The sequence below is a fragment of the Callospermophilus lateralis genome, chromosome 14, assembly GCF_048772815.1.
Source record: "Callospermophilus lateralis isolate mCalLat2 chromosome 14, mCalLat2.hap1, whole genome shotgun sequence".
NCBI lineage: Eukaryota > Metazoa > Chordata > Mammalia > Rodentia > Sciuridae > Callospermophilus > Callospermophilus lateralis.
Genome location: NC_135318.1, coordinates 29674024 through 29743182, shown reverse-complemented (window position 1 = coordinate 29743182; position 69159 = coordinate 29674024). Strand labels below are relative to the sequence as shown.

Genomic DNA, 69159 nt, shown 5'->3' with positions numbered 1-69159 from the left:
GGTGAGAGATGACTCCTTGGAAGCCCTTCCTCCATTTCAGGCTCAATCTCTCCTTCCAAGACACAGACAGCCAAATTCTGGGCGGACCACCTTGGGTTTTCCATGTCCTTCATGGTATCCAATTCTGTGGAGGTTGGGGACAAATCTCATGTGGCTTGGATTTTTCTGTTGACAGGCTCATCACTAAAGTGGTTCCCACACTGTACTACCACCTTCTAGGCATAATGACTCTATCTAGGTTCTTTCAGGCTTTCCCTCTTTGATTCTCCAAGTCTCTAGCCCAACATGCAGAAGTGAATCATCATCTGTCCCAGGTTCTCATTATGTATGAAGGAGAGAAGGAATGTCAATTCTCCAAGTTTCCAAGAAAACATGTATTTAAATACTCTCAATTTTTGATAGAGTGTAGCAGAGTACTGCTTATTCTCCTTCATACTATATTAATAGAATGCCTAAAATAAATATTATACATTTTCAACCTTACTCTGCAGTTTAAAATGATCATTTTAACAAGTTCTGGCCAACAAGTATGAGGGGGAATGATGTATGGAACTCTCAGGATATATCCTTAAGGAGGGGTCGTGCCCTTTCTCCAACATTCCTTCTCCCTGTGTCCTCTCTTTCCATTCTGCTGCTCTGACTGTAGACATGGAGTTACACTTTGTCAACCAAATGTACTTCAGATTATATTCTATGGATGGTTATACAACAAGTTAGAAGGAACTTAAATGACATCCCAGATGACATTAAGCAGAGCTGCCATACCAGTCTTGGACCACCTGCAGAGAGAGCTGATCTGCCAGGGTCCTGGATATCCCTGAACAACTTTTTGGATATACCAAAAAAATGAAAAATTTTGACCACTCTTTAGTCAGCCATTTATCAGGGTTATGTTTGCAATGAGCAGCCATGAGGTATGAGGTAACATCTTTTACTAGACAAAGAACTGGCTTTTTTACCACTCACCATAAAAATGGTAGATTACAACTGTAATGCTAACCTATTATGTGTTCCACCTTAGCCCTTCCACATGGATTTTGGGGGACAAGGGGAGATAGTACCAATATGATGAGTATATTTCTCACTATGCAGAGAGTAATAAAATCCTTTGTTTCAGATTCAGGAGTCTTGTATCTTCTTCCAGCATCCATGAAACAGTAATTTATGAGCTTGCATGTAGGGTCGGATTCACCAGATCTAACTGCCTCTAGACTATTTTTGAGAGAAATCAAATTGCACCTCTCTCTGTCTTTTTTTTTTTTTTTTTTTTTTTTGAGAGAGAGAGAGTTTTTAAAAATATTTATTTATCTTTAGTTTTCTTCAGTGGACACAACATCTTTATTTTACTTTTATGTGGTGCTGAGGATTGAACGCAGCACCTTGCGCACGCCAGGCGAGCGCGCTACCGCTTGAGCCACATCCCCAGCCCCAAATTGCATCTCTCTTTAGCCCCTGTTATTTTGGATTTCTATTACAAGCAGCCAAATCTAATCAAAGAGTAACTTTTCAAAGTTCTTATTTGACAAAAAAATCATGCTTATTACATCTTTTTGAATGTTTATTTTTTATTTATTTTTAATTAGGTATATATGACAGCAGAATGCATTTTGATTCATTGTACACAATTACAGCACAACTTTCATTTCTTGGTTGTACACAATGTAGTGTCGCACCGTATGTGCAGTCATACATGTACCTAGGTTGATACTCAAATGAAGCCAAATATAATCCATTTAAAACCAGGAAATTAAACAATGATAAATGTATGCTACTTGGGACCTCTTGGGAAAGTATCATATGAGAATTAAGAAGACCATATCATTCATGGTTCCTGTGGTTAGCAAATATCAAAGGCATTGTTAACTTGAATCAAGCTGTTAAAATTATGCAAGTGAATTCTCCACATTTGAATGACCTGTTTTTTTTTTTTAGTTGCTTAAACATTATTTTCTTCCAAGTATTATATTCACCAATACCTCAATATAAAATTCTACATTATAAGAAATAGAATCCAAATGTACTTGGAGAACAGATGATTTGACCTACCGGTTCTGAGAGTTCTTCTTTATGTGTTTGGCAGCTCATATCCTTTATAAAACAGCAGAATAACTGAAAATATTGAGAAAGGCTCAAACAAGTTTGCATCACTACCACGTTAATCAGGAGATCAAAGGTGAAACGAGTAAACGTGAGGATGTGTCAATAACCTGCAAACGAACCACTGACAAAATGTTGAAAGCTCTTCCATGAGACATGGATGTGTCAAAATATTTTTAATGCTTAATTTCTCTACAATAATTTCTTGTGTTTTTTTTCTTACTTCCAACATGTTCACAATTCTTAGCCCCATCATTCTTTTTTTTTTTTTTTTTTTTTGGAAATTAAGCAGTGATAAATGTATGCAACTTGGGACCTCTTAGGCAAGAGTTATATGAGAATTTAAAAAGACCATATCATTTGTGGTTCCCTGGTTAACAAATATCAAAGGCACTGTTAACTTGTTTCTTCATTCTCAGCACCCATTCTCACTTTGGAAATAGCAATTCACACTTTGCCTTAGGGAATCACTCCCCGCCCCCCACTCCCAATCCATATTGTTGGAAGAAGCTGATTCTATCCTATGAAGCACCAGGTAATTGGTTTAGAAAAGCATCTAACCCAAGTCTGCCCAAAGATGTTCAATTTGGGAACTTCTGTTGCTACTATTAGAAGTGGAAAGCTTGTTTTATGCTGAGATTGCAAACATAGGATAATATAAACCTAGGGATGCTGAAATCATTAGGTAAAAAGAGCAATTCTGAAATTAAGGCCAATGTATCAGAGAACAAAACCAAGAGGGCAAGAAAAACCAAGTCCTACTGATACAGTTTTAGCCTCGATCCATCCATGCCTAAGGACAGGACTTTTCACACAGCACTCAGGAATTTCTATAAATAGGAAGAGTTAGATGCTATAATCAAATCAGAGAGAACTGAATGAGGAACTTGTTTAGAAGCCACTTATAAAATTGATTAAATATCTATTATCATAACAAAGAATAGGAGTAAAAAGATCCCAAAGGCAACATCACTGACTCAAACTAAGAAAAAGTCAATCAACATTGTTTCCAAAGCACTAACAGGGTCCAATATATATCTCTCTCAATGTCTACCAGAGAGGCAGGATGATATAGTGCTATGGGTTCAATTCACAGCTCTATACTTTACAGAACTAAATAACCCTGGAATAGTGATTTAAATTCAGAAGGATACATTTTCACTTAGATAATAGAGATCATTTTTACAGCTATTGTAAGAATTAGATCCAAAATAAGTAAATCACATAGCACATACATGTGCATACATATATGATATTCTTTGAATATATTAACAGCTTACCTTCTGCCATAGCAGTAACAAATTCATGAATTCTAATAGATGCTAAAATAATTGGTTAAGGTTTATGAGGTAGCAAAAAATGATATGACGTACTGAGCACCTAGGAGCTGTTCTAGAGTTAAAGGAGATCAAAACATCAATTCAGTAAACTGTAATGCACAAATCTGGATTGGATCCTTAGCTACATAAAAAAAGTCACTATAAAAGACATTATTGAGGAGAATGACCAAACTTGAATATACCACTAATTAGATAATTACATATTTAATATTAGATTTCTAAAATTTTATAATCACACTGTGATTAGGCAAGAGAATATCCTTGTTCTTAGACAATAGATGCTTATTATATTTTAGGGGTGAAGGGTTATGACTTCTTTTACTTACTCTAAATGGCAAAGAATAAGGAGGATGAGGAGAAGAATAGTAATATAATTAGAGAGCAAGAGTAAAGAATTCAAGTTAATCTTAAAAATTGGCAAATATATGTATAGAGTATGTTTCTCATTTTTATAATTTTCTATAGGTTTGAAATTCGTCAAGATAAAAAAGGTGAAACAAACAAAATTTAACTTAAAATTAATAAATTCCAGATCCTCCCTTTGATCCAGCAATTCTAGTAGGAATCTATTTTACCTCTATTCCTGTCTAACTACATAAAACAATATATACTTGGGCATCCATGATCAAATTTCTTATAATCCCAAATGCTGGTAACAACCTGAATGTCTATTAATAAAAGATGAATAGTGGTACATCTACTGAATGGAATACTCTGCAGTTATTATAAGGATCAAGTTAGTCTACAAAAAATGGTACCAGAAAAATCCAAACTCAGGCTGGGGTTGTGGCTCAGTGGTAGAGTACTTGCCTAGCATGTGTGAGGCACTGGATTCAATTCTCAGCACCACATAAAAATAAATAAATAAAACAAAAAGGTCCATCATAATTTAAAAGTAAAGAAAGAAAGAAAAAAGAAAAAAATCCAAACTCTGTAGTGGAGTAACAAAAGACAGTTAACAGAAGAGTTAAGTATAATATAATTTTGTTTTATCAGCAATCATATGTTATATTCAAATTTGGTTATTTTCCAAATTATTTTTATGTCAAAATTAATTGAAAAACAAGTACTATTAAAATAATTATACAATAGTCTCTTTTTCTAACTTTACCCAGCTATTACTCTTGCTCATCTCAGATAGTTATTTTTAATTCTTTCAGCTGCTTATGTTTTCAAAGAGGCTATACACGGCCATGACATTCAAAATATTTGACAACTAGGAAAGTGTGGGCCTCTGTAAATCATAACCCACTATGACTGGCTGGAGAGTACTTCATGCTGCTGTGTGTCCTGGAGGGGTGTGTATGTACATACATATGTGTGTTTTATGTGTGTGCTGAACACATCTCTTTGTATAGGCATGATAATTTTCTGGGAATACATGCAAGAATCCATTAATAATGGTGGTAGGATAAACTGAGACCCTAAGAAATACACATAAGGGATCATATGATTACACTTGAACTAAGGACAGAACTGCTGTGTTACTGGATGGCAAATGCAAAGCAAGGTTCTGAAATGATTTTTAGAAGGGATATTTATTAAGCTGTGCAAAAGAGGCAATTGGTTGGGGAGAGGAACTCTAGGAGAAAAGAAGATCCTTTCAAAATATTTTCAAGTTCCTGAGTGCTGTGTGATTTTACTTCTTTCCTGCTTTCCCACAAATCTTAAGCAAACTCTTTCTTATTCATTGTGGCATTGGATCTATTTTCTAGGAGCAGATGACTGGATATATGTGACCTCAAGCAGTGGCTTTCAGGGGGGAATCATTTTCCATTCTCTTTGAGCTTCCATTCTTTTGGCAGGAGATGCGTCCTAGTACATTTTGTGAAGAGATAACAAAACACCATACACTGAATACTTTTTAAGCAATAGAAATTAACTTCTCATGTTCTGGAGGCTGGGGAGTTCTAGAACAAGGGGCTGGCATCTGGTTAGGAACTTTTTGCTGCATCATCGCATGATGGAAAGTGGAAGGGCTAGAGAAGGCAAGAAGAGAGACAAAGATTAAACCCATAGCCTCAGGCCTTTTTATAATCAGCATGAATCTATTTGTGAAGGTGGAGCCCTTGGGACCTAAATACCTGCCACTAGGCCCTACCTCCCAACACTGTTCTACCGGTATTAATCTTCCAACACAGCTTTTTGGGAGGCACATTCAAACCACAGTAACCTATGATAATAAATAAATTAATATGAAGTAGGTCCAGAGGTGATGAGTGCCTTGTTTCTAGGACTTGTGGGTGCTAAGGACTAACTCTTCTCCTTGGACCCTTCTTTTCTTAAGTAAGTAAATGTAATAACCTCGTGAGCCCAACATGAACTAATTCAAGAAACCATGCTTGGTGCAGTAGCACACACTTGTAATTCTAGCAACTTAGAAGGATCATAAGTTGGAGGCCAGCCTGGCCAACTTAGAGTCTATCTCAAAATATAAAATAAAAATGACTGGAAATGTAGCTCAATGGTAAAGCCCTCTTTGTTTTTCTGTGTGTTTTGTTTGTTTGTTTTAAATTATTTTCAGTGCTGAGAACTGAACCCAGGGGTGCTTTACCACTGAGTTATATCCCCAGCGCTTCTTATTTTTTTTATTTTGAGATACCCTCCCTCCAAATTGCATAGTTGGTCTTGATCTTGCCAACTTCCTGCCTAAACTTCTTAAGTAGCTGGGATTACAGATATGTGCCACTGCACCAGGTAAGACACGAATTTTTAAAATTTACAATTACCTTACAATTAGAAGATGAACAAATTACATTACTATAAAGTACTAGAATAAGCAAAGTGCTTTGGAATCCATGTTCTCACCTGATCACAATACCAGACAGCAGATAAGGAAGTGGTTTAGTGCTCCTATCTCTGAAGTCAAGCTACCTAGGATCAAATCTGGGTTTCCTGACTTACTAATCATGTGACCTTGAACAAGTTTCTTTACCTAAGTGTCAGTTTCTGTATCAGATAATAGTGTCTGAGTCAGGGGTGCTTAACAAAGTGCCCAGTAAATTTTTAGCACTTTAGTTTACTACTATTCAATTAGAAATAATTGGATGGATTGATCATGTGATATTATTCCCATTTTATAGATGAGGGACCTAAGATTCAGAGTGGTTGAGCTAATTACCAAGCCAGTAAGTGCTGGTGTCTCTTGAATTCAGGTCTTCTGATACAACAGCCAATTCTTCACAACATTATTTGTACAGACTAATGTATTGTATATTCATTCAATAGTTTTGTAGTGCTGAGGATCAAACCCAGAGCCTTATGCATGCTAAACAAGTACTCTAACCATTGAGCTATACCCCTCGTCTTAATAATTATTTATTGAGCATCTAATATGTAACAGTCACTGTGCTTGGTGCTAGGAAATTCTAAAATAATCCCAATATGACTTGCCATCTTTGAGCAATCCTGAAATTACAAAACCTGAAGCTAGGCCCAGAGCTACTTTGTTTCATCCAGCATTAGTTAATAGTGAATTCTGAAGATTTTTACTGAAGTATTTGTGGGGATAAAGATGAGGATTATATCACATTAAATTATAAGTTATTTGAATGCAAAAATCATGTTTTTACTTATAAAGGTATAACCAGCACTTAGCACAATGTCCATCACATACTCACAGAATAGTTGACAAATGAACAACATGCCATATAGCCAAACTGAGTCCATCTTCCTAAAACACTTCTCACGTGTCCCCCACAATACATTCCCTGGCAGCTGCTCCAAAATTGATAAATTGAATTGAAATATACCTCCCATGAACTTGATTCTTCTAGGCATTCCTGGCTTCCTGATACAAGTGATTTTCATCTAAAACCAAATACAATGAGTTTGGGTTACAAAAAATTATGTAAAATATCGAGTCAAGAAGCCAATAGTTGAGTAAACAATGACAATAAAACATAAGAAATGATAACAAAAGATAAGAAATGAGTTCAGATGGTGAATACAAAGTGCCCAATGAAGAGAACTGAAATATCATGGAGTTTAGAGGAATGAGAAAGAGAACAGATGCACAGTAACCTATTCCAGGTCTCTATAGACAAACTGTATATTGGCTTTTGTTATAGAATCTTAGAGAATTTCCTCTGTGTAGCAGCCTGTCAATGGCTTAAGGCTTCAGCAACATCTCTATGAATGAGCTGGGGGCTAAGAGTTAGAATGAGGAGGTGGGGGTGGGGTCCAAACCTTGGTTCACTTCAAAGTGAAACAAAAATGAAGTTAAGAAATCCTGGTATGTTTCCTTTTCTTTCAAGTCAAGCAACAAGACCTCCCCTGGTGACGCTCAGAGCTGACCACTCAAACAAATTTCTTTCATTCTGTAACAGCATGAGCTTGCAGAACATTGAGAACAGGAGGCCAAGAAAAAAATGCCGTCTTCCTGCTCACAGAAGAGATTGTAAGACATACTTGCTCACACAGCATTACCAAAAGGGCTTGTGTATGAGTCAGGCACAAATGGTAAGTGGGCTGATGAGACTTGCAGAGTTTATGAGAATTTCTGATGAAGCAGCATGCAAGAGCGCCCATCGGTTATTGTATGAGTGTGGTGTGGTCTGTAATTTGACTTGTTTGGGTCTTCTTGTTATTATAGATTGTGCTTGACTGAAGCCTGTTGAAAAGTCTTTTTTCTTTTTTTTCCTTTGCTATTAGAATTCTTGTTTAGTGATGAAGAATTGAGATTTTGCGGCAAGAATGCTAAATACTCCTTCAAGATACACAGGCAGAAAAGGATGTGAGATAGTTATTATGTTTTATTAGCATCTGATTACAGGAACCTCATCCCAGTTCCCCTGATTTCCTGATCACAGATGATTTCTGCACTCACCACAGTGTAGTTGGACACTGTCTGAAGCACCCAGGAACCAGGTCAAATGCAGGGCGAAGCACAAGGGATAGGTATGCAGAGGGATTGAACAAAACATGTCTCTAGGCTCCTAGTATCCCCCTCCTTTCCAGGGCCAACACTCTTCTGGAGTTGCTACATTTAGCAAAGAATGTATACAGACATGCCTGTATTTCATCTCACAGTCCTTTAGGGTTTAGTCCTCTGCCATCAGAGCCTAATTTGGCAGAAATATCTGAGTTAGTTATCAGACCTTAAAGCAATATTTCAAGTCTGGACCCAGATAATCTGCATTAGCATAACCGGAGGGTTGGGAAAAAATGAGAATTCCTGAATCTTGTCCTAGGTTCCCAGAATCAGAAATTGCAGGAGTGGGGCTAGGAATCTGCCTTTAATTATGAGGCCCACTAAAGCAAGAAAAGAATTCACTGACCTCAGTGTCTTTCCTCTCCCATCTGAATATACTAGACAACAAAGGTACAGTACTTGACCTTTATAGGGACTACAATAATTACATGTTTCCTTAATCCTTTCCTAAAGGAACTTTGGACTTCAGAAACAAAATGGGTATCTACCCATGGCTCCTCCTTGAAGAAAAGAAAGTCTGAAGCTATCTCTGATCACCTCCAAAGGAGGGCCTAATCCCTCTACCAGACCATGTCTAGGTTGCCAGCAGTCTGAGGAGGTTCCTCAGCAGTGACTCCATCAGGACCATGTCTAGGGCTTTATCCTGTGCTACAAAAAGGGCAGATCTTCAATCACTGTGCTAAGAAGCCTGCAATGATTTATCCCCTCTAAATTACCTCTGTACTCTTTGTTCTGCATCAAAGTGTTAACTGGAATTTCCCCCCCAAGATCTGCCTCTTTGTCCCTAAGTCTGCTCTCTACATTTTCCAGTACTTTGTCTGACAATCAGCCATCAACAATGATGACCAGATCATTGCTCGCTGAAATAGTGTGCAGGAGAAGGGGATGGGACACAGCGAACTCAAGATTTGGGTTTTGAAAGACTACAGGCTCCAAAATGCAATTTCACCTCCCAAAGACTACCATTCCCAACATGCAGTGCAGCCAGGGTCAGTAAACGCTTGGCTTGCCTTTCTGTCACCTCAGGCAAAGGAAGGATATGGAAAAGCCCCAGAGGATATTTGTGGCAGGAGTGGTCACTGGCTAAATCCAGGCAAGGAAGCGGAGCGGAGTCCCGCCCCCTCCTGCAGTGAGCTCCTCAACTCGGCTGCTGGAGTTTTAAGAGCGGGGAGTAGCTGCTCGCCCCGAACTTTCACCATGGTTTCGGTGACCAGAACAGTGTTTGGAGAGCTGCCCTCCGGAGGAGGGACCGTGGAGAAGTTCCAGCTACAATCAGACCTGTTGAAAGTGGACATCATTTCCTGGGGCTGCACCATCACCGCTCTGGAGGTCAAAGACAGGCAGGGGAAAGCCTCCGACGTGGTTCTTGGCTTTGCCGAGTTGGAAGGTGGGTTCCACCAATCCCGGGCCGAGGGGATGATCAGGACCCCGAACGTTCGGCCGCCCGTGAGCGAGGGACTGAGGTCAAAGTCCCTGAGTGATCTTGGGACGATCTAACTGGGGAGTGCGCGGGTTGGCTAACAGGGCAGTGTGGCGATCCGGAGCTTGGGGGGGGAAATGAAAACCCAGAATGATTCCAAGTCGAGTAGCTAAAGGACTTGGTTTCTTGGCTGCTGGTTATCCATTCAGGCTTTGCCTCAGTTAACGCAAAAAGTAAGACCAAACTCCAGCAATCCTGGAGCAAACTTTGAACTGCTGGCAACAGGGGGTGTGGCTCCTTCTTCTTCCGGTTCTGCTCTTTTCAGAAGGAGGAAAATCAAAGACTTGCGTCTACTAATGACTCTTCATCAGATTCTCTTTGAAGACTGATTGTCCCAGAAATGCCCCATAACTTAAGCTGAGTGTAGGCTCAGCAGAGAGCTTGACTGTTTTGGTTATGATGCCCAGCCCAGCCCACCCTGCTTGCCGCTCAATAAGCTTGTACTGACGGAAAGGGAGAAGACCACCTCTAACTAGATGGACTTCCTCCCTTTGGGGTTTATGGGCAATTAGGATCATGTGTTAATTCATGCATTTTAAAACTCTGGTAACACATTCGACAACACAGACAAGCCCCCACGCCCACCCCCTTCACAGAGCTTGCCATTTAGCTAAGGAGATGGTTTTTAACCCAAATAACTCCATAAATGTATAATTACAACTGCAGTTGGATTGTAGCCAGAGAATGGGTACATGGTTCTTTCTCTTGGCACTGCAGTGTAACCAAACAGAAAATGGGGTCTGAAATAAAATTGGCGAAGGGAAACTGAGAATTAATAAGCTCTGCTGGCTGTTGGGTGTGGACAAATTCTGCATGAGAAGAGGTTTGAGGTTTCCCTTTTGGTGTGTCTCTCTATCCATTGGGTTATGTAGATGTTTAACTTGGCTCATGGTTTGGGGTCAACAGGAAAACTCCTGAGAGTTTTGTTTTCCACTTAGCATAAAATTTTACTCTCAGTTTCCTTAACAAAATTTATTGTAAGAATATTGCTGAAGGTCCTGTTGATCACCTCTGCTTGTCTTCACCAGCCCTGGAGCCCCACAGTTTTCTTTATATGATCTTTTAGGTATGACCTAGAAAAAACCAGTAATGCCTTTTGTGAGTTTTGCATACCATTTCTTATCTTTAAATTTTTTTTTCACTTGTGTCCCACCTACAGTTCTTATGGCTTCTTTCAAAGCCTGTTATGAGAATATTTGCTGGTAAGCCACATGGATAAACAACTTACCCATAAAATCCATGAGATTCCTTTCTTTCATTTCCCCCACTTACTACCAAACAGCCATCTATTGCTGCCATGAGTCATTATGGCACTTGCCCACCACATGTGAGGCCTGTGTTAGATCCCCAGAACCTCAAACAAACAAAAATGCTTCTTTAGCAGCAATTTAAGTGAGGAGGCTGGTACAGGAGGCTGACTGCAGGAAGGTACGGGGATGTGAGAAAGATCAGCGTCACTTCCCTTCCACACATCTTCAGAATTAGAAGGCAAGAGGGCAGGCAAATGACCAAAGAGGATTCTCTAAAATCACTTTGCCGAGTCACTTGTCTCTGCTATAGGCTGCAGATAGAACCACAAAAGATTGCATCTGTTTTTTGTTTGTTTGTTTCAGTACTAGGCCTCACACATTCTAGGCAAGAGCTATACCACTGAGCTATATCTCTGACCCTTTTTATTTTAATTTTGAGATAGAATCTCCTTAAATTGTCCAAGTCAGCTTCAAACTTCAAATCCTCATGTCTCAGCCTCCCAGGTAGCTGGGATCACAGTTTGTCCACCGCACGCAACTCAAAGAGTTTACTTGACTCATGCAAAATTGTTCAGGGGAGTCAAAAGGAGAATTGGATATTTAACCTGGAATTCCTGATCCATGGAAAAAAATTGGGGATAAAAAGATGTGGGCACCATCCCTTATCACCATTCAGAAAGGTACTGTCCACCCCCTGCAGACATATGCACACCTCTCTTATTTCCTGCAATTTTTAGTTCTAAGAGTCACATGAATATAAAAGCACAAAGATCTTTGGAATTCATATGGAATGTGAGCTGTGATGACAAGCTTCCGGATGACATGACACCCAGGAAGCACCAGTTTCTTGATAGGTGTGGAAGTGCAAAGACATTCACATATCCTGTGTGAGACTGTAAACCTTGTGGGAGTCTCAGTGAAAGAATCCTTCCCAAATGTTCTCAAATGTTCTTAAAAGGAAGAAAATACGTTAGCTCCCCTAGATTATAGTGATCTAGCCGGTATTTTATTGCCCTCCCTGGTACCAACATATGTTGAGAATGTTCAGTGGCATTTTCTCAGCAGAAGGCACCACAGCTTCACAGAATGCCAATTTAAATCAAAGCATTTCAAATATTCTTCTTGGTGCTGGTCCAAGATGGACATTTTCATTCCTGTGCTATAATTCAGATAATTTAATTATTTTAAAAGGAAATAAAACTATTTCCAAAAGACAATATAAAGGGAAAACACCCTCAGTATATTAAATTACACTTTCTGATATGTTCAGCCATCTTCAAGGTTACCATAAGTGGACCCAAGTTTCTTTTATAAGGCCTTGTCTTTCAGTATTGCCAAAGATAATCACATATGTCATAATAGGAAGCATATTCCCTCAATCAGAAAGTAAGAAATGGCTCTCTGCTACTATTTTGGTTAATTCTAATTTATTAAAACCCATATTAGGAAACTACTAACCTCAACGAAGTGATGCATTCTTGTAATCCCAGCTACATGAGAGGCTAAGGCAAGAGGATCTCAAGTTCATGGACAGCCTAGGGAATTTAGTGAGACCCTGTCTCAAAGTAAAAATTAAAAAGGGGTTTCAATTTAGTTTAGTGGTAGAGCATCCCTAAAAGAAAATTAGCTACAGTGGTTGTCCTTAAGAAAGGACCTTGGATAGTTAAGGTGTAGGAAAGGACCTTCTTTATATTCTTTTAAAATGTCTGATTATGTAAGTACATATAAACATACAGGTAAATAATTTAAAGTAATAAGATTTGACAGAGCAAGGTATTGTCTTGACATTATCATGTTCCAAAAGTGTTTTGAGCTACAAGGGAGAGCAAAGCATGGGTAATTTGATGAGACATAGTCCTTTTGTAACTGCCAGGTTGGATGTGAACACTCTCCGGTTTCCCAGATAGATTATATAAATGCTTGGATGACAGCCATAACCAGAGGTCAGAATGGCTCGATTTCTCTCTGGGAAAATGAAGGATTCTAAAGAGTAAATTATCCGATCTTTTAGGTATGACCTAGGAAAAAAAACCAGTATGCCTTCTGTGAGTTTTGCCTACCATTTCTGTTCTTTAAAAATCTTTTTTATCTGTGTCCCACCTACAGTCCTTATGACTCCTTTGAAGCCTGTTATGAGAATGTTTGCTTGTAAGCCACATGGATAAACAACTTACCCATAAAATCCATGAGATTCCTTTCATTCATTTCCTCCCAGTTACTACCAAACAGCCATCTATTGCTGCCATGAGTCATTATGGCACTTGCCCAGCACATGTGAGGCCATGGGCTGGATCCCCAGAACTTCATAAATAAATAAACAAACAAAAATGCTTTTAGAAACCTGGGTTCAGCAGAGGAGGTGGGGATAAAAGCAATCAGGTTAGAGCCTGCAGTTTAATATTTCAAATGCCTAAGAGTACCTTTATGGGAGCATTGAGGACTCCCCACTTTGTCTCTTAATGTTGTATAACATCTTGGGCAAGCTTTTTTTTTAACCTCTTCAGAGCAGTACCTCCCCTGAAACAAATGGATTATGATGATTCAGTGCACTATGATCTATGATATGTGTCTGACCGGAGATGTGTCTGCTTTCTTTCCTTTGCCCCCAAATAGCTTCCATCATACGCTTAGAACTTTCTATTTCACTTTGTTAAATCTGCAAAAAATTATGTGGAATTTCAGCTGGGGCAACCAACAGCCTTTTAAAAATATATAACATGTTTGGGATAATTAGAATGCTTGTCAATTAAAGTACAGTTATTTTTCTCATCTGAGCAAAAGACAGTCATTCAAGTAATAAATCTTGTTTGGAGTTTTAAAAAATTAATTAACTACATATGCATATGTGCATATACATTTAATATATGGATATATAATAATTAAATTATATACTATACAATATTAGGTTATTATACATATAATATTGTTATTATATAATTATTATACTAATATTTATAATATTATAAATGAATAATATTTATAGTAATGATGTTATAATATGCAATATATTGTATATTACATATTATAATGTTTGCATATATAATTAAATGCATGTATATATTTAAATGTTATATATATGTGTATATAGATATGGATATAGATGTACTTTTTTTTGAGATGGGTTTTACTATGTTGGTCAGACTGGCCTTGAATTTGCAATACTCCTGACTCAGCCTTCTGAGCAGATGGGATTATAGGTTTTGCACCACCATGCTGGGTTGTTTTGAGGGAGAGTAGTGAATAATCTATTTCAGACTTTAGAGCACTCTGGTGAAGGTTTGGCTTTTTGCGGCGGGTGTCATAGTTGGGGATCTTGGGAGGTCACAGGAGTGGAAAGGGCCATATACCATAGTTAAGCATTTATTGATTTATTCTGGCCAATGCCTTGCCCAGGAAAAAGGAGCAGACATTCCCAATCCTCTTTCTCCCACCTCAGCAGCTGATTTGATTAAATCAGTATTCGTGGCTTGACCTAGGAACTTTGAACTTTTTACATAAAACAGAATTTTCTGCAATGCAAAATAACTTTTTAGTCATTCCTTATTCAGAATTTGGGGATTTTCATTTTTCCATAAGACTGATTTGATACAAATGCTTAATTACATTTGAAAATAGTATGAAATCTATGTGTTCTGTTAAGGTTTTTTCAGAGACAACTTGGATAAGTGGTTTCTCCGTCCTCATGGATCAATTCTTTTTTTTTTAGTATTTATTTTTTAGTTGTAGTTGGACACAATACCTTTACTTTATTTTTATGTGGTGCTGAGGATAGAACCCAGGGCCCCCTACCTGCATAGATGAGCGCCCTACTGCTGAGCCACAACCTTAGTGCCCTAACGGATTAATTCTTAAAAACTATTAATCTAAACCAAGGAACTGGCAGGTACTTTTCATCTCCATGGGCTGATGAACTGTTGCCAGGAGTCGTGGCTTCTGAGGGAATTCTTGCCAGCCAGTGTGGCAGGAGCTTTACTGTCAGATTGTCTCCAAAGCCTAGTATACCTCTGGTGGAGGATGGGGGCTCTGGGTACACTTGTGGAAAAAATTGAGATCGGACTAAAAATGGCCACAGCCAGTCGTTGCATGTTTGTTTGTTTGTTTAGACAATCTGCTTTTCTTTACATTTTTAAACTTTATTGGGCTCAGACATCCCAAATTGATGTCTGCAGAAGCAACCTCAAAGCAAAGTTTCCCTCTGGCCTTCTCTTGAGGCAAGCCATAGAAGCTAGGATTACTCTTCTCCAAGGCAGGTCATAAAAACTAGAACCCCCTTTTCCCCAAAGTCAAGATAAAAGCTAGAAATATTACTCTAACCCTCCCCCCCCCACACTTTCTCTCTAAGAGTCAGCCATAAAAAAAAAATTCTCTGACCTCTTGTTCAATTGTAGGTCCTAGGACCCCTGTTCTAGAAAGGGTCTTGGTTTGTAGCTGGGAGGAAGGATTGCTGTTCAGACAGGCCAAGAAGAATCTGAGCAGACAGACCTTGCAGGGTCTGCCATGATTTTCAGAAAATACCCTTTTTGTCCAGTTCTATATCTAAATGGCTGTCCATGCTTCATCTCTCCTAAGAATATAAATGGTTAGTTCACCCTGGATTTCTGAGTCTTCAATCTGAAGGTTCCTGTGTCATGTGAAACTATAATCAAATATGCTTTTCTCTTGTCAACCTGTCTTTTGTTATAGAGGGGTCAGCCATGACCCCTGATGGTGGGCAGGAGAGGGATTATCCCCTTTTCTGTCTAAAGAGAAGATGAAATAAAACCAGGAAGAGGTTGTTTGCCTTTTGTGACTCCTTTTTGTTTAACCACTGTTAAGGGGTTTGAAAGCTACAGCTTCAGAAAGTGGAAGGGGGGAAGAAGGTGGGAAGGAGCAATGAACCCCATCAGTGCCTAGAGATGGTGGTTAGATCCGCCAACCAGGATGCCTGATGCTTAATTACAGTTGGCCCTCTGTATCTATGGATTTGCATCAGTGAACTCAACCACAGATCAAAAATATTTGGGAGAAAACTGCAATAGTATTAAATATGTTTAGCCTTCTTTTCTTGTCATTCCCTAAATAATAATAAAGTACAAAAACTATTTATATGGCATTTGCATTATATTAGGGATTATATATAACCTAGAGATGATTTAAATTATATGGGGGGAGCTGGGTGCAGTAGCACACACCTGTAATCCAAGATACTCAGGAGGCTGAGGCAGATAATTGCAAGTTCTAGGCCAGCCTCTGCAAATTAGTGAGACCTTGTCTCAAAATAAAAATTAAAAGGGTTGAGGGTGTAACTCGATCCCTAGTACTGAAGAAAGAGGATGTGAATAGGTTTTATGCAAATGCTACCCCATCTTATATGAGGAATTGAGCATTTATACACTTTGATATTTTGTTGGGGGGTCCTGGAAGGGACCACTGGTAGGCAATGCTTGAAAGTATGGATTAGGAGCCAGACTACTTGGATTCAAGTCTTGATTCCTTTGCTAACTGGTGTTTTAGAGCAAGTTACTAAACTTTTCTGTCGTCAGTTTCCACATCAGTAAACTGGGGCAATAATAGTATCTACTTAAGAGGAATGTTCTGAGGATGAAATGAATTAAATGTAGAGCCCTGAGAAAGTGTCTAGGACTTAGAAAGGACTAAGTGTCCGCTGTTATAATAGTTCATTTACAAGATTCTGAGGCACCATGGATTAATGAGGAAGGAACCAGGACCTGGAAGAGAATGATTAACTTGTGCCCAGCCAGTTGCATAATGGGAACAGTGACCAGCCACTGGCTGATTCAGGGTCTGTATCCTGAGAGCCCCTCCAGCTGAGGAAAAAGAGATCATATGATTGAATTGCATTCTTTGCTAATCCTAACTAGACATGGAGGATACAGAGTACCCCAGGGAAGGAGAATGGAATCCAGAGTGCTTCTGAGTGAGAAATAGAACAGAAAGGAATTTTGGTGAAAATGCAAAAACAAACTGTCCTCAAATCTTAATCTCTTCTATGGGAAACCACAGAAGAACTTAAACTTTAAGAAGAGTAAACTTTGAGAAAAACTTTAAGAAGAGTACTTTAAGTACTTTTACTGGAATATGCCCTTGTTCAAAGTTGTAACTACAACAATGGTGCTTTGCTTTTTATAACCCCCACCACCACCAAAAAAAAAAAAAAAAAAAAAAGGTAGTAATAGGGAGAAACCTTAAGATATTTTATAAGTGAAAAGTTACAGAACAATGTGTGTAACTCAATTGTAACTGTATAGAATATACATGTGTTTGTCTTCTTGCATGTATGCTTATATGTAGTTAATTCAATTTTTGAAAAAATTGTACATTCCCAACTGTTAACAGTGATTGACATTAGGAAGTAAGCGAAGTGAAGAAAGGCTTTTAAAATGTTTTACACTATTAAGTTTGCCAGATTTAGCAAATGAAAATATCAGAAGTCTGATTTAAATTTCAGGTAAACAACTTATACTGTCTCATCCACACTAATACTATGAACATACTTAAATACTGTTAAATAATTATTCATTTTTTATTTGAAATTCAAATTTAACTAGGCATCCTGTATTTCCTCTGGCAATCCTACTCTATGTCCTTGGGTATTATTTAACTCTCATTAAAGATATTTACATGTACTAATTATATGATTTTACAAAAACATGAAAAGAGAAAGAAGAATTAGATAGTTTTCTCTAAAGACTACATAAAAGTCCAGTTTTTAATTAAGAAAATTGATTGGCTCAGAAAATAGCAGATTATAAAGTAACATTCCCACTAAGATCCCAGTTTATGAAAAGAAGCAAATGCATATGTACACTACACTGAAAGACAGAAGAATATATATAAGAAGATTAATAGTGGTTCTCTCGAGTGATAAGATTAAGGAGGATTTAAATTTCTTCTTTGTGTGGTATAAAATTCTTTAAAACTTTTTGTAATGAATATGTATTACTTCTGGAACAGGGAAATGTCAGGTGTGAAAAAAATACCATTTTTCTGTGCTTTCATGAAGACTTTGATATGGCCAACTTGTAGGTAGTTGCGGCTTCCTCAAGAAGAAAGTGACAGGCAGCAGTGTAAGACACCTCTTCTGTTTGAAGTTTTAAAAAACACTGTCATCCTTGTCCTTTCAGGATACCTTCAAAAGCAGCCCTACTTTGGAGCAGTGGTTGGAAGGGTGGCCAACCGAATTGCCAAAGGAACATTCAAGTTGGATGGGAAGGAGTATCACCTGGCCATTAACAATGGGCCCAACAGTCTGCATGGAGGACTCAAAGGGTTTGACAAGGTGAGTCCAGGGCATGTGGCAGAGTCCTTTCTGGGACCACTTCTCAGAGTACCCACAAGCATGTCTTCTGTTGCCAAGCAGAATCCTAGGCCCTGGGACATGTTCTTGGTAAAGCAATCCAGGAAAAAGGCTGTTCCCAGGGTTTGGGGGAGCAGATGCAAATGGCCACATCCAGGATCCGTCCTTCTCTAGTTCATCTGACTGTCACAAGCAGGGATCCTTGAGTGAAAGGACCATGACCCCTGACTTAGGAAAGATGTGGAACAACTTTCTCATAGTGTTGGGATCAGGGAATCAGGTTGAAGAAATGTGGGTTAATGATAAATACCCACCCCCTACTGCATAGGCCTTCACATATGTTGTCTCCAACCTTTCCAAGAGACCTGTATCATCACTCAAATGAGAAATCTGAGATTGTGAAAGGCACACGATTCCTAAAGGGGACAGCCAGGTCTGCCTGGCTCCAAGCCCTCATTGCTATACTAGAGCTGCTGGTGTCCTTCATGGCCACTGTGGGGACCCCCAATCCAATACACCTCCCTGTTCCTCTTGTTTGCACCCTTCCTGTGCAGTGTGGCACCACACCCGGAAATGCCCTTCCACTGAAGTGCTTTGTGCCTTGAAATTACCTTAGGCTCCTCCGGATCCCCCTTTCTAAATAACAACTCCATTCCCTAAATAAAAACTCCAATCCTTGGAAAGCAAAGGGATCAAGCTACTCCCTGAGATCAGGGTTCCTGGCCTCCTGCTTCAGAGTCCTGCCAGTCTCATTTTAGTCTCTGAGGGAAAAAATTTCAGAGAGCTCTCCTTTAAATTATACCACCCAGGTTGTTTGCTAGAGTGGAGACAGAGAAGATAGGAAGTAAGATGTGTGGTAACTAAAGGCCATAATTTCCTTTTTTCTGCCTCTGGCCTCCACTTCTCCTGCTGAAGGAAGTTGGTTGCTCTAGGTTTTCCCCTCTCCCTCCAGCTTCCTCTCTGTAGCCAAGAACCAGACTATCCCATTGGCTTCCCTTTCTTCAGTGATGGACTCCTCACCCTAGGGAGAGCAAAAGGCTTTCCCTAGTAGCATCTGCTGTGCCCAAGAGCAGAGGGCAGAGATCCTCTAGAACATGCCAGGTCCATGAGTAAACCCCATCTAGAAGAAGCTGGGCCGAGTTCCTACAGGGATCTTTAGAGGACCCTCAGAACAGCACCTTGCTCTTCTCCTTCTGTTCCACTGTGGTATTTTCTGCAGTGTTGCTTCATATGTATTCCCTTTATTAACACAGGAGAAGAGTAAGAATGCATATCTGTTTTACTCCATTTTCTGTTGCTATGACTAAATACATAGACTGGGTCATGTATAAAGACAAAGGTTTTTTCCCCTCACAGTTCTCGAAACTGGGGAGTTCAAGAGTATGTTGCCAGCCTCTAGTGAGGGCCTTCTTGCTGCGTCTTAACATGGAAGAGGGCATCTCATGGCAAGAATGAGCAACTGTACCAGTTTGGGTCTTTCTTCCTTTTCCAGCAAAACCATTGATGCCATCAGAGGTCACCTCTCTCATGACCTCTTCTAATCCTAACTACCTGCCAAAGGCTGATCTCCAAATACCATTAGCATGAGTTTGGGAATTACATTTTAAACACATGAACTTTTGGAAGACATATTCAAACCATAGCCCAAACCCGTGCAGTGGGCCCCTTTTGTGAACCACGGAGCATAACAGGCTGGGGATTCCTGAGGTTCACAGTATAATGAGGCAGATGGACCCTTACATAACTATTAACAGCTGAGGTTCCACAGGCACCATAACATAGATGCTAACGGTATACTAGAAGAGCTGAACATGAACAAATGAATAGTTATGGAGGTGGGACTTGAACAGCTTTTGAAGAACAGGTAACATTTCATTCAATCTGTGGGTATTAGACAGAATGGCTATACTGGGGCCCAGAGATGGGTGGGGAAAAGCTGAGAATACTTATGGAGCCACTGAAAGTTTCTCAGCAGTAAGTTTTTAGATAGATATCGTTAGCAGTATCAGATGGACTTTATTTAAGTGTATTGGATTTCAACAATTACTGAATGAATAGTTTAGGTTGGGGGTGTGTGTTTTTCTGTGCAGATCAGCACAATTCTTTAAAAGATGAAAATTAAATAACCTGACAGGATTTGAAATAGTATAAGAAAAGTCTGCAGATTTAAAGTTCCTAGAGAGTTAGAAACTATAAGGTCAGAGAAATTCTTCCATGAATGGGAATTACGTAATTGAAAATATTTGTTTACACCAAAATCTTTCCATTCTTTCCTTTCCCTAAAGAAGAAAATCTGGGTAGAAAGGTAAGAACACTTTATTTCAGATATTTAATTCCTACAATTTTCCATTTGGGGAATTCTTTTTTCTTTTTTTAATTACACATATAACAGTCTTCCTATTTTAAGTGTCTTGAAAGTTCAATATTTCTGAGAGATAATTAGGATATAAATTAAATTTTTTACTGAGCTCAGTGAATTTGGGTCAACGCCAGCTGCTCTCATGGTAGTTGAAGGTAGAGACCTCCATCCCTGCTGGGCTCCCCTTCCTGGAAGACAGAACACCTGTGAGAGCCAGACCCAGACTGGAGTGAATGGGCAGAGCCTGGGCTGCAGGGCCATTCCTCCGACTCAGAAGGTCATTGTCTTTTAACTGTGTTTGGAGTGAGAGTTTGACTCTTCTGTTGAAAATGGAGATTTGAATAAAGCTGTTCACTGAAACTAAGATGTGAAATCATGTAGATAGCCAGACCTGAGTTGGAACCCTAGCTCTGTCACTAATTACATGTATGATTTTAAACAATATTTTTTCTTTTTAAACTATGCTGTATTAAAGGATTCTATTCTAGATCTCCGGAATGTATGGGGAGAAACAGGCAGGTTAACTCCATTGAACTGAATTTGTTCATCTGGGGATAATATTAGTTGGAACTATAAGAGATTGCCAGTGTTCAACAGTTTTGACCTACAGGGATGGTCATTTTGTTTAGTTCAACCAAAAAGTTCCTTGCAAGGTGATTTATGTAAGGCATCAGTGACTGGTGAATACTCCACAGATTGGAGGTCTCATGTGTGCAATAAGCTCTTTACTAGTGATCCCAGAGCTCCCTAAAGGACCAGGACTCTGGTCAACTCATGCTGCTATTGTAACATAAGGGAACAGGCTGGGGCTGGGTCAAATCCACTATCACTTACCAGCTGCATGACCTGGGGCCAGCAGTTTACCCTTCCTGAGCCTCAGTGTGTGGTCACTCAATGAGAATGATGGCACTACTTGAAGTAGACAGATGAGATAATGTCTGTAAAGTTTCTGGCTAGGTGCCTTTCTTCATAACGAACACTTGATAAATGCTGGTTTTCCCTTCCCTGAAAGTGTGATCTTGGGGCCTTTCAGGCAAAGTGAAGAGGAACCTCTATGTTAATTCAAGATTCTTTTTTTTCTCTTCATATTTTTCTTGCCATTCTTAGAATTTTCTAGAACACAGAGAAAAGCTTCAAGGTAATTTTTCTAGCTCTTTAATTTTATGGAAGTGATAGATGCCTAAATTTACACAGTGAACTAGGAACAGATCTGGCTCCAAAACCATGACTCCTGACTTGTGGGCTGGAACTGATCCTAATGGAACAAGTGGCCAATTTGTTATAAACTCTGTCCAGGGAATAAGAGAAACTTGGAGTGTTCTTCATTAATATTTGTATACAGTACACCAGAGAGAGGGGTTGATTTATTAAGGTTATTTTTTAGTGCTATAAAAAGGTATTGCTACACAACACCAGAATGGAGCACCAAGATTAAAATAAATATATATCCAAGAAAAATTCAAAGAGGAAAATATAGTAGATACATACATGTAAGGTTAAGAGGAAAGAGTATAAGGAATGGAGCCAGGCAAGGTGGCACATGCCTGTGATCCTAGCAGCTCTGGAGGCTGAGGCAGGAGGACTGTGAGTTCAAAGCCAGCCTCAGCAAAAGTGAGGTGCTAAGCAACTCAGTGAGACCCTGTCTCTAAATAAAAAATATGAAAAATAGGGTGGGGATGTGGCTTAGTGATCAAGTGCTCCTGAGTTCAATCCCTGATAACCCTCCCCACCCGCCGCCAAAAAAAAAAGAGTATAAGGAATGGGAGTAGGTAAACAGGAAAAAAAAAAATGCCTCTTTTCTGTACAAATCAGAGATTTAGATTAGTTCAAATCCAGGCCACTAATTAATCCAAGCCTTAATGATTGATGAACTCCCTTTCTGGAATCAGTTATCCTTAAGTATTGAAGTGTGGCATTTAACTTGGGATTGAAGCAAATAAGCAGCTTTGAAAACACTTTTTTCTAGGTCCTCTGGACCCCTCAGGTGCTCTCAAATGGCGTCCAATTCTCCCGCATCAGTCCAGCTGGTGAGGAAGGCTACCCTGGAGAGTTACAAGTCTGGGTGACATACACCCTGGATGGCGGGGAGCTCGTGGTCAACTATAGAGCACAAGCCAGTCAGACCACACCAGTCAGTCTGACCAACCATGCTTACTTCAACCTGGCCGGCCAGGTAAGTGAACTCGCTCCTTCTCTCCTGCTGTAACTTGCTTCGTGGAATAACCAGGGACTGTGACTGGAGAGACCAACCCAGTAGGGACTTACTCTGGTCCTGACAATGATGAAAAGAGCCCAGGAGAGCATCTGGCTCCTAGTAGGTGTTCAATAAATGGAAGTCCTAGAGGAAGAAGATGGAATGAATACATTGTACTGTCAAGAAGGGTATCTGTTCCCGTGGCTATTTCAAGAAATCACTCTCATCTGATTGCAGCATGTGCTCACATCTGCTTCCCTTATTGTACTCCTACATCCCCCTCCAATTACTTCCATTTAAGGAAACAGATATAATCCTCCCAATTATACTTAAACCAGCCCCTTTAGTATTAGTGTACTCCCACTGTGCAACCCACCAGCTCCTTCCAGGGATTCTGGTGGCCAGTCATGCCCTGCACAGGACAGTAGAAAGAGCATTAGACCTGGATTTAGAAGACCTGGAGGTTTTTGGTTTTGTTTGTTTTAGAATAAGAGGCATGTTCTTAATTTCGTAATAATAGCTACCTATTATTTATCAGCCCCTGTCAGAAGCACTTTGTGAAGTTGTCAGTAAAGACATTGAAATCAACCCAGCCCAGGGATAAGCCCCAGGAGGAGGACTCTTAAAATGTCTCCCTACAGGTGGTAGAGAGCCACTGACAGTGTCCTTGAGCGATCCCCTCTAAGCCACCTCATTCCCTTCAAAAGGGAACATTTCAGCTTATTGAGGAGGCTATCACAGGAGGCAGAAAACAGGCTGAGCCCAGCTCTGTAGATTCTATCTATTACTTCCTCATTATCTGAAGAAATCATGGTCCACTCAACTTGAATCATGTGGGCATGATTTCCTTCAAGCCTATGTACAGCCAACAAGCATTAGCTTACATTTTTGCCCTCCCCAACTTTTAGGAATTTGCTGCTGATTTTTATTGGGGGTGGGGTGGATAATTTTCTTAAATAACAGAGGTAATTGTTTCTGATAAAATTTCCAAAGTTTTCCCTTTAAAAATAAGAAATATGGCTCTTCCCTTGTTTGATCTTATCTCCAGAACATCCATCATCCTTCCTGAAATCTGAAAACTAAACCAAAAACTAAGAACAAAACAAAAACACCCATTCGTAAGAGGATCTACTTTTTAAAATGGGTTCAGAAAGGGCAGAAATAGAGAAAGAAAAACAAAACAAAACAAAACACATTATATTGTTTTAGGTAGATAGTAAATTGTGATGATTTTTCTGTTTTCTGAATTTTGATTGGCTTAGGACATATTATTTTATAACCTTGGGAATGAGCTAAATGAATTGATTCAGAAATAGAAAGAGAAATTACACATGAAGTATTCCATCTGCCAGTGTTCTTCCAGTGAAGGAGATAAAATGGAAATTTAAGGTTTACTAAGGCCCTTTGCATTTGTCACCTTTCTAATCCTGCAGGGACTTGGAGTGACAGGTATTTCTGAATCTCTTTGGAGAGGATGAATAGTTTCTTAGATCAGAGATCCCACCCAGAAGAGCAGTCAATATAAACCTCCCTTCTTAGACTGTCTTAGTAAGTACAGCTCAAATCTACAACCACCAGCCTCGGCATTCAGGGCACCAGCTTTTGGGGGCACTTGGGTAGGAATGGATGGTCACCAGGCCCAGGGTCAAGAGCCGCTGCATAATCAGAATAACCCTTGCCCTATCCTGGGAAGCATTGTCACATGTCAAGCCCTCTCCAGGGAAATAATTCAAAACATGATATTTTAAGTAATTAGCTAGGGATGTGGTTCACTGGGAGAGCACTTGCCTAGCATGGACAGGCTCTGGGTTCAATCCTAGCACCTAGCACAAAAATAATAAATGAATAAAGTAGCCAGCTCATGTTACATCTGTTCACTTTTTTTGTTTTCTAAATCTAACAAATGGTATTTTTGTTCTATTTTGGGGCCCAAGCATTGGCTTGCTACTTCTAGTTTGTGTGTTAGGGGGGGTCTGAGGGGTAGGATGTGAGAACTGTTTGAAACTTAACCTAAAGACCTCTGAAAGCAGGCCTAGTGGAATTTGAGATGAAAAGCAATAGCTGTGGTTCTGGTATGATTAGGTAGATAACGTCATCAAGGGAACAAGTTCTTCCATTTTTCCGTTCTACTTCCTCAGTGTCTTGGCTTTTTTTTTTTTTTTTTTTTTTTAGTTGTTGTTGGACCTTTATTTACTTATATGTGGTGCTGAGAATCGAACCCAATGCTTCACACATGCCAGGCAAGCACCAGACCACTGAGCCACAACCCCAACCCAATGCTTTGGTTTTTGTCTTCAGGTTTGTCCCCCTCAGTCACAGGGTGGTTGCTACAGCTCCAAGAGTCACCTCCTCATGCAGTCACCCCCAGAGACAAAAGAGGATGTTTACCTTTTTCATATCTCTAATGTTTCTTTTCTAAGAACAAGTACAACCTTTTCTAGAAGCTCCTGGAAGACTCACAATTCATTAGCCAAAAGTGTGACTCATTCCCTGCCAATGGGAATCTGAGACTGCCATGATTGGTCTAGACCAACCAAAATTTGGCCTCTAGGGCTTGCCTGAATCTATGACTTAACATAGAATAAATCAACAAGTCAAGTTTCTCCCAGGAGAAAGGGAGGGTGCAGGTGAAGGGAAAGGCACTATGACTTCTGGGCAGTAGTCAACAGTGTCTGTTACTCCTGCTAGACACATTAAAAGATGACTTAAGGCAGAAACTGTGGCAATGAACAGAAAAGGTTTTAAAATCTCTATGCAAGTTGTAATGGGCTTTGTAAATGGCTAATGTTAAAACTGGTATTAATCGAGCAAAGTTCACCAAAACACTGAACTCAGAGATGGATCTCAAGATCTGTTTGTGAGTCAACATTTCTTGCCAAGTGTTCATCAACCTTGAACGGAAATGGGTCTAACAGTAATATTCCACCAGAGTAGATCATTGGAGTTTTCCAGGCCAGAAGAGGTGTGAACTGAATCATGCTTCTCTTTCAGGAAGGGATATTAGTGCTACTTGGTGACCCAGAGGCCACTGGGAGCGCAGTAAGCATTCTTTTCCTGCTCCTCCTAGCCTCTTCCTATAAAGTCAGACTCATCCATTTTTTTGCAATGTGACTTTTTTTGTTAATTCATTTTCCTCCTGCCCATTACTTTAAAAACAACAAAACAAAAAAGAAAAAGAGAAAAGGAAACTCCTAAGCAGCTTGTTCATGATAGTGAAACACTGTAAACAATCCACAAGTCCATCTACCCATCAGGAGGATGGGTAAACAAATGGTGACATAATGGTATAGTAGAATATTATCAACAGTAAAAAGGGCCAAATTACTGATCCAATAACATGGGTGATCTCAAAAACCTTGTGAGACACAAAAGAATATCTACCGTAGGATTCTATTTATGGGAGGTTCTAGAACACGTACAACTCAGCTATGCTCATAGAAATCAGAATAGCATCCTGGTTATAAATGGGCATTTATCTTAAAAAAAAAAAAAAAAAGAATGGAAGGAGGCAGGCACCTGTGGAAATTGAGTGAAGACCTGATAAATGCTAGGCCAGGAGTCATCTCCTGCAGGCTTTGCTCACTGGATGGTGTAGGCGAGGTTGTGTCTCTCAAGCCTCATATATGCAAAGAAAGGATGGAGGTGTTCTTTTGGTCTGGCTGTCCTTTCCTGGGACTCTTCAGTCCTCTATGTGGGCTGTAGATGTCAATCTAATACCATCATGGCTTTGCACTCAACCTTCCTTGCTGCTGCCTGGACTGAATAAAACCTTCCAAGTTAGGGCTGGGGGTAGCTCAGTGGTAGAGTGCTTGTTTGGCATATGCAAGGCCCTGGTTTCAAACCCGGGCACTGAAAAACGAAGCAAAACAAAACCCTCCTGTTGAACTGAGCATTGAACAAATAGAGCTGGGGAAATAGTTCTAAATTCCCTTTCTCATCTTCCCTCCCTTTAGTCCCAAAGGCCTCCTGGGTGCCAGCACCACCCTGATAAAAGAGGATGGCAGTAGGGAGGAGCCTCTATCCAGGAGAGACACCCTGATGTCTTGAGCTACACTGGACCTGGGTGCACACCACTTCCCATTTTGGACCTGCCTTCTCAAGTCAGGACAGGAACAAAAAAAGTGGCTAAGAGAGGAAGCATGAGCAGCGGAGAACTCTCTGTCCTCATATTGTCCCCATTTCCTCCTACCCCAGCCCAGCACAAACCCATTTTCTCTCCCAGGGGATATCAGTTCTGCAGCAGCGGAACTTGTAGCAGTGTCATTAAACCAGTTTTGCCACATTTCAACATGGAATCTCATGGTCCCTAAATCTTGTTCTTTCGCCTTAAAATGATTCCATTTGATTGTGTGGCCTGAATCTTTCTCACCATAGAATCTGCATCCCGTTAGCCTGCAGCCCTCCGCCCTCTGCCCCTCTGCTTACCTCTCTGCAGCTCAGCAGCAGCTTCAGTTTAGCTTTGCTCAGGGTTTCTCAGCCACTGACATTTTGGGTCAGATAATTGTTTGTTGTGGTGGAGAGAGGGTGGGAGGGCTGATTGTTGAGCTTCACTAAGCAAAAGCCCTCTCTTGGTTCCTCTTTCCCATCTTGTGTTGTGAAGCTTTAAAATATGTTACTATGGATAATAAAAATAATCCTTTGCACTAAAAACATACATGTATAAATTTATTTTCCAATTTGCAAGTAGCCCTTACTAAACTGTGCCTCACAAAAATCCTAGAAAAAGTGGGATCATCATAATCCCAATTTTACAGAGAGACAGAGAGAGAGAGAGAGAGAGAGAGAGAGAAGAGTATTCCAGAGATTATATGAATTCCCTAGTGAGTGGAAACTAGATTCCAAGCCTTCTGACCACTGACTCAGGTATATTGTACCAGCTTTTTTTTTTTGCAGTACTATGGATCAAACCCAGGGCCTTGCACCCTGAGCTACTTCTGCAGCCATTTTTATTATTTATTTATTTATTATTATTTTTTTATTTGGAGACAGGTTCTCAGAAGTTGCTCAGGCTGGTCTTAAATTTATGATTCTCCTGCCTCAGACTCTGGAGTAGCTGGGATTATAGGTGTGCACCACCTTGCCTTGCCTGTACTAGTTTTTGACTCTCTCAAGAAGGCAACACAATTTTGATTCTTGGGCTTCTGTCATGTGGCAAGGAGTGGAGCCTCTAGATGGGAGCTGGGAGAGGGGTGACAGGTGTCCCCCTCTAGTGGGCCTGGAGGCAGTGCCTTGACCACCCAGGACTTGCGTTCTGGGTGAGTGATCCTTTCTCCTCCCTGTGCCTGCTATCTGACGGAGTAGCAGAAACCCCTCCATTAAAAAGTGGGAGCCCAAAGGCTTCCTAGCCACTGTGGTCTCTCTGACTTCCCACCTTCACATTCCACTTAGAAAAGAAAATGCATGCTGGGGTCACACGTTGAAAGCTTCTCTCACATGTGTCAGTGGTGGTTTGGGGCCCCAGTCTACCTACACTAAGATGACCCTGCTTAGTCAGTATCATTGGTCAACTGGATTTCTAAAGTTTTTGTCAATACCTGAAAACATTTTTACAAGAAATGTTACGAAGCAAATATGTAAAAGACTAAACAGAAAGTCTTTTTTTTTCTTTTTCTTTTTCCCTCCCAGGGGTCCCCAAATATATATGACCATGAAGTCACCATAGAAGCTGATGCTTACTTGCCTGTGAATGAAACCATGCTTCCTACAGGTTAGTGAATTTAAACATTTTTATGTAACATGGTGTCGCAGATTAGATTCCGAGACCAAGACAGGACAGTAGTAGAGAAACTGGTAAAATCCTAACAAATCCTATCATTCAGTTAATAAACTTATTCCAGTGTTAATTTCTTAGTTTTTGATATTTGTATCATGTTTATGCTCGATATGCTTCCCTCAGTGTACTATTTTTACCACATTTCTGTGAATTAAAATTCTTTCAAAATTTAAGTTAAAAAAATCAGTGTAAGAAAGTACTTCAAGTTTATAGAATACCTGCCCTACACCAGGCAGGGACTTTTGTTTTAGTTTAGACACTTTAAAACAAAGAAGTTGTATTTATGGCTGCTGGTTTAACATTTTTATAAGGAAAAAGATAAACATGTGAGCCTGTGTACTCAACAGTGACTTGAATTAACAGCAGCAGTTAGAAACTTCCATAAATACAGTGACCATAAAATTAATTGGAATAATAATGAGAAATTGAGATAGATGAGTTAAAATTTTTGTCATCACAGTTTTGAGTGTTTTTCTGCTCCAAGACAGGATTTAAAGGCTTTTATGTTTGTCTTGGTAATATGTGTCATCTTTTGATATTTAAATGACTCAATAGATGAGCATGAGTAAGCTGGCCCATCTTTTTAAAAAAATTGGTGCATTATAATTATACATAATAGTGAGATTTATTATGCATAATTTGATCAATTTGATTCCCCAGTAAAATTTTCCCATTTTGTCCTGGATGCAGAATTATTGCATTACAACTGTATATCGTCAATTATAAGGAAAAAAATAACCTGACTGCTATAATGGACTGATAAGGAAGAAAGTGAACTAAGTAGCTTATAAATGCAGGATTTGAAATAAGTGCATATTTATTTGTCTATATTTATAAAATCTTCTTATGCTCTATCCTATTGTTTTGATCATATGAAAAGTGCAAAAATGCACAATTCATGCTATGTAAAGATTATCTGCCAGGGTTTTAAAAGATCATTGTGGGGGCTACAGTTGAGCCTTACAGTCCATTGGAGTTCTATCATGATAACAAATAAGTTGCAGTAACTTCAGAGCTCATGAAAAATTATAATTCTCTGCTACCTGTCCATATGTTCACAAGTTCTACATGTTACGTCTGCTTGCCCCATAATACTCAAACGAAATTTATATGATTCCTTTGGAATAGCCTCCAAAAATGGGTGGTAACTGCTACTTGGCACCTCAGTGATGAAAGAATTCACATCTAGCCCATTTTCAGTTGAGAACAAAATATCTAGGAGTCCAGATTTCATCTGACTCTTAACATTGACCAAAAACCCTGAGCAAGTGGTTTAATTCTTTTTTTTCAGTTGGGGGGATTGAACCCCCGGGCACTTTATCACTGAGCTACATCCCCAGTCCTTTTTTTTTTCTTCTTAGATATACATGACAATGAGTATATTTTGACATATCATACATACATTGATATAACTTATTCTAATTAGGATCCCGGTCCTTTTTATTTTTTATTTTGAGATGTGCTAAGGCTCACTTTGAATCTACAATCCTCCTGCCTTTACCTCCCAAGCCACTGGGATTACAGGCATGCACTCTTGTGCCCAGGTGCAACTTACTAATTCTAAAATCACTACAAAGGGCCTGTCCATCATTTGGGCATTCAAAAATGCCTTTCCAGGGCTGGGTTGTGGCTCAGGGGTAGAGGCCCTGGGTTTGATCCCCAGGGATCAAAACAAAAACAAAAACCAGAAGTGCCTTCCCTGTGCTCCTGGGAGAGTTGAATACAATCTGGAAGGTCAAGTGAGAGTTTGTTAGGCAGTGAGGAAAGAAAGGTATTCTGGGTAAAGAGGAGTAGATCTGGGAAGTTCAGGAAACAGCAGGCCTCTCCCAGGGAAGTGCTGCTTCTGAAGCACCAGGCTGCACCACGCTCAGCGTGGCATAGATTAGATGGACCACATCAGATCTGCTGAAGTGCCTAGGTTGGCCCATGGTGACCCCAGGCTGGCCTGGAATTCAAGGTCAACCTACCCAGAACAGACTGAAAGGTGGGACCAAATGCACTGTCAAACTTCCTGGTATTCAGCCAGACGTGGACTGAACACACAAGGCCACTTTCTTGTGATGCACTGTAGGAACCTGTTAGACCAGCCACACTCCATTAAGACTTCTGGATCGACGTGCAGTATCTAGCGATGTAGAGATTGTAGTTTTGTTGAATTGAGATAACTTGTGAGATGAGATGAAGGTTTATGACACTAATAGCTAGTATTTCAAAGGAACACTATAAATAATTCCTACTGCAATCCTGTTGGGTGGATTGTGTTCATTTTCTTATTTAACAGATGTGTAAACTGTTGAACAAGGAATTTAAATAAGTCAGTGAGGCTATGGTTAGGGTATGGTTTGACTGTGTTCCCCAAAGGCTCATGTGCTGAAGGTTTGGTCCCCAGAAGGCAGGGTATAGGAGGTGGGGCCTCATGCAAGATAATGAGGTCATAGGACACCACCCTCAGAAGGGACGAATAGCAGTCTGTCAGAATGAGTTTGTTCTCCTGAAAGAGAATTGTTGTATAGGGAAGTCACCTCATCAACTGGCCTCTTCTGCATGCAGCCAGTTTCCTTCCTGCTTCTCTGCCATGTTGTGAGATAGCCAAGGAGGCCCTCACCAGAGGCCAAACAGATGGGTCCACTGATCTTGGACTTTGAGCCTCCCAAACTGAGCTAAATGATCCTCTTTTCTTTGTAAGTACAAAGCCTCAGGGTATTTTGTTATAACAATAGGAAACTGGACTAATACAGAGAATCACCCAGTTAACAAATGGTGGAAAACTGAGATTCACACCAAGTAGACTGATATTAGAACTTGGGCTCTTGGGCTAGGGGCATAACCCAGTGATACAATCCTTGCCTAGCATGCACAAGACTCTAAATCTAATCCTTAGCACAGCAAAACAAACAAACACCCAAAAAACATACTCCCATGTTAAATGTCAAGAAGGTTTGGGTCAGGTGTGGTGGTGCACGTCTATAATTACCAGCTACTTGGAAGGCTGTAGCAGGAAGATTGTAAGTTTGAGGCCAGTCTGGGCAGTTTAGTAAAACCCTGTCTTAAAATTAAACAAACAAACAAACAAACAAACAAACAAACAAACAAAACTGAAAGGGCTAGGGAGGTAGCTCAGAGGTAGAACCCTTACCTAACTTAAGCCAGGGCCTAGGTTCAATCCCCAGTATTTAAAAAAAAAAAAAAAAAAATGATTTGGGATGATGAGGAAGGGTAAGAAAGGAAAGAAAGAAAATAAATTAATTTCTCGACTCTATAGATACCCAAGACCACCATATAGTCAAGAAATGAGAAATAAGCAAAAACAAAAACCAAGACTTTTAATAGTTGTCAATTCTGATTTCTTTTGTCACCTTTGTATAAGAAATGTCACAGCTTCTCTCGCAATTGTTCCGTTTTTCCTTCTGTTCAACTTATTTCTAGTTTGCTGCAAAGAGAACAAAACACACAAGTTTGTTCACATTTTATTTTAAAAAGGAAGAGAGGGGGAGGGAAGAATTTTCCTGAAGTCAAAAGCATGAGTTTAAATGTCTGGCTTTGTCAGCCTGACAAGGAGGGAATCAGAAAAAGCACAACTCCAAGGCAGGTAAATGGAAGCTCAAAATTCTTCTCTGTGCCCCTCAGTAGCCTCAGAGCTGCAACCAACTGTGTTTGGCAATGCATCCCTGGTCTTGTTGGTTCTTGGTTTTCTTATCTGCAGAATCTTACTATGATCATATTGAAAGTTTACTTTCTTAAGTATGTGGTGTGTGTGTGTGTGTGTGTGTGTGTGTGTGTGTGTGTCATTTCTGTTGAAGATGACAGGAAAATCATTTGATAGACAATTCACAAACATAGTAAAAGAAAAGCTTTACAGGTTACAGGATAGCCTTCAGCTATCTGGAGAATTCACTTACTGGGGGACTTATTTGCCCAGCAGGGACACCGGGTAACAAGTTCACTTCAGACCCTCTGCTCTCCCTGGCTTTCCTGGGGCTGCTGATCTGTTGTGGTGAAGCCCCTAGAAGTCAGCAGTAAAAACAAATCATTAACAACTTTGGTCTTCTTGCATATGAGTGGCTCTTATTCACAAATCGGTTATTTTGCTCACTCTCCTAATCCTCTGCTCTGCACCCCAGATCCTTGCTTGGATGTTTGTTTTTCTCTCTTCCTGGGCCATAAAAATTCGCATTAATTTTACCCAGAACTCCTGGAGAGAAAACTCTATTGTCATTGTAGCAGAAAAGAGGCTGAGCACCAAGAACTCTTTAACAGGTAACAACCAAATCTGAAAAAGTGGCACATGCAGAAGCATTTGTAGTGGATGTGAGGGAAGCTGGGGGCAATCTTTTAATCATCAGATCATCTACATTTCTTGAATTTAGTGTGATGTAATCTGACAAATAACAATGTCTATAGACTCATCTGATTTGATCCTACTGACTGTTTGGAAGTCCTCTGGGGATCCTCCTAAGATTGTGCTTCACACAAAAATGTTTTAATAGCCCCCCCCACACACACACACACCTTTCCCTTTTGTGGCTATTAATTTATACTTATGTTTTAACTCTTTATTTTTGGTTGCCCTTCATAAAAGGTGTAACCTGAGCTGCTAGTCTTGTGGGAGATGCTGATGCAGATCTAAACTCAGAAGGTGATTTTACCCTGGTTAGTACACTGAGGCGCTCAGTACATGATTTTTCAGGTGATGGGAAAACCCATCATCATAAGAATGTTGCTTCTTGTATTTTACAATTAACTATAATACCATAGCCAGGGTATTCAGTAAAAGGGGACTAGCCTCCTGCTGCGTGTTTTTGAGGAGGGGTGAAGTCCTGTTCTTCCTTGTGTTTGTTACCTGCTTACTAATTGAGTGTCATCACACAGAAAGGAAAGGGACATGGTAGCAATGAGTGGCTTCTTCCTTCTCTCCTTATTCTACTCTTCTGTATTAAAAAGCTACCCTTTTCCCCAAGCCCCATGGAAAAGCCTCCACAAGGGTAGAGCTATCTGCAGCCTTCAAAGGGACTCAGCCAAGTAATTTAGAGTCCCCCTGTTTCCCCACAGGAAACTCCTGCCATCTTGTCAGCCCTGGAGGCTTCAATCCTTCATACTGAGGCAGGGGGAAGGGATCAAAATAAGAACAAAAAATATTTTAAATGAAATTCATCACCTTCTAAAGCTACTTCTCTGGATGACATTCCTGGCACTTTGGAGTCTGCAGTGAACACGTGGTCCTTGCTCACAGGTGCCTCTGATATGGCCCAGAGCAGCACCAGCTGAAGGCCTCTCCAAGGCCGAGAACTCATTTTAACCCTAGACCAGGAGCAAAGCCTGCTGCTAAATTGTCAGTTCAGCTTTACTTCTTCAGAGCCATTGTTTTTAGCTATTTAACGAAACACAAAAGCGTTGCTGCTCATAAAGCATTTGCTCCTGTGCAGGACAAGGGCCACAGCATGAGGACAGGCTCCCACAGGGGCATCTCAGGTCCACTTCAGTGTGTTTGTTGTGTTTCTTGTAATCAGGGCTCTCCCTATGGGTTCCCAGAAGTGGAACTCCTAGAAGCCGTTTACCAGAAAGACAGATGTACAATGGACGGTCAGGACAGAACACTCAGCGCCAGGTCTCTGAGCCATGTGCCAGGCATTCCACTCAGGACATGATTCTCACGCCTTGCCCTGTGGCAACAGCAGAAACCAAAGTGAACAGGTGAGAAACATCGATCCAGATTTCTCCAGGGATTAGTTTGTTCCCAGGTTTGTAAATATTACTTTTCACCCTTTCACCTTACAGAATGGTGAGAGCAAGAGGCAGGCTGGGCAATCTGCCCAGCAAGATGTAGCCACGTATATAACACAGTTCAGTGTTAAAAAAAAAAAAAAAAGATTTTTTGTTTGAGACGTGCACCACCACACCTGCCTCTTTAAAGCATATCACTTTTTGTTTAATCTTGCTGCTCTTTATTTATAGCTGAGGAATCAAAAAACCGAAAATGCCTATAATCCCAGCAACTCAGGAGGTTAAGGCAGGAGGATGACAAGTTCGAGGCCAGCCTCAGTGATTCAGCAAGGTCCTAACCATCTTTGTGAGACCCTGGCTCAAATAAAAATAAATAAATAAATAAAAAGTGCTAGGGATGTGGCTCAGTGGTTAAGCACCCCTGGGTTCAATTCCTGGTGCCCAAAACAATAACAACAAAAAAATGCTTTGATCAGGTCTTTGGCCTCTGACAGTAACATTAGTAAAATCTTCTCTTACTCTTTTTTTTTAAGAAAAGATACCTTGTATTTTTATAAAAATTTGCCCAATCCACTCTGTCCCCCAACCCATCTGTGTTCACCTGCTATTCTTGCTGCTCTCCATTTTTCAAAACTCACTCTAAAATTACATGAAAGCAACCCCATTTTAACAAAATTAGAATTCTGGTAGGAAAGGCTTACCGCGAGTCTGTGGAGACAGACCCAGCAAGAGTTTTGTATTTTATTTCAGCCTCTCTCAGTTCCGCCTAGAATTTGGTCGATGATATAATTACTTCCCGAGAGCAGGTCTATGTCTCTACCCTGGAGAAATAACAAACTCCAAAGTATTCTTCTATTTCAAAGATGCTGCAGATGAAGATTGTTTTGATCTTCGTGCATTAGCATGTGGGCTCCTGACAGACAATTCCTTTCGATATTATATAATCCTAAAATATTGGACACAGTATTCATTTCAACCATCCATGGATATGCTTCTCTTTCCTTTTTACCCTCCTCCACATCATTAGTCATCAGGTCCTGCTGATTTTTAACTCCTGCGTATTTCTCAAATGTCGCCTCAGTATGTCTTATTGATTATATGATTCCACCTCCATTGACACCATCTTGGTTGATGAGATCTTTTCTTGTCTAGAATAGTGGGCTTCATAAATTTGGATGAATAAATGAATGAATGAATCTAAATGATCACTCTCTAACTGAAAAAAAAATCTCAAGATCTATCTTCCATCTGGTTCCTAAAGATATCTATCTAAAATGCAAATCTGACTCTGATAATCAGCAGCTTAGAACCTTTTAGATGATTTTTCAGGCCAGACCCCAGCTGCTTCTCCAGGCCATTTCTCACCATGCCTCACTCACAACCCCCCCAACCCCCTTCTTTTTTAAAAAAAAATCTTTTTTTAATTTATTTTTGCATGTGGTGCTGAGGATCTAACTTGGTGCCTCACACATGTGAAGCGAGTGCTCAGCCACTGAGCCCCAGCCCCAGCCCCAATTATCCCCTTCTTTGCTGCATAAACCCCCACTTGTCCTTCAAGACTCATACCTTCTCCTTGGAAATCTTTCCCACACTTACTGTAAACAATAGTTTTGTTTTGTTTTTAAGAATTTGATCTTTGTTTTATTTATTTGGTTTTTTTTATGTGATGCTGAGGATCAGAGCCCCAGGCCTCACCTGTGCTAGGCAAGTGCTTTAATGCTGAGCTGTAACCCCAGTCTGGAAACAGTAGATTCTTGTCTAGGGAATTTGTTTTGTCAGGGCCTCGTGCATTAGAGACAAGCACTTTACCACTGAGCTACATCCCCAGCCCTTATGCTTGGTTTATGATGACATAAGCCATTTACATTCATCACACGCCCAAGCTTCCCTCCCTGCCCCTCTACAAGTTTTCCTTGGATGATCTATCAGGATTTAGTTGCAGATCCAAAGAGGAGACCTTTGGGCTTGAACACTTTTGAAGTTGGAAAACTAATCTATGCTAAATACAAAAATGACACCAAGAGCAAGCAAATCTACGTATCTTAGAAACAGCTACTGCTTCCTCCCCTCATGACTACTCGCTCCACTCTTCCCTCTCATTTACAGTTATTTTAAATACAATATATTAATGCAATATGGTGTGAGAGCTGGGATTCAGAAAACCAGGTACAATTTTTAGTTCTGTTCTCTACCAGCCATGCCCTCCAATCATTCATAAAAACTCTTTGGGCCTTATCAACTGAATCTGTAAAATTTGATTAGATGGGAATTGCATGATTTGAACTTTAGATCCTGTCCATTTCTAACAATGACTGAAAAGACCACATGGAACCTGTAACCAGGGCCCTGACCAGGAAACATGATGAAAGAGCTTTAGGGACCCGGGAGGGGAGAGGAGGAGGGCTCAGTGGTAGAGCATTTACCTAGCATGCATGTGGCCCAGGGTTCATTCCCTAGTAGTTCTCCAAGAAAGGGGGTGCCCAGGCACTCCTAAGTTCTATGGAAAACCCTGTGTCAGTTGGCCACATCATCTTGGTCTGCACAGGGGTTTTCTTGTCCTTTTTCTTATCAGGTAATGACAGTCTGTGGCTGCATTATATATACTATGCATTAGCATATATAAAAGCGTCATCTTTTTTGAGAAGAACAATAGTGTTTTACTTTGGGGGAATTTCAGGGTGGATTTGGTGTTTTGTTTCGTTTGCTGATTCATCATCACTGAATTTCCTGAAGGGAACTAGAAGGCTAGCTAGAGGAAAACGGCAAACCAAGAAAAGCAGCTTCCCCAGGTCCCACCAAGAGGAGTGACAGTAGTTCTCAGTTTGGAGTTAGAGACCAGCTTTTCTGTTTCTACTTGATTCAGTTCATGAAATGACCTCCACATGTCCACCAGCCGTTGGTTTGGACATCAGTATGTGGATATATATGCAGGCACACCAGGGCCTCTCTGCAAGTGACGTGTTCTGGTTGTCACTCTCAGCTCTGCAGTTCTGGGGACAAGCCTTCCAGCTCCAATCTGTCCCCCATTACTTCATTTTCCAGTTTGTACCTACAGGATGTCACAGTACCTACTGTGTGCCGGTACAATGCCAGCCCTGGGGAAGAAATACTGAAAAAACTGGGTAAGTTTTGTCTGAGTGAAAAATATACAGCCATGTGTATAGTACAGGTCCTGTCCTCATCCAAATTTTAGGCTACAAGAGTGCTTGATTGACCCTAAAAAGATTAAACTGTGACATTGGATTTTATTCAAAGCTGCTTATTCTATGACAGGTCCCTCCTAAATAGTATTCAAAGAGGTTTGGTGTAGAAACTCCACATCTCTCTCCTGGTAATGATGATACTCTCCAACGGGGTACATTACTGAGTTCTTCTCATAAAATGGTCCCAAGGACAGTTTTATGAACCCCTAGAATAACTCCCAAAGCTACTCATGACCCTGTTAGAGAACATATCACTGCTATAAGATTGGCAAACATGAACCAGCATGGTGGTGGTTGGCAGAAGGAAAGCTCAGAAATTAGCACTTGTCCAGGCTGTTAGAATTCCTGTGAAAATTGGAGGCTCACATCGAATGAATTTGTCAGGAGGGGAATTATTTGCTAGTGTTCTGACCACCATCCTGGAGAACTGATTTAACATCTACCCCTTCCTTACCCCAGCTCTGGACAAGTGCTGGCTCTGTTTCACTCCTAGTGCATCACAATCCTCAAAGGTCACCCCATTCTGAAGGGGCTGAGTGGTAGCTGGGGGCCTTGGATGATGGATCTGCCTCAAGGGAGTTCCAGAGCAGATTTTTCCAGTTCAGATAACATTTACAGGATACCTGCTAACTGTTACATGCTGCCTGAAGCACTGGACACACCTAAAAAGAAAATGGAACACTCTCTCTGCCCTGGAGAAGCTTCCGGGGAGCAGCAGGATCTAGGTGGTCAGATCTGTAGTAGAGATACACCTCTATGCCCACAGGGCTTGGAGGCATAGAGGTGAGGTTAGGAGGAGGCTCTCTCAAGATCACTGAGTTGTGAGAAGCTTCTTAGTGTCTGTGAAGATACTGCAACAAGGAGACTGAAAGCACCAAAGCATGGAATGTGGAAGGGGGTGGACTGTGAAGCCAGAATGTTGGGGGGCAGTAGGGCAGTGCAGGCACTTGGGTACAGAATTTAAGGTGGCACCCCTTTTCAAGGTCGGCACCTGAGAGCATTTGTCTCTTTAACATTTGCCCTGGTGCCCTGCTTGCTCAGCCCTGCAGAGGGTGGTCTCCATTGACCTGTGTCTTGCTAAGGAACTGGGACTTTATCTTTAGATCATGGAGGTCTTTGAAGGGTTTGAAGCCAGGGGACTGACTTGGCAGGACTGGCCTTTTAGAAATACCACTCCAGCAGCTGTTAGGGTGGGGCTGGACTGCAGACAGATAAGAGGTTGTACTCACAGTCCAAGCATGAACTGGGAAAGATGGAAACATGGTGTTTGGGGGCGGGGGGCAGTGTTATAAAATCCAGGAGGTAAAAACCAGACCTGAGTTGAATGTTGTAGATGAGGAAGGAGGAAAGCTCTCTGATCACTGCTGGTTTCTAGGGCAGCCCCTGCACAAGAGAGATAAAGAAATCAAGTGGTAAATGGAGAAGGAAGAAGAGGAGGTGACATCGAGTCAGTGGGCAGGCTGGGGAGAGGTGTTGGGAGAGCTGTGGATTTGGCCTCAAGAACACGGAAGGTTAAGGAAGCCATGGGGCGCCCAGGTGGTGACATACAGCTGGCGGCTGGACAGGTGACTATGATGGTGGGAGAGAAAAGAGAGCTGGAGATACAAATGGGCAGAGTGCACTCTGTAGACTGAGCCACGTGGCTTTCCCAAAAAGGAAATGTCGATCCAGGAAAGCAGCAATCTACGGACCAAGCCCAGGGGAACCCTAGGAAACCACTTCCAAGATTTAAGGTGCAAGGAAGCCCCCAGTAAGGTACTGCTGAGGGATTGCTGAGGGGCTGCAGGTCATCGAGCTAAGAGAAAGGTGTGTAGAAGACTTGGAGTGACCGACACTGTCAAGACTCTAGAAAGGTCAAGTCCCAGGAGGCCTGGGAAAAGTTTGTGATTGTAGTCTGACCCCATTTGACAGTGTGGTCAGGGCAGAAGCTAGATGGGGACAGTTTGAGGAATGACAGAAAGTGAGGAGAGAGAGGATACAGACCAACTAAGACAACTTTCTCGAATATCGAGGCCTGGGCCCAGGTATTCTGGTTCATGTGCTTGAACCTGATCCAGAGACCTGAGTTAATGGAAGGGATTGGTGTTGAACCTGCTCTCGGGTAGCTGGGACAGGAAGAAAAGAGAGTGTTGCCTTGTATAAGAATGCAGATGCAAGTTAAGAGGTTTTCCTTTAAGGACAGAGGGCAAGCAAAATGGTTGAGTGAGCTGAGAATCCACTTAAAAACTAAGACCATGGATTTGTGATGGCCCTGTCAGTGCTTCTGAGAGTTTTCTCCAGTGTCTCTCAGCAGCACGGAGTCAGAACTGAGAAGGTGAGTCAGGGTAATAGGAAGGGCAAGAGTCAGCGTGTAAGGCTGATCAGTGAGTGCCACTACCCGTGGCTCAGGTCATAGACAGTGCACCCTTAGAAGGTAGTGAAGGGGGTGAGAGACAGAAGGACATGTGGCAGGGGAATGACACCAGGGACCTGACAGTCTCCAAGAGAAGCAGACCTGGTAGCAATAAGCATGAAGGCCAGGAGGCCACAGACGTTGGCAACAGAAGGGTGAACCTCTTAGTGGATGGCAAATTTCCGATGCCATCTGAAAAGGAAATATGATGGAAAAAATACTGTCACGAAAATGCCTTACGTGGGTCAAACTGTGAAGTGTAAAATGGCCTTTTTGCCTGAAGATGAATAACCTGTGGTTCGGTTTAGCAGTTTATGCTTTGGATATCATGTCATATCCAGAAACAATACCTTCCCCCACTGCAAGTTAAAATAAAATCAGAAAGTGCTTAGTGGAAAGAAAGAAAAAAAAAAATAAAAACAGTAGTACAATAAAGCCACAAAACTCAAAGCACCGGCAGAGGAAAGGGGGGAAAAACTGCAGACAAGCTTTGAGGTTGTGTGAACTATGAAAATTTATAGAAATGTTATCTTTACAAAAAAAAAAAAAAAAAAAGAATCCCAAGGTGCTTTACTTGCCAACCCCTGGAATGAAGTAAAAATTCCCATCCAGAGTGCTACTTTTAATTATCATTCTCTTTATGTTGTTTCCTAAAATAATAACGGGCATTCTAGAGATGATTTACCAAGATGGCTTAATTAGATGTCAGATGAGTACCTGTGCCCACGAGCCCCATTACCGCAGGCTTCTTTATGCAAATCGGACTGACTGTTCTGAACCTGACTAGATAAAGAGACAGACATAATTGGAGCAGCTGGGCTGGAAGCACAGCTGGGCCGTCCCCATGGAGACCAGACTCCAGCGCCTGGTGCTTCCTGTTGTCCCAGTGTCCTGCCCACTCTTCTTTTTCAGAGAGGAACATAGCAGCCCATCTGAGCCTGGGTCTCCCTTGGATGATCTCCATATTGGTGCTCTTCAGTTTTGATGTGCACACCAATCTCCTGGGGAACTTGTTAAAATGCAGATTTCGCCTCATTGCTCTCCAGTGGAGGCCCTGGGTTCTTGTTTCTGACAAGCACCCAGGTGATGCAAGTACTGGTGAACTTCAGTTCCCACTCGGAGTAGCTATAAATAGGCTCTAAAAAGCTCCAACTAGCCTTCAGAGACCTTCCTTGGCATTCCCATTTTAGCACCTGTTTCTCCCCTTTTGCTCCTTTCCCCAACCACCCTGCCTTCTATCCTTGCCTCCTTAGAGGCAGGAGGGGAATTAGTAGTGAATTAAGGTACTAATTCCCCTCCTCCCTCCAGTACTTCACACTCTGGGCTCTCTCAGAAGCTCTCTCAAAAGCTGTTCTGTAAATCAGGTGTGGTGACACACCCCGTGGACTCCGGGTACTCGCTACTGGAGAGGCTGAGGTAGGAGAATCACAAGTTCAAGGACACTCTGGGCAGTTTAGCATGACTATGTCTCAAGATAAAAAGAGTTGGGGGGTAGCTCCGTGGTAGCTCAGTAAATCATTCTGCAATGAGCTGCTCTCAGCCAGTAGTCTCCTTAAATAAGAGAAGCTGAAATTTTTATTTTTAAAAAGAGAGAGAAGAGAAATAGCCAAAATATCACAGAGTCCCCCAAAGGGAACAGCCTGCTTTATTATTTTTGTCACCTGAGCCAAGAGACTACTTCCTGGAATGTGGTAGTTGGTAGCTACCACCCATCTTTCCAGTATCTGAACTGCAGACCTCTGGGTTCCACAGACACTTGGGTGCCTCTGGGACAGGATGTTCATGGTCCATCAGCATGGAGAGGGCTTTTCTAATATTAAGATGAAATCCATCTACCTAGAGCTGATCCCAGTGGCCTCATTCTGGGAACTGGTCCTTAGATCCCTGCAGAAGAGGCTTGAGAGCCTAGAGGCGGCTGTCATGTCATTCCTGCATCTTTTCTTCAGGCAAAACATCTCAGGTCCATTGGCTATTATTCTTCTTATGCCATGATTTGACACTTCTAGACATTTTCTTCTGGTTCTGCTATATGTCTTTAGGTCTTTCTACCTGACATGCCCATGTAGCACAAAGTAACCCAGGACTGTCACCACCTTAATGTAAACTTTCTTTCTGTGATTTCTGTCAAACATATTGCCAAGTTATATCCTAAAAATCATTTTCACACACGCTGTGGCTCAACTACATCTCTCCCTAGTGGGTAATAATTATAACAATTATATTTAACATTTATGAAAATTAGTATATATAATGATGATTAAAAACACAAACTCTGGAATAAGACTTGATAGGAACCTAGCACTCTATAGGTGTTGGCTGTCACTGTCACCACCACCATCGCCATCACCACCACCATCATCATCATCACTGCGCTAAGCAGTTTTTCTACACTGACTCAACTTAATCTCCTAACAACTTCCTGATGCAGGCAGGGCCAGATGCAAGGAACAAATAGAATGCAATGTCTGCAGAACGGACATCCCAGAGAGGATAGTGACCAATAATTCTTGCAGCTAGTTAGAATGAGGAGGCCACGCCTGGGTTTCAGGGCACCCTGCCTCTGGCCCCAGCAGTGAAATGCAAGCCTTCTGTCTTCCAGCTAAGCCACAGGAGACTGAGTGGCGGGGATGGTGCCAGCATTTCTATGAAGTAAGAGCTTAAGGCAGCAGTCTCATCAGAAGGAAGGCTAGGCCTGACCTTGGATTTAGATTGTATGGTTTTGGGGGGCAGTTTGCAAGGAGGGGACACTGATAGAGATTATGGAGACTAAATTCCCCCCATAAAATGTCATTTCATGATATTTCCCCTGTGACAGCTGACCAAACAGGCTGGACTGACTTCTCCCCTCTCTCCTTTCCTGATTCTGTTCTCTGAATCCAAGTGATTGATGTAATTTAGCCCTGTTCAATTACCCCTTCCTTTCACAGGGTCAGGATGTCTACCCACCTGTCCCTGTGCTCTTCTAAGCTTCCTATGAATGGGACTGTGGGAGCCTTGTGAAACTTGGAGGAGAGCAGGAGACCCTCGGTCATCAGTCTGAGCTCCCTAATCAAACCATTGTCACTAGAGCCTGCCCAAGCTGCTGTGACGCAGCCAAGCCAGCATGTGGAGAAATTTTTGTGCCCCAATATGTTTCTCCTATGAAATCATCAAGCAAACCATGAAAAACATCCCCTCCCCCCTCTGCCACCAGTCAGGAGAGTTGTCCCTCACAGCAGTCAGCAGCCATCAGCAGAATGAGCTCCCTAGAGAAACTGGGAGGATTCCAGGGAGGGTGTCTTGATTCTGACAGACCAGCACTTGCTCTGCACTTGCTCTCTGAAAGTGCCCCCCAGGTGCCATGAAAAGCTAGGGGGCAGGCAGGGGAGGTTCTGCCAGATCCTACAGAAGTGAATCCTTGGTTTGAACTTGATGGCTATTTTATAAGCTGATTTTGACACATTATTCTCATGAAAATACAGTGGTTTGGGGCAAGAACACTGACCGCCTACATCAAAATCTTTACCAGCTCTGGGATCTTAGACAACATATTTAAAGTAAAGATAATAATTGAACCTACCTCCTTGGTTGTGAAGATTAAAGAGGTAATAGCACATATGTGCATTCCTGGCATTTATAAAGAGCTTGAACCAGGCATGATGACCCATGCCTATAATCCCAGCGACTTGGGAGGCTGAGGCAGGAGAATGACAAGTTCAAATCCAGCCTCCATTAACTTACCAAGTCCCTAACCAACTTAGTGAGACCCTGACTCTAAATAAAATATAAAAATGGGCTGGGTATGTGGCTCAGTGGTTGAGTGCCCCTGTGTTCAATCCTTGGTACAAAAGAAAAAAAAATCTTGATATTGTTATTTTCACTATCACCATCATCATCATCACCATTTACTGAGTAGTTAATATGTACCAGACACTAGGTTAAGCACATATATGCATTAGCTCATTAAACTACTCTTGGAAATAGGTGTTAACACTATGCTCTGTTGAGGAAACTGAAAACCCAAGAGGTTAAATAACCTGCACAAAGTTCAACAGATAGGTAACTGATAGAGTCAGTGTATTAGTCAACTTTTCCTCACTGTGACCAAAATACCTGACAAAAACAACTTAGAGGAGAAAAAGTTTATTTTGAGCTCACGGTTCAGAGGTTCAGTCCATGGTCAGCTGGCTCCATTATTCTGGGCGGAGATGAGGCAAAACACATTGTGGGTGAAAGGGCATCATGGAGGAAAGCTACTCAGCTCAGGGCAGGAAGTAGAGTAAGAGCAAGGTGTCAGGGACAAAATATAAACCCCAAACGCATGCCCCCAGTGACCTACTTTCCCTAGCCATGCCCCCACCTGCCTATCAGCCAGCACAGTAGTCCTTTCAAATTATTAGGCTACAGCTGGATTAATCTACTCATTAGGTCATAGCTCTCATAATCTAATCTCATAATCATGAGCTTTCAGGGGGACATCTCATATCGAAACCCTAGTCAAAATCTGGAATCAAGTTTCCCTACCTCCAGGGTTAGCTGTTACTTCCTTCTCTGCCATCCATAATAACAGCTATAATACTGAGTACTTCCTCCATGCTGGGTAGAGTGCTGAGCACATTCCTTGACTTATCCTGTTGTGTCTTGATAATCCTATGAGGTAGATTGTCTTGTTATTCCCATTTTACAGATGAGGAAAACAAAATTCAGAGAAGTGAAGCAACCTTCACAAACTTTTACAACAAGGAAAGCCAGGGTTTAAATCCAGGCCTTCCTGGCTCTACAATCCATTCTATGGAGTTTGGTTGTCAAACACACATGCAGAATGCTCCTGTGGGGCTGATACAGTAATTGGTGATCATGACCTCCAATACTACCAAAGAGATGTACACCTACCCATTTGCACCCCTACCCATTTTCTGAGCTACCATGAGGGACAATTTCTACTTCGTCTGGTGCTTCATTTTCCTACAGTTTCTGAAAGGTGTTGATTTACTCAGATTAAGACAAGCTTCTGTGCCTTTCACATGTTTGTTGTACATGCTGCAAGAAAATGGAGGAATCCTAAGTATCCCAGGAGTTGGCCCTGGTGGACTATGCAGTACATTGCTCTAGGTACACTCTGCCAGGAGACTCCCAGACTGCATTGCTTAACCAGACAAATGGTTATGTGACTGGAACATTCCACCTGTGCATTTCAGCATCAGATCATGAGATCTGTACCCTGTACAGGGTACAGTCAGACTATTCTCCAGCCTGCCTGTCAGGGATTCTTAACCAGGGATGTGTGGATGGGTTCAAAGTTCTGGGAACATTTGGTCTGTATGCACATACATGTTTTACTGGAGAAAGAGCCAATAATGTTTATAATATTCTCAAAGAAGTTCATGACTCAGAAACCAGTTTTAAAACCATTGTTCTAGATTTTTAAATCACTAAAAGAAGAAGCTTCAAAAAACAAAACAAGGGCTAGGGATGTGACTCAGTGGTAGAGTGCTTGTCTAGTATGCACATGGCCCTGGGTTGGATTCTTAGGACCAAAAAAAAAAAAAAAAAAAGAAGAAGAAGAAGAAGAAGAAGAAGAAGAGGAGGAGGAGGAGGAGGAGGAAGAAGAAGAAGAAACCCTGAATAGTTTTGTTTTCCCCCTCTTAGTGCTAGGCTCTGAACCTAGGGCCTCGTATATGCTAGACAAGTGCTCTACCATTGAGCTACATCCCCAGCCCTTTTTAAATTTTAAGACAGGGTCTTGCTAACTTGCCCAGGCTGGCCTTGAACTTGCAATCCTCCTCCTTCTGCCTCCAGAATAGAATTTAGAACACAATACACTTTAATAAAAATATAATGACCCCAGAAGAAGGAATGCACCTTCCTTTTGCTTGAATGATTGATGCTGTTGTTAATGCCTGTTTTCTACACTAATGGAGTGTATCTGTGTGTATTAGAGAATAAGAACAAGCTAACTATATGCCAGGTAACACCAATATTAGATCCATCTTATAAATGGAAGAAGTTGGGTCTTACAGAAGAATAGAAACTTACCCATGTTCAGTTACTTTGTCTAAACCCAAAGATATTTTACATAGATTTGTAAAGCAAAATACAGGACAAATCAGAGAAACAATTTTTAAATACATTTAAATTTCTTTTTGTAAAGGGGGAAAAAATCTTTGGAGAACATTTCTACCATCTATCCCCCAATAGTTTTCTAGAAAATCTATGCCAGATTTTCTTTTCCTTTATTTCTCTCTTTCTCAAAGTAATTTTTTTTTTTGGGGGGGGGGCAGGTAGTGGGGGGTGGGGAGGTATACCAACAATTGAACCAGGAATGCTTAAATGCTTTACTACTGAGTCACATTCCCATCATTTTTTATTTTTTATTTTGAGACAGGGTCTTACTAAATTGCTTAGGGCCTAACTAAGTTGCTGAGGCTGGTCTCAAACTTATGATCCTCTGCGTCAGCCTCCCAAGTGACTGGGATTATAGGCATGTGCTGCCCCAGTCTGGCTGGGCACAAATCACGAGCCACTGAAGCAGAAACAAACTTTATTTTTGAACTGCAAGAAAAAACCTCACACACGCTCCCAGGGAATTCTCCGGAATCACACGCAGCTGGTCCAGGAACCCGCAGCTGGAAATATCTCTCCCGGAAACCCCTCCTTCTGCACTTCCCCAGCCAATGGGAACTCTCCGGGAATCCCCGGAAATCCCCACGAGAACTCCAAAGTAGTGTGAGAACTCAAAAGTAGCAGCAGAGGCAGATAGTAATGCCTCGCCTGTCAATCAATACTGTTGGCAAAATGCCAGGGGCCATACATACTCGGCCATGGCTCTCAGCAATGTGCCACCACACACTTGGCTGTCAAAGTAATTTTTAATTATAAGCAAGACTTACCTGTGTTGAGGAGTCAGGTAGGACTATGGTTATTAAGTTGTGTGAAGATGAGATAAAAAGAAGATCTGCTCAGAAGGAAGGACCTAAAAATGAATGAATGTGGAGATTCAGTGACTCTCAGAGTGGCCATCAATTTTCCTTGTCAGAGAGCCCAGCACTACAGGAGTACCAGGCAGGGAAAAGAACTATTTTAGATCATGGAAAGTTAAAGGCTTTGAATTAAAATTCACTCTAAGGGACTGTTCTGTCAGACAATTAAGAAAGTCTTCATGCCCAGGTGGTACACAAATCCATTTCACTGTAGACCAGGTTTGATCAGAAGTTCAAAAGAATCAATTTACTCTTTACCCTACTTCTTAAGTGCGCCCCCAATTAAGTTAGAGGTAGGAACCTGTTGGGTGTGTATAGTATGAATGAGTCTTGCCCCAAATGCAACTTTACAGGTGGCAGGAATCCATTCCTGAGTTGTTCTTTCCTGGGCCTTATCTGGTTAGTTCCTGTCACACCTCTGGAAAGCCTTTCCTGCCCCACCAGAGCCAATGAATCCCTCTCTCACTGCATTTGTCATATTCTCCTATAAATTTTTGTTTTACATCTGGCTCTTCCATCAGATTCCGGGCTTCCTGACCTAAGCTGAACCCTAGACATAGAAGATACTAAAAAAACTGATAGATTAACAAATTTGTCTTTGTTTTTTCCCATCCAAAACTAATCACAAGGACTAATGTTTTTGAAGCACAATTGCTTAAAGGCATTTCTGACCATGTGAAAGGGGAGAGGGGAGAGATTTGCTTCCTGTCAGGATTGTTACTTCAGTAATAAGAGGTGATCATGAAACTACTCTAACACTTCATTTAGTAACTTCATTTAGAACAGGGATTGGAATCATGAGAAGACTCCTTCATTCTCATGTTTGGCAGCTGGCGTTGGCTGTTGGTTGAGGGCCTAGTTGGGACTTTCAGCCAGCCACACGTGTTGTCTGGACTCCAAGGGCGAATGTCTTTGAAAGAGGGCTGACACCACTTTGTGTTCTATAATCTCTTTTCAGAAATCACTTGTGCCACATTCTGTTGAGGCAATTTCTAACCATCACTTTACAAGAGAGGAAAGACTCCATCTCTCAGTGAAGGAGGGTTGGGATTGCAATTGTAAGGAGTGCGTGCATATGGGATGGGATATAGACTGGTGTGGCTCTCTTCAAAAAAATGCAATCTGCCACAAGCAGTCATGGAAAAAGGGGCCAAATTCCTCATAATAGAATGTGTGTCTGAATCCCTTATGTGGGATAAGAGATAAGAATCAAGGCAAATGGGTTTCACGAAAGCACTGAGGTTTTTCCTTCACTTTGAGTAGAGGTCATTTTAACTCAAGAACACAAATGGTGGGCTGGGGATATGGCTCAAGTGGTAGCGCTCGCCTGGCATGTGTGCAGCCCGGGTTCCATCCTCAGCACCACATACAAACAAAGATGTTGTGTCCGCCGAAAGCTAAAAAATAAATATTAAAAATTTCTCTCTCTTAAAAACAAAACAAAACAAAACAAAACCACAAATGGTTACCCTTAGAAAGTCCTGATCAGAGCCACTTCCTCTTTTTGCAAAAATGAGGCAGCTGGCTGTAGTCACCAGAGTGTCATTCAAGTGAACTCTCTTCATTGAAGTGACCTATAGATGCCCCTGCCCCATCACTTCCTCTCATTTCTTGTCATAATTTTAATCACTTCATTAACCATATTGGTGACACCCTGACTTCTCAGCCTCCTGAGATCCTGTCTTCCAACCAACTTGTCCTCCATCCTGCTCGTCGACTCACCCCGTCTGTGGTCCAAGGGCCAGACCTCTGATTTGTCATCACCTCTCATTGCATGCAGCCCTCCACGGTTACTATGTTAGGTATCTTTCAACTCCAGTAACTCTTCAATGCCAGAAGACCCTATAGTCCTTTGATCCTTCCACCCCTTTCACTCTCCCTCATCCTTTCGTGACCTCACTTCCCTCCCCGCACCCAGCCTGGATCAGGAATCCATCACAGAACCACCCTTTTGCATATTCTCAGCGTTCTTGCCCCATCCCTCGAGTTCTCCTAACAAACCCAACCCCAACACCCACCTGCCATGAAAATAACCTCCAGTGGGTCCTTACTGCTGCCTGCAATCAGACTCTCCCTAAAACAAGGAAGCAGAAATGCTGCTTTTAGCCCTCCCCACCGCTGCGCTGTACCCCGACATCTTTGGGCCAGGGCCTACTATCTGCCAGGCTTTGCTGCTCAGACCTTGCACACCAGCCAACCTTCAGAAAGATAAGAGGTCCTCCTGCGAAAACAATGCCTCTTGGCCAACATCCTGGCTTTCTAGTGGTTTCCAAACTAGAGTCTAACGATGTGACATCCTCTCTGAGGGCACCCTTTCCATTTCCGCCTCCTTTTCTGTACACTCAGCCTTGCTCAGAGAGATATTTTGACATCTCTTTCTATTCTTAGCACAAAGCACAAACTCACATATGCAGATTAACCAAAAAGTTAGAAGAACTGTACATCCATTTTCCAATATCTTAGAAAACTCAAGAGAGCTTAGGGGCTTAGAGATAGAAGGGGCTGTCACAGGGCAGATACTGTGGGGTAGAAAGGCCTGGAGGCTTCCGTGTGCTGGAGATGTGTGACCTCTGGCAAGTCCCTTTTGCTGCCTGGGGTCTCAGCCTCTTCATCTGCAGAGTGAAGAGTCAGGATGAGGCAATTCCCAAGGGCCTTTCTAGATCTTTCATTCTGACTTTGTCACAGAATGTTACCACTTCATAATTGCCTGTTTTTTCTTCCTCTGAATTATTCATTTATCAGTTTTTCAATCAAGGAAAGGCTCTGCTTCATGCCCAGAGGGGACAAAGTTAAATAGCCCACAATGCCTTCCCTTTAGGAATTCAGATTCCTTATAGAATCGCTCTAATCCTATCATTTTACCACAATGTGATGAATGTTTGGGGAAAGTGTATTGTAAGTCTGATGGGAACAAAATACAAAAAAGGATTAGTTCTGACCATGGAGGTTAGAATCCTTCACTGAGGAGATGCTGTTATAGACTACCCCTAAGTGAACAATTGGACTCTGCCAGAATATGGGTAGGGACACAGAAAGGACACTCTAATTATGATAAAGGGCCCAAAGACATGGTGAATCTGAGGGACAAATTCAATGTTTTCCACATAACCTGACCATTAAGCACAAGAGGGAGTGTAACTGAAGAAAATAAATGGGGACTATCTATTTTTTTCTTCTCATTTAGCAAAAATTTTATTTTAGAATTAGCCAAAGTTTCTAATTTTAAGTCAGGGCTTCTCTAAAGTTTTCTTTTTTAACTTGTTTTTATTTTTATGTAATGCTGGGGTTTGAACCCAGTGCCTCATGCATGCTAAGCAAGCACTCTACCACTGAGCCACAACCGTGGCCCCATTCTGTAAAGTTTTAGATTTTGCCCTCTCTAGCCTCTGCTGTGTAATATATATGTTACCCGACATCTGGCTCGTTTATTTATTTATTTATTTACTTTTATTTTTTTTAATAGTTGCTCAAGACAATACAATGATCTTGACATATCATACATTTGATTCAAATAGGGTGTGAATTCTCATTTTTCCATGTGTACAGATTGCAGGATCACATTGGTTATACATCCATGTGTATACATACAGCAATCCTAGTGTCAGTATCGTTTATTTATGCTACTTTCCTGAAGACGTGCAAGAACAATATTTATCAAATATTTCCTTGTAATGTGAAAGGCAGCCAGTAATAGCAGCTTTGTTTTAAGGGGGAGAAGCTGAGGCAAACAGTGATTGGTAGATTTAACATGGGCAAATATGCCGTGTCTTCCTTCATGAAAATTCCATGACTTTCTTTGTTCCTTATAGCCTTCTACTTATAGTCATACCTGAAAGGGAAATATTCATAAGCAATATAACTGACCTGGGGCAGCCACACTAGGTCAGTCTCAAGGGTGAGATCTTGACTCAAGTATGGCTTTAAGAAGAATCAGATATTATGAACACCATATAAGGTTAGGGAATAAAGCCTAACATAAGTTACTACTCAAAATATGGGTAGGTAAAATTCAAATCTCCTAAGCCCATGAGAATAGCTGTTCCCTTCTCCAAATCTAATTGTTTCACAGTCATTGTTGACTTTTGTCAATCTGGAAGGTGGCTGGTCGCACACTTTATAGGACAAAAGCACCGACGTGGATCACTGCCATATAGGATTTGTCCTTTGGCCTTAGAGATCCAAAAAGAGAACCCCATCTCCCAGAACTGATCAGGGTTTAGAGGACACACAACTCAGCTGGGTCTTTCTCTCGTGTCTCGAGCTCCATCTACTGGGAAGCAAGTGACCTTCATTCGAATACCTTCAGTTCAGTGTCAGAAACCTAGCCAGGGTAGCAAAGAGGAGAAAGGGGGAGGAAGGAGAAGCCAGAGCAGATTCTAACAAAAAAGATTAGGTGCATTATACTGAAGCCACTGCTATACAGTGTACAGTTGAAACCACAAAACAAAAATAAAAACCTTCTAAATTATCAGAAACACAGATACAAGTAAACACAGACCATATAACAAGCTTTTAAAGCAACAACTGGAAATCATAAACACAGGAAGCATACTATACAGTAAGATAAAACTAAGAACACTTAGAACAAATGTATGTTGTGTTAATTCCACTAAATGTCCCTATTAAACAGGATCATGGATTGAATCCCAAAGCAAAACCCAATAGAATGCTGTATACAAACCAAGTGAAGTCTGAAAATAAAATATGAAAGTAAACCAGGCAAATGAAAGTCAGAATAGTGTGTATGTGTACGTGTATGTATGTATGTATTGCAGTGCTGGAGATCGAATCCAGGGCATGGGAAAGGCTGTGGTTTTGATTCCCAGCACCACTAAAAAAAAAAGTTGGCCTGGGGTTGTGGCTCAGTGACGGAGTGCTTGCCTCGAATATGTGAGGCACTGGGTTCGATCCTCAGCACCACATAAAAATAAATAAACAAAATAAAGGTATTGTGCCCATGTATAACTGAAAAATATATTTTAAAAAGTTGATAAAGTATTAGCTAACCTATTCAATACACAAAACAAGAAATGAATATAGGAAAATTACTACAGATGAGATTAAAAGAACCATAAATTATTACTATGCTAAACTCTTTATGAATAAGTATCAGAGTAATATAGATAAAATAGATACTTTTCTAGGAAAATCAAATTTGCAGTTATGGCCCCTGAAAAGAAATATTAAGTAGTCAAATTATGATAGCAAAAATAGAGAAAAATATGGGTGCATAGTTATCTAATAAAACAGATATAAAATTATCGGAATAACTTTAGAAACAACCTCTAAAATATATTGAATTAAAAGATCAAGGTGGAAATGGGCTACCAGGTGTGTGAGTGTGTGTGTGTGTCTGTGTACACTAAAATATCTTGTTTTGGGTATCTTTTTTTTTTTCTTTTTCAAACATTAATGGACCTTTATTTTATTCATTTATTTATATGTGGTGCTGGAATCGAACCCAGTGCCTCACACATGCTAGGCAAGCGCTCTACCACTGACTACAACCCCAGCCCCTTGTTTTGGATATCTTGTTTGGATATCTTGTTTTCTGGAAGGGTGCATAAAAAACAGTAACAGTAATTGCTTCTGTGGAAGGAGTGGGATATGTGGGAAATAAAGATGAGAATTCTTTCATTAAATAATATTTTATGTTTGTATCTTTTACATTTGTCACCATTTAAGTTGATCACACATGTAAATATTACTTATTCAAAAAAAATTTTTTGTAAAAGAAGAATCTAGGCAAGGAAATTGATGCTTTTTACGTTTCCCCAAATAATTCTATATTCCTTAATTTTTCCCTGAAGCTGATTGTGATAGAAGATTCTTTTATATGCTTCCCAAATTCCCTTGGTTGAACAGTGGACACCCATATGCCACGGTGTATCACCCGAGCATCAGTGTCTCACTCAGTTGCTTGGTACCCTGGGCACTCCCAAAGCTGTGAACTGCAAGACTCCAATCGTCACACACCAGAAAGCTTGCATCTCTGAGTTGAAGTATATCTTCTTTTGCTCAAAGATTAGTGTTTCCTCACAGTAATTAGGAATCTTCAAAACCAGAATCAAAAGCTAAGTCTAATTTTACTTACTTAATTAAGTAAAGAGTAAGGTACAAGCTCCTGATTTTTCTAGGCCTTCTAAGATTATGGCCTCACTTTGCATGCTAAATCTTTCTCCTAAATATAGTAGGCACCAAGTTCTTAAAGTATCCCCATCTGAACACATGAAAGGAAAAAGTAATCCTCACCCCAAAAGATTATGTCAATCACCTAATATCTGTACTTACCTTTAGTGTATAAGTAGTGTACAAGTCTGGGACAATAAAATTTTAAAAAGGACTAAACTGCATCATTGTTTAAGGATCAGAAATGGAGCCCCTTTCTTTTTTTTTTTTTCAGTCAAGACAACCAATAATCTTTATTTACAGTCATTAAAAGTCTAGCCACTGTTGACCACGCATATATTACTCTTGTTTCTAAAAATTTAATCACATATAGCATGATACCAGTATTTTTTTCAGGTAACAAAGAATTACACAAAATATCTGGGGATTTTTCTACAAAACACATATTCCTTTTTCCCTAAGTCATGTGTTTTAAACTATATAGTAACACATGCAAATTCCACCTAAAGTAAAAATTTCAATTAAACAGTAACAAACATGAAATAAAATTTTAATGTTACTGTTTTGTTTTCAAAAGCTACCAATTCATAGGTCACAAGTGTATGCAAAGGCTACATATGGCCATAAAATCTATAGTCTACAGATGTTGCATTTTTATTTTACTAGAAATATGTGCAAAATGCTCAACAATGATTGGCTAACAAATACTTACTGAACCCTACTTACAAAAAAATCGAATTTCTAAATGCCATAAGGGATACCAAATATTAAATGTGCAGTCCTTGGATACAGGAAAATGAAGCTCTATCAACTCTCTACAGAACTATTTTAAAGATCCACTAGGTCTTCCGTGTGTTACTTCCCAGACCAGGATTTTCAAATCAGCTGTAACTCACTTTCCCTTGACTGCACCCCTTGTTCACTGCAGGTTCTGCCTGTCAGAGATCAGCTACATCATCTACCTCCCCCAACACCAGGTCTCCCTCCTGTATACCACTCAGCTTGATAAGATCACTGAGAGGACACCAGCTTGTCAATAGGTGAATGCACCGCTTTTTCTTCCCTTGTTGAACTTTCTTTATACTTTGTGACTTACTGTATTTTATTAGAAAACTTTTTCTTAAAAATGATTTTTTTTTCAGGAAAGACCATTTTATTCTACATAGCGACACTATTTAAGGAACACAAATTTTCCAAAAACATTTTTCAAATTTAAATAAAAAGTGGAAACTGATGACCAATTTGCCAAGGATTTCAATAACCAATCTAGTCACTGGTTACATATAAGAAATGAGAGCCACATTTCATTTTATATTCTTGTTGGTTAGTTATTATTGGGTTAGTGGAATGAGATAAGAATACAGAAGTACACTGTCTCAAGTGCAAGGAAAGAAAAATGAGTAGTATTCTACAACAGTTCTTGAATCTTTCTCAGGGTTTATGACTAGACTTGGGATCAGCATTCCCACTTTGAGGCTATTAGACGTGGTCTAAGTGCAATCAGTATTAAGATTTGCTTTTAAGTTTACTTACTTTTTAAGTTAGTCTCATTCTTTTTTTTTTTTTAAGAGAGAGTGAGAGAGGGGGAGAGAGAGAGAATTTTAATATTTATTTTTTAGTTATCGACGGACACAACATCTTTGTTTGTATGTGGTGCTGAGGATCGAACCCGGGCCGCACGCATGACAGGCGAGCGCGCTATCGCTTGAGCCACATCCCCAGCGCCAAACTTAGTCTCATTCTAAGTAATAATATTCTTGCAATCACCATCTGAAGTATAAAAATGTGTATTTCTAATATAAACTAATAAATAATCATTAAAATCTTAACATTCATCTTAGGTCCAAAGTCATCTCTTGTACCTTCAGTAGTGACACATAATCCATGGTAACTAGTTTGCCTGCATCTAAAAACAAATGCTGCAAAGGTAGCATTATGATGCAAACCAACTAAGGCTGTGGAAGTCTTCATATTTCACACATAGGATCCATAATGGAGCCCCTTTCTTTTCTCTTCTTCAAGAATGGCTAGAGTACCAGGCGTAGTGACGCATGCCCATAATCTCAGTGGCTCCAGAGGCTGAGGCAGGAGAATCTTAAGTTCAAAGCCAGCATCAGCAATTACTGAACAACTTGATGAGACCCTGTCTTAAAATAAAATATAGAGAGGGCAAGTGATATAGCTCAGTGGTTTAGTGCCCCTGGGTTCAATCCCGGTACCACCCCCACAAAGCAAAAAAAAAAAAAAAAAAAAAGTATGGAGTGTTTGGCTGGCTGAAGAGAAATTAGGGATTCTTTGTGCTTGATGCAATATTCTAGGACCTAACCGTGGGCTACTCCAGGGTGGGCTATGATTTTATCGGACAAGGTTGACCTCTGCTGTAATTTTGTCCTGGGTTTTTTCCCCTACACTATTCAGAGCCTGCCTTGGCTTCAGTTAGAACTCTGACACATAAATATACACATATGTATACCTGGACATAAAAAAATGTGTTTAGTATATTGAGTGACCTACAAAGATTCTCTCTGAAATAAAGAATTCTGCAGGAAGAGAAGGTGGGTAGTTGAAAGTCAGTGGTCCAATTTCATTGCATCGATGAAAGGCCCAGGCTCAGGGCTGTTTGAGATGGCTCAGTCTCACATCTGGGGAGAACCAAAAGTTAGAAAAGGGGGCTGGGGATATAACTCAGTTGATAGAGTGCTTGCTTCGCATGCACAAGGCCCTGGGTTCCAATCCCCAGCACCACGAAAAAAATTTTTAAGAAGTTAGGAAAAGAATGAAGAGTTAAAAAGTAAAATGTATTTTCAGATAATGTACAAACCCATACTGCTGTTTTGGCAAACGTGTATAGAGGACTTTGTGTTGAGAAATTATCTCTCCCTTGAATCTCCCATTGAAATGACTCAAGATAATCCCACTTTCTCTTTCTTTCCTCAAATCCCTGATTACTTGTTTAGTGCTTTTAGTAGGATGGAAGATATGACAAACAACTTTTACATATTATCAATTCTAAGATGCCATTGTTTATAAAGTTGCCATTATTTTATGTATCATAAAGAAAGAAAATCTCTGCCTTAAACCAGGGCATGACTGAAAATTTTAAAATATGAATGTAAGAGTCTTAAATTGAGGAACTGTGTTGTATCAACATCTAAGTTGTTGATAATGATATCAGGTTGTAGGAGTCTCGGTTTCCTTATCTGTTACCTGAGCAGTTTAGACCAAATGAGCTGAGAACGTACAGGTTCCAATGCTATTGAGTTGTGGAACACCATGAAGGGGTGTTCTGGGCATTGGTCATGTGACAATCACCAAAACTGGAGTCCTGTCCCAGTCCCTTCTATGCTTTGCCCTTTAGGAGTTGAAGATCCCTACATAGCAGTATCCTCCCTCAGGACTGTCCACCCACTCACATCATTGTGAAGAGGCTCCAGGATGGCCCACCTTCATAAGAAAAACTCCAGTGTGCTGACAGTTGGAGGAACCTGGCTCACACACCCTGAGGCAGTGCTTGCCAGATTGACTGTCCCAGGCATCACTCCTGGAGAAAAGCTTCCATCAAAGTACTGAATTTAAATTGGCAGATGATAGAGTGGTCATACATCCCAGTTTGCCTTGGACTATCCTACTTGATCCATTTGCTCCAGGTTTATTAACATCTTCTGCTCCAGTTTAGAGTGTCTACAGACTGATCAGGGAGGTGATTTGGACAAGGTAATTGCCAGTGTCCCTTTAACCAATAGTGGCCCCAAATGGTTTGAAAATCACTATTGCAGGATTTTTTTTAGTGTCTGGTTTGCCCTGCCAGGTGCTAATGCTTGGTTAGGAGACTGGAGATATTTTAGCAGTAAAGAAACATCATCTGGAGGTATAGCTCAGTGGTACAGTGCTTGCTAGCCCTGTATTTGGTCTCTAGTACCACACAAAAAGGAAGGAAAGGGAAAAGAAAAAGGAAAAAAAGAGAAAAGAGAGAAGGAAGAAAAAAGAAAGAGAATCAATGAGGTGATTGGGTGAAAGGTTAACACAGCCATCACCTTTATGTAACTTAACCTTTCATGGAAATTAACGTGTTTCCTTATTTCTTGTACATTTCATACTTGAATGACTCTGAATATTGTATCTATTGCATTTTATAATCAATAGCATATTCTAATCAAGGAAATAGAATAATTCAATCTCCTTGGGATCTGGGCTTTCATCTCCTTTACGAATTGAAATAAAGCCTGAGAGGGTAGAACCAGTGGGTCTTTTGGGTGCTGTATATAAGGCTTGATCTGAGCATTAATCACCTTTGTTCTCTTTCTACCAGGAGATGTTGCTCCAGTGCAAGGAACTGCATTCGACCTAAGAAAGCCAGTGCAGCTTGGAAAACACCTGCAAGAGTTCCATCTCGGTGGTTTTGACCATAATTTCTGTCTGAAGAACTCTAAAGAAAAGCATTTCTGTGCAAGGTCAGGTCCTTTTCACTTCCTGCCTCTGAGGGAAGAAGAGACACCAATTCTTTGAGGAGCCTTTTGCCTGACCTTATTGATAGCATTTACAACATGACAGAGGACCAAACACCACATCCCCCATCTTTTCAAAGCTCCCATGAATTTGGTGAATTCATCCTCCCTGGCCAGTCATCATCCCTGTATCCCCTACTTGGGTGGCATCTCATCTCTCCCCTTCTCTGTGTTCTTTAAGGCCCATTTTCTGTTAGAAGCCCTAGTGCTTCCTGATTGAAGTCCCCATTGCCTTCCTTGACCTTCCAGAGCCCTTTGTACTTGATCATCTGTGACTCATGTCCTGCCCACCCCTGTGTATACTTGGAGGCTCCCCTTCTCTTACCACCTCAGTCTCCAGTCTGCTAAGATGTCTGTGTGCATGTTCTTTCCTTCTCACTGAATTCCCAGTTCCTTGTACCATTTCACTGGCAATAATCCATACAAGTTTGTAGAATCAATGGGTTTTAAAGAAAGCAGAGAAAATGATTCAAATTCTATAATACAGACATAAAGAACTATACAAATTTTCTCCACCTCCAAGCCCCAGCACCAAGGACCCCTGTGTTCTATCTGTTTGAACCACCTTTTTCCTGGGTATAAACATGTTTCCCTGAGCCTCTTGTTTGACAGCATGTTGTCTGGATGTCTTAACTATTTCATGCATGTATTGTGCCTTAAGACCCAAGCTTTTATCTATAATCCATCAACAGCAAGTATAGAACCAGAAAGGAGCTCACCCCTATAGAGGCCTGGTTGTTGTTTATAAAGGACACAGTTTATCAGAAGAAACCCACAGCCCCTAACAAAACTGTTTCAGAAGAGACCTAAAACCAGCCTGCTCAAGCCCCTGGGAAGGGAATAGTTTAGTTCATAAAAACATCTCTTCTCTTTTATAAAAGACATGGCTGGTTGTCTCTCCAGGCCAAGCAGAGACCTGATTCCGTGAAAAAGAATCCCAGCCTTATGTGCTGGGGATATAGTTCAGAGGGAGAGCACTTGTCCAACATGCATGAGGTCCTAGGTCTGGCCCCTTCTGGAGCCCTTACTGCTTCTTTCCAGCCTGGTTCCTCTCTTTCCACCCTACCTCAGTTGGCTGGGGTCAATCCGTTTTGCCATTCCCCAAAGAAGCCAAGATCAGAGTGAAAAGTTGCCATGGAGGATCCTTGAAACCACCTTCTCATGCCCCACCTAGGAGGCTGTAAGAATTTCCATCATGTTCTTCCTTCCTACCTCTCTCTCCTCCATACATCTTGCCCCTCTCTGTGGCTAGGTCTGATTCCTATCCCAAAGAAGATTCTATTTCTACCCCTCCCTGTCTGCTTTTCTGCTCTGGACTCACATGTGGCTTGTCTTTATCCCCAGGGTGTATCATGCTGGAAGCGGGAGGGTACTAGAAGTATACACCACCCAGCCTGGTGTCCAGTTTTACACAGGCAACTTCCTGAATGGCACGCTGAAGGGCAAGAATGGAGCCATCTATCCTAAGCACTCTGGCTTCTGTCTTGAGACCCAGAATTGGCCTGATGCAATCAACCAGGTAAAGCCCCAGGCTGCCTTGATAGAGTGGTATTGAGTCCAAGGTCACAGCCCTCAAATCAAGCTGTATGAGTCAAAAGTCCATGTTTGTTTTCTTCTCCGTCATTCCAAACAGAAAACCCAAAGCAAAGCTACTGATGTGGCATTTACATGTTTTTAAAAAGCTTAAACTTTTTATCTTTGAAACCTTTATTCAGTATGTTTCTTTTTTTTATGAAATATTTTTTTAGTAGTAGATGGACATGATCTCTTTATTTTTATGTGGTGCTGAGGATCGAACCCAGTGCCTCATATGTGCAAGGCAAGTGCTCTGCCACTGAGCCACAACCCCAGCCCCTATAATGTTACTTTGTCAATAACCACACGTTCTGCAACCACACTTTTAAGCAGAGCCTTCTTTTCATCCTATTAGATTCTTTATAACTTTTTTTTATATCACTTGAAGCAATTCTCCTCAAGGTGCCAGTCTGTAATAAGGAGCTTTCACCTTACATCAGAATATAAACTTTTTTTTTTTTTTTTTTTTTTGGTATCAGGGATTGAGCTCAGGGGCGCTTAAATACTAAGCCACATCCCATATCAGGGGTGCTTAAATACTAAGCCACATCCCAACCCTTTTTTGTAGTTTACTTAGAGATAGCATCTCACTGAGTTGTTTAGGGCCTCGCTAAGTTGCAGGTGCTGGCTTTGAACTCATGGTCTCCTGTTTCAGCCTCCTGTACCACTGGGATTACAGGCATGTGCCACCCTGCCTGACTATAAACTGTTTTAGTCAGCTTTTTGTTGTTGTTGTTGCTGTGACTAAAAGAATCAGACCAGAAAAACTATAGAGGAAGAAAAGTTTATTTAGGGTCTCATGGTTTCAGAGGCCTCAATCCATAGACATCAGGCTCCATTCCTTGGCTCAAGGTGAGGTAGGATATCATGGTGGAAGAGTGTGGCAGATCAGGAAGCAGAGAGAAAGAGCTCCACTTGCCAAATACAGATATATACCACCCCAAAGCCATATCCCCAATTCCCACCTCCTCCAGCCACACCCTACCACTTCAGTTGCCACTCAGTTAATCCTTATCAGGGGATTAATTTACTTATTGGATTAAGACTCTCACAACCCAGTCATTTCTCCTCTGAACCTTCTTGCATTGTCACACATGAGCTTTGGGGAACACATTACATGCAAACTATAACATAAACCAACTACTTCCTCCAGCAAGAAACTCTTGCTTTGAAAAATTGTGCTTGGGATTTAGATTTTCATTCTGGTTCAGAATGGTTCTTTATCTCATCGCAAACCAATACTACTGTTTCCACACTGGCACTGACCCACAGAGCCCTGGTCTAGAAGCACACCCTGAATGGCTAATGGCTCGACCCTGGCTAGTGAGGTGTAACTGTGTTGTCTTCCCTTCACAGCCCCACTTCCCTCCTGTGCTGCTGAGTCCTGGGGAGGAGTACAACCATACCACCTGGTTCAAGTTTTCTGTGGCTTGAGGAAGTGTGAAGATACATCCTAGTCCATGACCAGGCCTGGGCCCCCTCAGCAGCCTGTCTCCTGTCCAGAGACAAGGTGAAGATTTAGAGGATTTAAAAGTGATCATGTGCTAAATCATACAAATGGTAGCTGTCACAATAATTGGTCTGAATATTGATTTCCTTTTCCAGTGACTGGCTCTGGACCATGTCTAATGACAAGCTTTATTCTCTGTGCAGTTCAAAGGGCAAGTGAACCCAACCATCAAAGTCATCATCTAAGGCCTGAACTTAGCCCAGAAGTGGTGTCCAGGGACTTTTATACACTGTTGTAGGTTCCATCTCTCATCTTTGTTTTTGTGATGTTGCTCTCATTGCTTTTCTGTCTCCTCCTCCTCATTTACATCAAATCGCTTTACTCTTGGGTAGCACTCTGCAGTTTTCCAAGGTCATATGAGCTGGTTCACCATGCCAGCAGATGGAGCCTCTGTAGCAGGTAATTGACAAGGGAGGGAGCTGAGGTGCAGAGGTTGAGTGACCCACCACAAGCTGGTAAAAAGTTTAAGAAGGACTTGAGTTTAGTTCATGCAAATTAAAGTCCCCTTTTTATCCTATCCCTGTCTGCCAGAGCATTCCAGGAGTCACTGAAGGGTTAAAAAGGGATCTGGTCCCTGCTCTGTTAGGAGCCAGCCTTTCTTCTCAGATTCCCTTTTGTAAGAAGCCATTCAAATACCCATAAAGAATCCATCATTTAGACTCCCTGCCTTTGGAATTAACATTTATACTGGAAGCAGTGTTGTGTTTATGTAGATGAGGCTGGAGATTGTTTTCCTGAATAATCAAATCATTAATGATGGGTGTGGGCTGGTGCTTTTTAAAGAAATATATTTTATACTATTGTTTACTACAATCAGTTGAAATAAAGTGCATCCCCAGAAGACTCCAGTTCTTTCATTCTTCTTTGTCAGGCATGGACTTTGGGGAATGGAACAAGTATATGGTGTGTGTTCTGGATTCTATGTTCTCCAATAGGTGTCCCAGCAATTTCCCAGAGAAAGCTGGCAAACTATTGAGCTTTCCATACCTCCTCTTTCTCTGAAACCAATAATAAATCAAAGATACAATTTTTAAATTCATTTCAGCATGGATTTTCTGAATACCTACTCTGTATGCTAGGTCTTTTAAAGCATTCATGATGCCTGACATGCATGAGGCACTAGATTCGATTCTCAGCACCACGTATTAATTAATAAATAAATAAATAAATAAAGGTCTATCAACAACTCAAAAAAAATATATATATATATACTTAAAATATATATATATATACATATACATGTATATATTTTGTTGAAATCTTTGGCTGGGGCTGGGGCTGGGGCTCAGGGGCAAAGTGCTGGCCTTGAATGTGTGAGGCACTGTGTTCTTTCTCGAGAGAGACTAATAAATGTGTAATGTAAAATTGCACCATGAAAACTGAAAGCATTCCCTCTAAAAACTGGAACAAGACAGGGATGTCCTCTTTCACCACTTCTATTTAACATAGTTCTTAAAACACCAGCCAGAGTAATAAGACAGATTAAAGAAATTAAAGAGTTATGGATAGGAAAAGAACTCAAATTAGTACTATTTGCTGACAATATGATTCTATACATAGAAGACCCAAAATTCCACCAGAAAACTTTTAGAACTAATAAATGAATTCAGCAAAGTAACAGGATATAAAATCAACACCCATAAATCAAAGGCATTTCTGTATATCAGTGACCAATCCTCTGAAAAAGAAACGAGGAAAACTACCCCATTTATAATAACCTCAAAGAAAAATAAAATACTTGGGAATCAACTTAATGAAAGAAATGAAAGACTTGTACAATGAAAAGTACAGAATGCTAAAGAAAGAAATTAAAGAAAACCTTAGAAGATGGAAAGATCTCCCTTGTTCTTGGATAGGCAGAATTAATATTGTCAAAAAGACCATACTACCAAAAGCACTATGCAGATTTAATGCAATTTCAATCAAAATCCCAATGATATTCCTCATGGAAAATGCAGTCACGAAATTCATCTGGAAAACGAAAAGAACCAGAATAGCTAAAGCAATCTTTATCAAGAAGAGTGAAGCAGGTGGCATCACTATACCAGACCTTAAACTATACTATAGAGCTAAAGTAGCAAAAATGGCATGGTATTGGCACCAAAATAAACGTGTAGACCAATGGTACAGAATAGAGGACACAGAAACAAACCTATGTAAATACATTATCTTATATTAAACAAAAGCACCAAAAATATATTGGAGAAAAGATAGCCTCTTCAACAAATGGTGCTGGGAAAACTGAAAATCCATATGCAACAAAATGAAATTAAACCCCTATCTCTCACCATGCACAAAACTCAAGGGGATCAAGGACCTAGGAATTAAACCAGAGTCCCTACACCTAATAAAAGAAAACATAGGCCCAAATCTCCATCATGTTGGATTAGGCTCTGACTTCCTTAATAAGACTCCTATAGCTTAAGAATTAAAACCAAGAATCAATAAATGGGATGAATTCAAACTCAAAAGTTTCTTCTCAGCAAAAGAAACAACGAATGTAGTGAATAGAATGCCTACAGAATGGGAGCAAGTTTTTACCACATGCACATCAGATAGAGCACTAATCTTTAGGATATATAAAGAACTCCAAAATGTTAACACCATGGGGCTGGGGTTGGGGCTCAGCGGTAGTGCACTGCCTGACATGCATGAGGCACTAGGTTCGATTCTCAGCACCACATGTAAATAAATAAATAAATAAATGTCTATCAACAACTTAAAATGTATATATATACTATATATATATATATAGTATATATATATATATACACACACACACACACACACACACACACATATATATACGTATATATTTTTTAAATCTTGGGCTGGAACTGGGGCTCAGGGGCAGAGTGCTTGCCTTAAATGTGTGAGGCACTGGGTTCAATCCTCAGCACCACATAAAAATAAACAAAATATAAAGACATTTTGTCCATGTATAACTAAAAAATATTTTTAAAAAATTTTAACACCAAAAAAACCCCAAATAACCCAATCAATAAATGGGCCAAGGAACTGGACAGACACTTCTCAGAAGATGATATACAATCAATTAACAAATATATGAAAAGATGTTCAACATCTCTAGCAATTAGAGCAATGCAAATTAAAACTACTCACTCCAGTCAGAATGGCAGCTATTAAGAATACAAACAACAATAAGTGTTGGTAAGGATGTGGGGGAAAGGGCACACTTTTATATTGCTGGTGGGACTGCAAATTGGTGCAACCAGTCTAAAAAACATTATGGAGATTCCTTGGAAAACTGGGAACGGAACCACCATTTGACCCAGCTATCCCACTCCTAGATTTATACCTAAAGGACTTAAAGACAGCACATTACAGGGACACAGCCACATCAATGTTTATAGCAGCACAATTCACAATAGCTAAATTGTGGATCCAACCTAGATGCCCTTCAATAGATGAATGGATAGGGAAAATGTGGTAAATATACACAATGGAATATTACTCAGCCTTAAAAGAGAATAAAATCATGGCATTTGCAGGTAAAAGGATGGAGTTGGAGAATACAATGCTAAGTGAAGTAAGCCAATCCCAAAAAACCATATGCCAAAATGTCTTCTCTGATATAAGGATGCTGATTCATAATGGGGATGGCACAGGGGTGGGGAGCATGGGAGGAATAGACGAACTTTAGATAGAGCAAAGGGGAGGGAGAAGAACAGAATTGGCATGGGGATAGAAAAGATGGTGGAATGAGACGGACATCATTACTCTAAGTACATGTATGAAAACACGAATGGTATGATTCTACTTTGGGTACAATCAGAGACATGAAAAATTGTGCTCTTTTTGTGTAATATGAATTGAATTGCATTCTGCTGTCATATATAACAAATTAAATTTTTTTAAAAAATTGCACCATGACAGAGCTGGGAGCACTGAGCACTATCTTTGGTACTACTAATTTTACTTGGCCTGTTTTGTCACCTATGAGACAAAGGGATTAGACTTTGTAAGATGAACATATATCTGTAGGGCAGGATGTCAAGCTGGGCCACTTGTCAAGTTCTTTTCTCCTCAGGCCCAGGCCCTCCCTATGACTATGATGAAGGGTATTGAAAGGGTGAACAACAAATGCTCCAACTGGCCAGAGCACTGAATAACCAACGCTGGGAGTCTGGAGCTTTGTTCTATTTCTCTTCCTGGCTGGATTTGAGCAGGTATGGAGGCCTAATTAGATCACTCTAGAGCTCCTACAACCTCTGGACAATTAAATTCTGTTAGCACTTTGCCAGGATTCTCCTCTACTAATTGTTCATTCTCACTTCATTGTAATGGCTGTGGAAGTGTTTGAATGGATTATTTCATCTGATCCTTACTTCCTGTAAGATAGGTGGTAAAGTCCTTGTGAAGAAGTTATTAGCTAGAGAAAGGCATACTGCTAGAAAGTAGCAGATCTAAAACACATCTCCAAATCCTTTGATAAGAAACCCAGTGCAAGGACTGGGGATGTGGCTTGGTGGCAAAGTGCTTATCTAGCATGTGCAAGGCCCTGCATTTAATCCCCAGCACCAAACATAAATAAGAAACTCAGTGCATGTTCTACTGGCACAATATTTTAAAAAGAAAGAAACTTCCCAATTTTTCCTATCACACAGGAAAAAAAATCTAAGATTCATAATATACAGTGTTGATAAATGGAGAATTTCCTCTCCATCACAATTGGTAGAAACATAAATACAACTTTTTTGGAAGGAAATTTAGCAGAATCCATCAGTATTGACAAACTTTAAAATTCATGATCTAACAATTCCACATTAGAAATGTTTTATAAAAATACTAGCATAAAAGTGTAAAGAAATTCAGACAAGGCTGTTCATTGAAACCTAATTGGCAATTAGGGGGAAAAAAAGAAAAAGAATATTTAAATAATTCCACAAACATTACTATAAAGACTAAAATGGCATACCATATAGGTTGAGCTACTGTGACCATTCAGTGACCAGTGACAATCCAACCTTGAAAGATGAAGTTTAGTGTCAATAAATACTGGATAATGGGCTGAGGTTGTAGCTCAGTGGTAGAGTGCTTACCTAGCACATGGGAGGCCCTGGGTTAGATCCTCATCACCACATAAAAATGAAGGTATTGTGTCCAACTACAACTAAAAAAATCAATATTTAAAAAAAATGGATAGCTGGCAGAATAACTCAGTAGCATATGCCAAATAAAATAAATACTGGTAGTTTACAAAAAGCACGACATAAAAAAACCACAGGACAATTCCATTTCAAAGCAGCTGAGCCTACCATGAAGACGCCATGAGCAAAGGTCTCCCTCCTGAGCTGAAAACATTTGTGGACAAGAGGTTATGGAAATTAAACAGTGGCAGACATGTCTAAGGAATTTGTCTAAGGGCTTTGATCCCTTTATGAATCTTATGACAGATGAATGTGTGGAAATGGCAACTAGTGGGCAACCGAATAATACCTAAATAGTCTAATTTGAGGAAATAAACATTATCAGCATGTTAGAAGCCTTGGAACAAGTATCATGACTTTCAGAAATGCATCTCCTCTCTCAAAGGGCCTGTTTATATGATGTAAAAATCAGGTCACTGGGGATGAAACCCAAGGCCTTGTACTTGTTAAGCAAGTGCTGTATCACTGACCCACATTCCCAGCCCAGGATGGATCCTTTTGCTAGGAAGTACATTACTGAGACAAGTGGCAAAATTTGAATGGGACCTTTGAATGGTGTACGGGAGTATTTGGTGCTATTTTGGAGCTATTCATGCAACTTTTCTGTAAATTTGATTCTTTTTTTTTTTTTTTTTCAATAAGATAGTGACTTCCAGCCATCCTCATTTTAGTGCCTTAAATTTTTTCAATTGCAAAAGGAAGAGTTTTGTCTTTGGCAATTCAAACTGTACCAATCATTAAAAAGTTAAATATTCTCCATTCCCATACATATTTTATTTCCCAGAGCTCACTGTTGTGTGTATGTGTGTGTATATATATTTATATATATAAACTATATATATATATATGTATATATATATATATATATTTTTTTTTTTTGGTTTTACAAAAGCAGGATATTATATGTATTATTTGACCTCATCCTTTTTTTTCCGTTGTGTGGATTATCATTTATCCATTCCTGTATTGAAAGCATTAGGTAGCTTTAAAATTATGCTTCATAATGATCAAAGGATCAACATATTAGCAAGATAAGACTGATATAACCTTATGTATGTACCTAATTGTTAAGGTCTGTAAATAAGTCTGGATGGCGCCTGGCATTTTGCCAGAGGGAATGGTTAATGTTAGAGTCTGTAAACAAGTCTGGATGGTGCCTGGCATTTTGCCAGAGGGAATGGTTAATGTTAGAGTCTGTAAACAAGTCTGGAAGGCGCCTGGCATTTTGCCAGGGGGAGTGGTTTGTGAGGTGGAGCCAGCAAGCCATTAAGTGTGGAGATTTCTTATTGGTTGACTGCTGTATCTAGTTTATGCTAATTAAGATAAGCTGTGTGGAATGTATAAATACCTCTGTTGTCCTACAATAAATGGCTCCCACTCCTGCTGTATCAACCTACACAAGTTGTTCGTCACCCCCCCCCCCCTTATTTTGCTGCAGTCGGGCTGCAGCACCTAATAATAGAACCTTCAGATCTTTTGAAGCAACAATTGTACACAGAGGCTATGCCTGGAATTACTTTACTACTGGGCATAACTTAATAGTTCTGTTAAATATTGCTTCATATTTCTTGAATAGAATTTATTTTTTAGATTAGTATTTCTTTGAGCACAGTGACCTCTACTGGTACTAATAAAAATGCAGTTTATGCCCCTTTCACCCAGCATAAAGACCAGGGAAATTTAAGAGAAGGACACACTCTCCCTTGAATCACATGTTCTAACTTCCTTTTTATAAGTAGTGATAAACTAGGCTAATCTGCCCAATAACAGACAGTTCACAACAGTGAACTAGCATCCTACAGCAGTGGTTTTCAATCCTGGTTGCACATTAGAATCATGAGGAATTTTTAAGATTAATACCAGGCTTCACCATGATTTTGATTTCATCAGAATGTCACTAGGGGGGCTGCAGATAGCCCAGGTGCTTGCATCACATGCACAAGGTCCTGGGTTTGATCCCCAGCACCACCACCAAAAAAAAAAAAAAGTCACTAGAATGAGAAGGACAACTAAGGGTTTTTATTGACCACAGTTTAAATATGAAAGCACATTGTCATGGCACTAAAACAAAAGTAAAATATAAAGATAGGGAAACCCTAGTTTTTGCATCATATCTTACCGCTCTGTAGATTGATCCAACATTTTCTGGAATCTTGGGCCAATTCTGAATGACTTATTTTGAGAACCACCCACAATCTAAAGTGCATCAAGAATTATATCCATGTAGTGACAACTTTAAGACTGACAAATTTTGATACTCCAGAAATTTTGATGCATTTTATATACCTCGCTGTGCCTATGCCAGTATCTTCTGAGAGTGTTTTCATATATTTCATCAGGGTACATGATATACTTTTTGTTTGCCTTTTGTATTAGTCAGCTTTCCATTACTATAATAAATACATGAGATAATCAACTTGTATAGAGAAAAGGTTTATTTTGGCCTGCTGTTTTGAAGGTTCAGTCTACGGCCTATTACTTTTGGATCTGTGGCAAGGTGGCATATACTTACTGGTGGAGAGAGTATGTGGCAGAGCAAAGTTGCTCATCTCATGGGCCCAAAGTGAAAGAGAGAAAGAAGGGGCTAGTATCCCTTCAAGAGCATGCCCCACAATGACCTAAGACTTCTCACTACACCCTACCACTTAAAGTTTTCTCCACTTCCCAACTGCACCACTCTGGGGACCTAGCTTTTAACACATAGGACTTAGGTGGTCATTACAGACACAAATTACAGCACTGGTTTTTGTTAGCCTCTTTTTTATTTCAAAAGTAATCATACAAAATTTTAAAACCTCCCAAATCCAAACAGATGATGAAAGTCCACTATAATCTCAATTCCCATATGCCTATCTAGATATATGTGTATATGAGTATTTTAAAAACAGATCATAAGAATTATAGATTATAACTCTTGGCTGGAAAGGCAAAATTTATTCCAAGGTTCTATGAATATTTCCCTATATTTAATAGTTTCTTTTTTTAAACATCAGATTTTTTAATCAACTTTGGGAATTTATTTTTATGTACTGTGTAACATTGAAATCTAAGTTAAAATTTTTATGTATGCACACTAATTGTCTTAACCAGTGTCCTGAATAACCCTGTTCTGTTTGGGTCTGGGTTTGTATTCTCTAACACATTTTATTGATTATCTCTACAGTTATTTTGATATCTGACAGAGTAAGCTACTTTCATTCATCTTATTTTTCACATTTGTCTTGTCTATTCTTGAGTACTTATTCTTTTAAATAATTTAAGGATCAACTTG

General features: G+C 40.5%; 1 protein-coding gene across 1 annotated transcript; it reads left to right on the top strand.

Annotated features, from left to right (window-relative positions):
• The first annotated feature begins 9389 nt into the window (after positions 1–9389).
• On the top strand, positions 9390–61752 carry LOC143380514 (galactose mutarotase). The gene is made up of 7 exons (XM_076833604.1): positions 9390–9757; positions 18225–18379; positions 22723–22929; positions 28576–28657; positions 57437–57578; positions 58977–59151; positions 60564–61752. Exons 1-7 carry the CDS (start codon positions 9568–9570, stop codon positions 60639–60641), a joined length of 1029 nt encoding a protein of 342 aa, XP_076689719.1. The 5' UTR covers positions 9390–9567; the 3' UTR covers positions 60642–61752.
• The last annotated feature ends 7407 nt before the right edge of the window (positions 61753–69159 follow it).

Excerpts from the sequence above, each read along its gene's own strand:
- LOC143380514 (XM_076833604.1), top strand. The coding sequence starts at position 9,568 with ATGGTTTCGGTGACCAGAACAGTGTTTGGAGAGCTGCCCTCCGGAGGA. Across the intron at positions 18,380-22,722 it reads GACTCAAAGGGTTTGACAAG|GTCCTCTGGACCCCTCAGGT; the intron begins GTGAGTCCAGGG and ends ACTTTTTTCTAG. Across the intron at positions 59,152-60,563 it reads GGCCTGATGCAATCAACCAG|CCCCACTTCCCTCCTGTGCT; the intron begins GTAAAGCCCCAG and ends TTCCCTTCACAG.